Source organism: Hevea brasiliensis, chromosome 1 (assembly GCF_030052815.1).
Source record: "Hevea brasiliensis isolate MT/VB/25A 57/8 chromosome 1, ASM3005281v1, whole genome shotgun sequence".
Taxonomy (NCBI): Eukaryota; Viridiplantae; Streptophyta; class Magnoliopsida; order Malpighiales; family Euphorbiaceae; genus Hevea; species Hevea brasiliensis.
Genome location: NC_079493.1, coordinates 11,184,909 through 11,256,997, shown reverse-complemented (window position 1 = coordinate 11,256,997; position 72,089 = coordinate 11,184,909). Strand labels below are relative to the sequence as shown.

General features: G+C 33.1%; 4 protein-coding genes, 1 long non-coding RNA gene and 2 other non-coding genes across 12 annotated transcripts in view; 6 read left to right on the top strand and 1 right to left on the bottom strand.

Annotated features, from left to right (window-relative positions):
• LOC110631559 (uncharacterized) overlaps nucleotides 1-154 on the bottom strand; it is a 17,103-nt gene extending 16,949 nt beyond the window's left edge. For all 4 annotated transcript variants that reach the window (XR_002490536.2, XR_002490537.2, XR_009147624.1 and 1 more), the window contains exon 1: nucleotides 1-154. This exon is cut by the window's left edge and continues 4 nt beyond it. This is a non-coding gene — a long non-coding RNA (uncharacterized LOC110631559).
• Nucleotides 155-15,134: 14,980 nt separating this feature from the next.
• LOC110642083 (THO complex subunit 3) lies at nucleotides 15,135-25,552 on the top strand. Its single transcript, XM_021794025.2, has 11 exons — nucleotides 15,135-15,599; nucleotides 15,693-15,788; nucleotides 20,394-20,523; nucleotides 22,632-22,723; nucleotides 22,892-22,960; nucleotides 24,204-24,261; nucleotides 24,360-24,459; nucleotides 24,588-24,674; nucleotides 24,809-24,887; nucleotides 25,064-25,196; nucleotides 25,292-25,552. The coding sequence occupies exons 1-11, from the start codon at nucleotides 15,537-15,539 to the stop codon at nucleotides 25,324-25,326; spliced, it is 942 nt and encodes a 313-aa protein (XP_021649717.1). The 5' UTR covers nucleotides 15,135-15,536; the 3' UTR covers nucleotides 25,327-25,552.
• A 2,479-nt stretch (nucleotides 25,553-28,031) lies between these two features.
• On the top strand, nucleotides 28,032-63,364 carry LOC110642081 (prolyl 4-hydroxylase 1). Of its 3 annotated transcripts, XM_021794020.2 has the most exons (12): nucleotides 28,032-28,183; nucleotides 28,617-28,664; nucleotides 30,215-30,274; nucleotides 34,744-34,796; nucleotides 35,630-35,695; nucleotides 38,874-38,948; nucleotides 43,019-43,093; nucleotides 49,429-49,499; nucleotides 49,593-49,644; nucleotides 49,764-49,853; nucleotides 62,752-62,844; nucleotides 63,100-63,364. In XM_021794020.2, exons 1-12 carry the CDS (start codon nucleotides 28,120-28,122, stop codon nucleotides 63,205-63,207), a joined length of 855 nt encoding a protein of 284 aa, XP_021649712.1. In that variant the 5' UTR covers nucleotides 28,032-28,119; the 3' UTR covers nucleotides 63,208-63,364. The 3 variants fall into 3 exon arrangements, with proteins under 3 accessions (XP_021649712.1, XP_021649713.1, XP_058000021.1); XM_021794021.2 differs by lacking the exon at nucleotides 35,630-35,695; XM_058144038.1 differs by lacking the exons at nucleotides 35,630-35,695; nucleotides 38,874-38,948.
• A 1,092-nt stretch (nucleotides 63,365-64,456) lies between these two features.
• On the top strand, nucleotides 64,457-68,716 carry LOC110642062 (uncharacterized). The gene is made up of 5 exons (XM_058144034.1): nucleotides 64,457-64,977; nucleotides 65,076-65,434; nucleotides 67,456-67,505; nucleotides 67,944-68,057; nucleotides 68,461-68,716. Exons 2-5 carry the CDS (start codon nucleotides 65,417-65,419, stop codon nucleotides 68,600-68,602), a joined length of 324 nt encoding a protein of 107 aa, XP_058000017.1. The 5' UTR covers nucleotides 64,457-64,977; nucleotides 65,076-65,416; the 3' UTR covers nucleotides 68,603-68,716.
• On the top strand, nucleotides 64,710-65,341 carry LOC131183004 (uncharacterized). Its single transcript, XM_058152629.1, has 2 exons — nucleotides 64,710-64,977; nucleotides 65,076-65,341. The coding sequence occupies exons 1-2, from the start codon at nucleotides 64,710-64,712 to the stop codon at nucleotides 65,339-65,341; spliced, it is 534 nt and encodes a 177-aa protein (XP_058008612.1).
• LOC131170068 (small nucleolar RNA Z122) lies at nucleotides 65,738-65,824 on the top strand. Its single transcript, XR_009141016.1, has one exon. It is a non-coding gene; the product is annotated as a small nucleolar RNA Z122 (small nucleolar RNA).
• Nucleotides 66,355-66,441, top strand: LOC131170079 (small nucleolar RNA Z122). The gene has a single exon (XR_009141027.1). It is a non-coding gene; the product is annotated as a small nucleolar RNA Z122 (small nucleolar RNA).
• Nucleotides 68,717-72,089: the final 3,373 nt, after the last annotated feature.

The window sequence follows — 72,089 nt, the reverse complement described above, 5'->3', positions numbered from 1 at the left end:
AGTGAAACCTAGAGTACTAATGAGAGCACAGTTACATATCACAATTGAAACTGACAATACCACTGATAAACTCAAGAGCCTCAAAAGTCCCCAACCGGAGCCTCTAGCTCTCAGCCAGAACCAGCGATAATACTCGCAGTCGCCAACTAGCTTTCTGCAAGTGAACGAGAGATCGGAGACTAGAGAGATTAGCGTTGCAAAGAAATGTTGCAGGAGAAGCAAAACTAGAGAGGAAAATAAATCGCAAAAGGTTTCACCCTGTATTGTATTCAAGATTACTTTCAGTTTGTTATGCAATGGGGAGTACGGGAATATAAGTCATGATAAATACATGTGTAATATTTATTGTTATAAGAATCCAATTTATTGTTCATGTGAACAGTCAATGGAGTGTGCGTGTTTCACGTGAACAGTCAATGGAGTGTGCAAGTGTGTGTGTTTTTGTGTGTCAATTCTGCCCTCATTAAACACCGCAAAGAGACCATTTTGCCATCCTCAAGAACAAAACTCTGAGCAAATCTCAAGAACTCAAGATCAAGACTCAGAGAAATCTCAAGAACAACCTTTCAAAAACCAAACAAGATTTACGGGAACAAATAATAAAAATCTATACTTGTACATCAAAGGAGAATCCAGTTTACTGTTCATGTGAATAGTACCCTGTTCAACCTGATTGACACATGAATATATCTTTTTTACAATTCTGCCCTCATTAAACACAGTAAAGATACACTTTTACCATTCTCAAGAACAAGACTTAGAGCAAATCTCAGTAACAAACTTTACAAAACCAAACCAGATTTACTAACCAACAATAACAATTCATCATAAATTGCAAACAAAATCTCAAAATAATAGAACTAAACTAAGAAATTAGATTGGGAAGAATAAAAATTGCACATTCGCAAACAGCAAACAAAAATCTGCAAAGTCTAAAAGACTAAACCAAACAACAAATCCTAAATCAAATAGTAACAAATTAATTGAAATCTATGAAACAAACCCACCAATTCCCAAGCAAAGTACTAAAGCCAAAAACATCAAAACATGTCATAATAGTCCAGACTCAACCAGAAATCTTCCCCTAAACTTGAATCAGTCCATCTTAAGTGGATATTCTTGAGAGATGATGTATTTTGAATTGGTACAGTGAGAATTAAGATGCAGCCAGACTCACACTCACCCTCTGGGATGACGTAGAATAATGACATGTAGAACCGTGTACAAGGTCCACAAGATGAAGAGGGGGATGGGTACTAAGAAAGCCCAGATTCACACTGTAACCAGAAAAAAAAAGGACAAAGCCCATTTAATCATTGGTTTGATTTTCAATAGATTTTTAACAGGTTAATTCCATCGATCATCCCTCAATTTTGGGTGTTATTTTATTTCAGTCACTTAACTTCAATTTGATAAGTCCCTCTGAATTCCTCTAATAGGTTTTCCAATTACCTCCATTGCCCCTTTATTTTCTCTCTCTAGACTTCATCTTTTTGTCTCTCTTCTTTGTCCATTTCTAGACTAATCAAGTCCAACAATAAGAACTCTTCCAGGATTTACTCTAATCCCATAAACCATAACATAGACAAGCTAAAAGAAAAGCCTTTATTCATATATCTCAAATTGTATTGAGCATATTTTATACTTAATTAACTTGATATTAACAAAATCAAGCAACATATAACAAATAACTTCAAAATATGCATTAATGCCTCCTTTGGCATAAATCATTTGCAAGAAAAGAATTTCATTCTCACAAAATCATGCATAATTTCTATGTAAATTTTTTTAAGTTAAAAAGAATGAAATTATTTCATTCCAAATATGAGAATCCACAATAAAAATATCAATTGAAATGAAAATTCTCCATTGCAAACAAAAGGTTATAAATTTTAATAAAGAAATAAAATTTCGTGCAATTAATTAAGCTCAAAGAAAAGCAACAAATGAGAGAGGGAAGAGAAAGGAAGGGAGTGGGTTGGAATTGGAAATCATTATTGGAGAAGATATTTTCAATGCCCCCATTATTACTATTAGGGGTGTTCAGTTTTGGTTAAGAACTAGAATCGAACTAAAATTTCGATATGGTTTCAGATCGGTTTTTAATTATTTTTGTTTTGGTTCAGTACGGCTCTCGATTTTTCAATTTTTGTTCGATTCAGTATGATTTCAGTTTGGTTATCAGTATTTAAAATAATTTTATATAATTATTTCATTAAAAAGTCATACTTAAATTAGCATTTAAATTTTAAATTAGGTTATTAAAACATAATATATCATATAATATACATTTTAACTATTTATTAATCATATAATATTAGGTTGTATTTAGTTTATAATTATATATACATATATAAATATATATAATTATATTGAGTGTAAATAATACATCTAAAAAAATAGAAAAATATATGTACAAATTCTGTTCTCGATTCGATTCTGGTTTAATACGATTTCGGTTCGATTTTGGTACAATTTCAGTTCGATTCTTAATGAAGTAACAGAACCGAACCAAAGCATCAAAATAACTTCGGTTCAGTATGGTTCCTGTCAACTCGGTATTATCTTTCGGTTTGGTTCGATTCCCCCAAAAACTAGGCACAACTCTAATTACTATACTAGTTAAAAGCTCGTGTGATGCAGTGGTTCACATTTAAATAAATACAATTTCTATACTGATGAACGTTTAAAAAAAATAATAAAAAAATATAATAAATACATTTAAAACATAATATGACAAAGTATGACAGCCTTCAATCTTCTCCCAAAAAGTATGACAACATCTAATTGAAATTAATTAATTTGGCACACATAAAAAATTTTCAATAAACAATTCCCAACCATTTCCAAGTTTTGCTACTATTAATGGATCTCCAAACACGTTCCTTTAGGAAATGCTCTTTGCAACCCATCTATAAACTTATCTGGCATTTATGCTTAAAAAATCAAGTGGAGCCCCTAAACAAAAATGGGAATCAAAATAGAATACACAAATCACAAATTTAGGAGCAATAAAGGAAAAAGGACCACGCAAAGCAAGTAACACTAAGGTGCGACAATCCAAGTTGAAAAAAGGATGAGCAAGCAATTTGAAGACAACTAAAGGTAATTGCTATTTGCTAAATCATATATTTAAATAGTTCTTATTTTGAAATCATAAAATGCCAAGTGCTCTCAAAATTCAATCCTCTAACATTTCTCATTACCATACCAATTACAAGAATTTGAAGAGTTAAAATTATCTGAAAAAATAAAAAATGCTACATTTAAAGAATAAAAAAATGTTATTTTTGTGACTTGAATTTTGGATATATTTTTCACGGACCCGAATTGTGACCCGATCCAAAAGTTTTCTCGTTGTGACCCGATTGAGATAAAAAGTAAGATCTGTGGTGGTAGTAATCAACCCGTGCCTGAAGCCCACCACTTATCTCCTTGGGGGTACGGGGGCAACGCCTTTGCTGTATGGACTAGTATAAATATTATAATATTCCATCATTTGTGGTAGAGTTGTGAAATATTCAGGAAACACACTAGAGTTAGGGTTTGAGAGTTTTGATTGATTATATCTTGCTCTTTTCATCATAGTGGAACTTTTTTTCTTATCGTGCCCGTGGACGTAGACCTTATGGTTGAACCATGTTAAATCCTGTGTTATTCTTTTTCTCTTTTCAATACTGTGTGATTGTGTGATTTGTGTGTGCCTTAGATTTGCGTGCTTGTTAGAATAAATTAGTATCAGAGCTTTGTGCGCAAAACCTAGGGTTTACAGATGGCGTCGTCTTCAATGAAGTATGAGATAGAGAAGTTTAATGGTGGATCAAGTTTCAGTCTGTGGAAGATTAAAATTAAATCTTTCTTGATCCTACAAGGTCTATGCAAGGTAATCGAGGATAACTTTCTAGAAGGTATGAAAGAGGAGGAGAAGGCTGATCTAAAGGAGAGAGCCTTAAGTGCGATTTTCATGAGCGTAACTGATAATGTCCTACGAGAGATTGCTAGTGAAAGCTCAGCATCTACAGCATGGAAAAAATTAGAGGAGTTATATTCTGCCAAATCACTGACTAACCGCCTATATCTGAAGAAAAGACTTTACAATCTGAGAATGAGCAAAGGTACGCCCATTAAAGAACATCTGGATGAATTCAATTCAATTTAAAGAACATCTGGATGAATTCAATTCAATCATTATGGATCTGAAGAACATCTGGATGAATATGGCCCTTATTGTTTTATGTTCTTTGCCACCCTCCTATGAAACTTTTGTTGATACTCTATTGTATGGGAAAGATAGTATTTCACTAGACGATGTTAGTAATTCTCTAAAATCGAAGGAGTTGAAAAAGAAATTTCCAGATAATAGATAAAGATTTGAGGGGGAAGGTTTGATGAGCAGGGGAAGAACACATTCAAAGGAGGGTTCTTCCAGTAGGAAGAAATCTAAGGCTAGATCTAAGTCAAGAATGAAAAAGGCCAACTATTTTGAGTGCGGAGAGCAAGGTCACTACAGGAGAGACTGTCCCAAGTTGAAAAATAAAAAGGGAAAGCAACCAGAAAGTTTTGCGAATGTGGTTGATAGTTTTATTGATTCTGATAGTGATGACAGTGCTGGAGAAATTTTTTCCGTGAGTTTAGATCATGGACAAAATTCCTGGATTCTTGATACTGGTGCTACTTATAACATGTGTCCACATAGAAACTGGTTTGTCACTTACAAACAGATGAATGGCAAAGTGTTCTGGGCAATGATCGTGCATTATCTGTTGAAGGAATTGGTAACATCAGATTGAGGATGTTTGATGGCATTGTCAGAACTATAGAGTGTTGGCATGTTCCAGGACTAAAGAGGAACTTGATTTCTCTTGGGAGACTTAACTCTCATGGATTCAGATACCATGTAAAGAATGGAGTTCTCAAAGTGTACAAGGGCTCTATGGTGAAGAGCAGTTTGGTTTCAGAATTATATTTTCTTCAGAGCAGTACAGTTTCAGGGGAAGCTGTAGTAGCATCCGAAAGCAATAATCAGAATCAGACTCAATTGTGGCATATGCGTCTTAGTCATATGAGTGAAAGAGGATTATCTGTGTTAAGCAAGTGGGATTTGTTGGATGGGCAGAAAACAGAATCTATGGACCTTTGTGAACACTGTGTGTTTGGCCAGCAGACCAGGGTCAAGTTCGATAAAAAAGTAGTGCACAAAACCAGAGGAATGGTGGATTATATCCACTCAGATCTATGGGGTTCTAACAGAATCCCTTCCAAGAGTGGTGCCAGGTACTTTATGACTTTGATTGATGATTTGATAAGTGCATAATTTATTAATTTTACTCTCATCACATTTAGTGCTTTTAGTGTGTTTTTATGTTTAATTCAGTTGGTTAAAATATATTTATCATTTAGGCATATTTTTAGATAGTTGTGGAATAATTGTGTTAAATGGAGAAAATTTCAGTGTTTGACCTTTGCTGTATTTTTTAGGTGTTTCTAAAGTTATGAGTCTCCAAATTGAGTGCTGTTTAATCCATTGAAAAGCTAAGATAGAGCACTTCAAATGATAAAGAGGGACCAAAGCCCAAATCAGTCTCCAAGATTAACAAAATGAGCTATGGATCTATTGCAAAAGCCCAGACTTGATGTGTCACGACCAGTTTTAGTATTTATTTTGTATCTGGAGTTTCAGACGTCCAAATGAAGCAAGCCCAAGCCCAATTAAACCTTAAGAGTCACCTCTACAACTTCTATGAAGGGTTGGATGCGAGATGAGGCCATTATAATTGTGAAAAATGGCAATGAAATCATCACTATGGGCTGGACCGTCTATCTAAACTAGTCCCGATATTTGAGCCATAACTTGGGCTGTAGACCTCGGATTTGGGCGAATGAGTACCCGTTGGAAACTAAGAAATAGGGTTATAACTTTCCTGAAGAGGGCAGAGGCAGATTCGGAAATGAAGTCGCTGAAAATCGGCCTTGATTTCAAAGACGTGAATGCAGACTGAAAATCTATCTTTTGAATTTCAAAACTTTTCCTAGTTTGGTTCTTATCTTTGGAATTAGGTTTTTTACTATAAATACGTCTTTGGGCAGCAGCTAAAAGCATCCCATTCAGACCTTCGTTCTCCATTCTTTTTTAGATTTCTTCTTTATTTTTCTTTATCTTTCTATAAGCCATGAACATGAGTGGCTAAGTTTTTAATTCAGTTCAAGGGATTCAAGTTCTTATGTGTGATTTGTGAGATCAGGTTCTTAATTTAATTTATGTCTTTTTGAATATTTATTATTTTTTAATTTAATTGTTTTTGATCTGTTGAATGATTTGCTAAAAAGGCCTATTAGTTAATTGTTTGATTTGATCAATTGCTAGTTCATCTTCATAATCCGTAATTGTTGTGTAAGATTGAATATGAGTAGCAATTAGGCTTTATTGATTATGATCCAAGTTTTCGATAATAACCTAAGGAAACAATAGGGTGGATTAAATGATTTATGCTTCATAAATTGTTGTTCAGCTTAACTATCTCCTTTTCTTAAAGCAATTATTAATTTGATGAGGATTGTTTAATACCAACTCAGTTAATAATTAGAGTCAATAAGAGTGCTAGGCTCGAATTAATGAGTATAGGGAAGTCAGGGGTTTACCTCGCTGTTTGGTAAATCTACGTTAAGTATTCAATAAGATACAATTTTATTTCTTTTATCTATGATCGAATTAATGCATTGGAATGAGAATTACATTGGACTGAAGTTTGTTTAATTTGAGAGTTTCTTATTTAATTTTAGATCTTAAATTTTGGATTTTTGATTTCTTCTTTGGATTGTGAATTTACCCCCCCCCCCCAACCTTTGTTTCTTTTTCCAGTACATAAGTGCATGAAATTTAATAATTCAGTCTCTAGGGTTCGACTTGGATTTACCATTTACTGTAGAAAATATTTCATAATTGGTGATTTTAGTTAATTTAATTTCTGGTGAATTCGACACCCATCATGATTACTCTTGGATGGTGTGGGTGTATTTTCTGAAAACAAAAGATGAGGCATTTTCAACCTTTGTAAAGTGGAAGATGATGATTGAGAAGCAGACAGAAAAGAAGGTCAAGCGTTTTAGAACTGATAACGGGTTGGAATTTTGCAATCGTGAGTTCGATGAATTCTAAACTCTTAATACATAATATGCCTTTTCGTAAATTTTTGTGCTATCTCTTAATTTTGCATATTGTGTTGCCATTGAGGACAATGTCAAATTTGAGTTTGGGGGTAGAGATGCATTTCATGCATTGCATTCACTTTACATTTCATTACATCGCTTAACTATATCCATATTATACTTGTGTATAAAAAATTCAGAAAATTTCTTTACAAACTTTGAGAATTTCAAATGGTTTTTAACTTAGAATTATAACCAAAAATATTAATAAGCTAATAATTGGACTCCATGGAATTGAGGAATAAATGTATCTGGATAGGCAAAAAGGCTTTAATAGGTTGTTTGTGAAAAACTTAATCACCTAGTGGAGCTAGACTAGTTAAATCCCTTCATAGCTATTAATCTATCACATTGAACTTGCAAAATTAGGAGAAGATTTTTGAAATACAAATAAACCTAAAAAAATGTCTCACTAGCCCTAGAACATGTCTCATAGACTTATCGAAGCGAAATCCTAGCATATGCTTGACAAAAAGATTATTAAGTCATTCTTTGATGCAGCCTCATTAAGTCTTAGCCACCCCCAGCTATAATATATCCATTGTACCCAACTTGAGCTCATATTTTTACCTATATGATTTCCTTTGTTTACCCATAATTATTTACCTAGTCCCTAGCTTAAACACTAACCATTACCCTTTTTGAGGAACGCCTAATACATAAAAGGATAGGTATTCCGAGTACAAAAAGAGAAAGATGGGGAGAAGGTGTGGAAACCAAGAATAGTGCAAGTGTGCAATTGAAATCAAAGAAAAATTTGCCTTTCTAACCCATCAAAAGCAATGAGTTTGGGGGAGGGGACAAAAAGGGACAAAATATATATATATATATATATATATATATATATATATATATATATATATATATATATATATATATATATATATATATATATATATATATATATATATAAGTTCCAAAAGTATCATGAAAATATGCTTAGCATTATAAAGAACCCTTCTTCCCCACATAAAATTAGCAGAATAAACTTCCCCACACAAAATCAGTAGAATAAACTTGGTATACTTAGAACTTTGTACATGAAAGCTATCCTCGTATTTGCACTCCCTAAAACCCTTCATTGGTAACTAAATCATTATCCCTTAACCCCATTACAACCTTTCTAAAGACTTTTTGATCTTTTGAGAGTGTGTGCTACATTAGTGGAGATAGGGAATTGATATGTGCCTATGGAGTTGGAATTAAATCAAACTCACTAATAATATAAGCAAATTTGGGGGAAGTAAGTATTTCTTAAGTCTATCCTAATAAAACAAGTTACTTATGACTTACTAATAACCTTATATAGAGGAATAATTAGTTGAAATACCCTGAAAGGGGTGAAGCTTTAAATAGGCAGCCATTGAAACCCTTATGCCTTGGAAGAGGGTGGTTGGAATGGAGGATTAAAGCAGTTCAATTGTATGCATATTGAATTTATGGTTATATTTCTGGGTCTTCCCCTAAAATGTGTTCTAAAAAGGTTTTGATTTGCTTAAGGACAAGCAAAAGTTTGAGTTTGAGGGTATTTGATATACTTGTATTACATAGATGTTTTTAAGCACATTTACACAGCATTTCGTAGCATTTAGATATGTAATTTTATGCATAATCATGAAATTCATTAACTTTTGTAAATCTCATTGCTCTGCACTAAATTCTATATTTTCTGTATATTTTCAGGTTTTTTAAGGGAGTTCCAAAGCATAGAAGTAAAGAATAAGGCTTGGAAAAACTCAAAGAAGAAGAGCATTGTTACTGATACACTTTACACAGGTCGTGTAAACATACCACTGACCCGTGTAACTTACTATTAGGAGAAAACCAATGAAGACAAGAGGAGACACAGTACACAGGCCGTGTAACATGACCCGTGTAACCTGCAGAGACCCATGTAAGATTCTGCTTGGCTAGAAGAACAATAGAACACGGGCCGTGTAATTGGACCCGTGTAACTAGCCAAGACCCATGTAACTTTCTACCCAAATATCAAATGCAACTTTCAAATTCCAGTAAGTTACATGGCCTAGTGACACACAGGCCGTGTATTAGCCGACAACCAATTTCCTAATTTGATTCTAGCTCTAGTTTTTACACTCAGAACAGACTTCTGATACCATTGGGACTCTAAAAACTTAACCCTAGGACATTGAATCTAAATAGAAGCAGCAGAAAATAGAGAAGGGGATCCCCATTCTTCATACACACATCCTCATATACATACATACATATTCATCATTCTCTCCAAGTCGTCTTTAAGAACAGTACATTAGCATCAAAGGGAAGTCCTCAGCTGAAGTTCTACAAGTTCAAAGCTACAGAGAATTCTCCCCGGTTCTTTTATTTTATTTCTTTAGGCTATTTTTATATTCTTTTATTTTACTTTTGTTATGGTTGTTAAACTCACTATGAGTGAGTAGTTTCTTCATTCTAGAATTAGGAGAGTAACGCTTGTAATCATTATTATGGATAAATATTGAGTTTTATCTATTGAATTTGAGTTTTGTTCTTTGAATTAATGTTCTGTGTTCTTAATGCATGCTATGTGTCGGTACCCACTTAGACATGATATAAAATACTAATTGAAGAACTGAAAGGTGAAGGTTAGTATTGGAAAATCAGAATATTAAACTTAGGAAATTTGACTTAGAGATAGGCTGGAATCCTTCATGGAATTCCATAATTAATCATAAATCTTAAAGGGTTTTTATCAGGACTAATCACCAATAAAAGTAGGGTTTAGCTTTAATTGAAATACGCCTTAGGTGCCTTGAGAGAGGACTTAGGATATCTTACGATTAATTTCCATCAAATGAACGATTCTCAATCCAATGAATAGACAAGATTGAATCCATAATAAGGTTAAAGTATGAAATCTTAATTCTGGAATTGTTTTGACAGATTGTTTTATTTTAAGTTCATTGTTCTCTTAGTTTTTAGTACTCAAAATAAATTAGATTCACTCTTCCATTATATTTGGTAGGCTTAGACAGTCATAATTGTTGTGTAATTTAGTACTTGCTAATTAAATTCCTCGTGGGATAATACTCTACTCACTACTTTATTACTTGTTAGCGATTCATGCACTTACGGGGTTGTAAAATCAACAAATAGCCCTCTTTCATTTTCTCGATCTCTCTTCCCATTTTCTTTCCTCTCCCTCTAACTCCTCACCCTATCCAACCTAAGACACCCTATCCTTACTTTTTAATGAAGGAGAATCACCTCTAAGCCTCTAATAAGGGTATAGACACCTTTCCCTCTCTCTTACCAAGTGATTTGAAGAACAAGTGGAAGGAACTCTCACTCTTATTCACTATGCATTTTATCATCACATCTAAAACCACTAACCTATGGTGAATAGTTAGAGCCTTATTAGGGATAACTTTACAATTCTTACATAAAACTTTGTCCCCTCCTTTAACGAGGTAAAAATCTATTTAGTTATGATTTCCTCCACTCCTAAAGGTAGTCAAGTGTGATTTTCCTTTTTTGAAAAATAAATTTCCCAAAACCAAATCATAAGTCGATGCAAATTCTAAAATGGTCTTCCCTTTCTTTTTCATACTCTCATATTTGAACCCTCCATGCACCCATTCAAAATCATTATTGCTACTACCCACATGTCCATTCAAATATACCCTAATAAAAATCTTGTAATAATTGGGAATCCCTTAAACCAATGCATGTATATCTTTCAAGAATTTGCTTTTAGCTTCCTTATTCAAACCTACTTAAGGTGCATATGCATTGATATTGATATTGATAATAGTATCATTTCTTAATATTAATTTCAAGGAGATAATCTTATAACTAATTCTTTCATTTCTGTCACTTTATCTTGTAATCTTAGTCCTATTATGATTCCTACTTTATTTCTATTCTTCAAAAAAAAATCCTACTACCAATTCTTTTTATTTCTATCTCTTTATCTTTAAATCCTGGTTCTACTATGATTCTTACTCCATTTCTATTCTTCTCAATTTCGAAATATTTCAACTTATAACCCGTGCTACTAATTTCTCTCATTTTTTTATCTGTTTATTTCATTTCTTGAAGATAAGCTATTTCAACCCTCATTCTCTTCATAATATTCACAAACTTTATTGATTTTCTACTCAATGATCCTATGTTCTAACTATTTGAGCAAATTTTACTCTTTTGGACTAATTTATTTACCCTCTCTTAGACCTAGCCAAGACCAGGCCTTTAGTTTGGATTAATTCTAGTTCGTAAAAGTTCAAGTTTAAAATGATTTCAATTTGAAACGATTTTATATGTTTTCAGTCCAGCCCTAGTTCTATTGTTAAAAAAATAATAATAAAGAGATCTAATATGAATTGAAAAAATAAATAAATTTTGAATCAAGTGGGTGTCAATTTAGAACTGCTTATTTAGAACAACGATTTTAGGCTGGTTTCAAGTCAGGTTCAAGGAGAGGGATAGGAACTGGCTCCTTATATCTTGATTCTAGACCTATTCATGAACCACAATCGTTGATGTAGTCTAATCCCAAGTTTAACTTAAGACGATTCCAGTTTGATTCATGATTCGGATCGACTTGAGGTTGGGTTTGCCCACACTGATCCATTTTGAACTCAACCCAAACTCAATACATATATTATTTTCAAAATTCAAACTTGACTATATATTACTTAAACTCATCTCAATAGAATTTAATCAAAATGAATATTAAAAAAATTTTGGCCTATTGGATAAAAAAATCTAAAACCATTAGGATATTCACAATTGTAGCCAAAGCTTTTTTTTGTATGTATTATATCTCGATTCTAGACCTATTCATGAACCAAAATCGTTGATATAGTCTAATCCCAAGTTTAACCTGAGACGATTCTAGTCTAATTCATGATTTGGATTGGCTTGAGGTCGGGTTTGCCCACACTCATCCATTTTGAACTCAACCCAAACTCAATACATATATTATTTTCAAAATTCAAATTCGACTATATATTACTTAAACTCATCTCAATAGAATTTAATCAAAATTAATATTAAAAAAATTTTGGCCTATTAGATAAAAAAAATCTAAAGCCATTACGATATTCACAGTTGTAGCCAAAGCTTTTTTTTGTATATATTATAGCCGAATCTTGGTTAGTTATCACAATTACAGTCAAAAGACAAATTGAATTTGAAAAGTTAACGGTCCTAAAGTTTTATTTGATTAACAAAATAATCTATTGATTTGAACTATATATTTAAATATTTTTGATTTATTATATAAAATATATTTATAATATAAAATATAAAATATATTTATTTTTAATTGAAATTTTATACTAAATTTTTTTATTAGTTAAAAAATGTTTGAATATAATAAACTATTTAAAAATTACATAATAATATAGTCATCACAAAATGAATACACTATAAAAATCTTTTCAATTATCAATTATGCAAAGTAATCACATTATAGTAAACCAACCATTAAAATTACAGATTAAGCATATGCCATACAATCAATCATCAAAACCTTCTATAATTTTACAAATAAAAATAGTATTTAATCTTTCTAAAATCATATTAATTGCTCATTAGTTTAAAAAGATTAACATACCTAATAATAAACTGACGACTAAAAAAAATTTGCGTAATTGACAACAAAAAAAAAATTTCACAGTTTAAATTAATGGACTTTATTATTGTGTAAAAAATTATTATTTTATTATAATGTTATTATTTTGCATAATTGACAACTAAAAAAAATTACATTATTATTATTTGCGATTACTTTATTATTATTATGTAATTTTTGAATAGTTTATTATATTAAAATATATTTTAATTAATACAAATAAATTTTTAGTATAAAATTAAATTAAAAATAAATTTTTAGCACAAAATTACAATTAAAAATAAATATATTTTATATTTATATTATAATATATTTTATATAATAAATAAAAAAAATATACAGTTTAAATCAATGGACTATTTTGTTAATTAAAATAAAATTTCAATGACTATATAGTAATTTACCATTAACTTTCTTAAATTCAATTTAGTCATTTACTACAATTTTGATAACTAAATAAGATTCGGTTATAACACACATAAAATAATATTTTGCTACAACTGTGAATACCTTAAAAATTTTAGATTTTTTTATCCAATGAGCCAAAAATTTTCTACTCATAATCATACCTACTCAATAGGGTGTTTGGTTCCGCTTCTCTAGCTAAAAATCAAAATCGGAACCAAACCTTTGGTTCTTTAACTCTTAGGAATCATAATTATAACCAAACTTTGGTTTTGGTTTCGGTTTGATTCTAAGCAATTTTGGTACGTTTTTATTTCTAGCTTTGGTTTTATTTTAATTTCAATTTCAATTATTATAGCATTTTTGTGTTCATTTTAAAATAGAAAATATCTAATATGAAAACAACAATAAAATAATAATACTAACATTAAAATAATAGTATTAATATCAAAAATATGTTCTTTAATCAAAATATTATATTATCTTTTATATATTTCTTAATTATGTAATATTTAACTAAAAGATATATATAATTAAAAATTAAAATGTATATTATATGACTTATATGTGATTTTGTCATATAATTAAGGTTTATAAAATGATTTAATGCATTCAAGACTAAAATTATTTTAAAAATTTAGAAAAATGAAAGATAATATTAAATTATATATATATATATATATATATATATATATATATATATATATATATATATATATACACACATATGTTTGTATCCGTTGTACATATTTATAATTAAATTTTTTATTTATAATTTTTTGTTAATTTTTCATATATAATATAGTAACATAATAAATAAATAAATAATTATATTAAATAAATATTATATTAAAATATAATTTATTTAAAGATTATTGGCAAAAAAATCCGAACTTTTCTACATCCATTAAAGTTATGTTTCTACATCCAAAAGAACTAAATACAGCCTCATATTATATTTCATTTTTCTATATTTTTTTAATAATTTTAATTATAAATACATTAAATCATCTTATAATTCTTAATTATAAATATATTATTATAGTCTATATATATATATGCTTAATTCATAATTACACTTATATTTGATAATTAAAGATTACATAATTAATAAATAGATAAAAAGTATATTAGATGATATACTTGTACTATTATATTATATAATAGGTTTAATTCTAAATTATATATATAACTTATAGTTAAAGATTATATAATTTAAAAATAATTAAAATATGTATTATACGATATATTAAGTATTAAAAATCTATTTTAAAACTTAAATATTAATTTAAGTATGACTTTTTATGAAAATAATTGCATAAAATTATTTTAAGAATTGAGAACTAAACTAAAATTATATCGAATCAAACCAAAATCGAAAAACCAAAAATCATACCGAATCGAAACTAAAACAACAAAAAACAAGACCGGAATTATACCAAAATTTTGGTACCATGACCTAACTCCAATATACTCATTCCTGTTTCTTTGGTAGCCTTCCAACTCCTTTCTCTTTCACACTCATCTTTAGCACCTCTTCCCCTAGAACTCTTTAAACTATAGCTTGAAGTTTACAAACAACAAGACTTTCCAAAGAGAGTTTTATGAACAAAGTAATTGCATTATTGAATAAAAGGAGAAGATATTGAAGAAATTATTGAATACAAACATAGTATAACCCTTCATCAAGTCTACATTTAATCACTTAATCAAAATCTATGGGCTACTGAATCACCTTTTTATACCTTTCAGATTCCTACAAATTAAATACAATTATTGTTGACAAAAAAAAAAGATTATATTATTAAAAATAAGTTGAACATTTAATGCAAATCTTTTTTATGTAACGCACCCATCACCCATAAAGTGAACACAAAACCTCAGAAACGTGCATAGCTCGGTTCCGTTGTTAAAGACTGGGTTCACGATAATAAATCCTGAGTTTTACACTGGGCTTGGCCTTGGGTCGGGCGAAAGAATGCAGGTCATCAGAATCAAGGCCTGACTTGTGAAACAATATGCATATAGAGAGAGAAGTGAAAGCTGATTGTTTTCTGCCAAAACTCCCACTGGAGCCGCCGGTGGACCGATCAACCTTCTTTCCGAATGTTGGTAAATCCTCCCACACCATTGTTTCTCTGGAAAACCACCGTAAGATAAAAAAAACCCCTAAAGGTTGAAACTGCGCCCTGTAACCCACCTCAAATATTTGGTATCTCCGTCGCCGTTCAAACAGGCTAGAAGCTTCCCGACTGGCCTAGACCTTAAGCAACCCTTTCTCGCCGTCAATCTCACGGTGAAACCCAAGGAATTTGAGGGGTTTGCAGAAATGGAGGAAACGATACCGTTTAAGAATCTTCATAGCAGAGAGTATCAAGGTCACAAGAAGAAGGTTTCTGTTCATTCACAAAAAAAAAAAAAATAGCACGGCTTACTTTCCATATCAAGTTACATTTATTATATTTTTATTATCTTACTTTGGTAGGTGCATTCGGTAGCTTGGAATTGTACTGGCACGAAGCTTGCTTCTGGTTCTGTTGACCAAACAGCTCGTGTTTGGCTCATTGAGCCTCACGGCCATGTAAGTTTGTCTAAATCTTGGTCTCTTGTTTGTGCTGTAATGTTAACTGCTTTATTGTTTGTTGATCAAAGGTAAATTCTTTTTGTTTTGAGGATTTTGGCTTTGTGCAATGTGGAATATTTTATGTCTAAAATTTGAAGTGAGAATGGCTCTTTAATGTATGCGGATTCAAATTAATAGTGGTGTATAGAGGAAAGTTTCCCGTGTTACAGATCGGGTCACTTTTGAATCTTGTTAAATCTTAATTGTATATTTTTGTTTATTGATGGGCCTAGTAATCTTTGCAGTGTAAGTTGTCTAGGATTATGTATTGATTGATTCTAAAAACTCAACTCAGCCTTTATCTCAAAAATTTGGGGCCGGCTATATGAATTTGGGTTAAATCCTCAGTTGTACTCTCTTTTTCTTTTCTTTCTATCCTCTAACCTAATCTAATGTGCTCTACTTGTGTAACTGGAGCCTCCGTATGTCTACGCTTCACATGACCAAAACACCTCAATCTCCCTTCTCTCAACTTATCTTCAATTGACACTACTCCTACCTTTTCTCTAATACTCTTATTACGGACTTTATCTAGTCTAGTATGGCTACTCATCCACCTTAACATTCTCATCTCTGCAACTCTTATCTTACATGCATACGACTCTTTCAGTGCCCAACACGGTAAAATTTTTCTTCCAATTTATTGGGAATCTTACGATCACATAAAACTCTCGTAGCACGTCTCCACTTCAACCATCCGGCTTTAATCCTATGACTAACATCCTCTTCACATCCCTCATCTACTTGAAGGACTGAGCCTAGATATTTAAAGTGATTACTTTGGGGTAGTATCACTCCATTCAAACTAACTCCTTCCCTATCACCAGTTTGGCCTTTCTTGAACTTGCAATGCATGTATTCTGTCTTCGTTCTACTTAACTTAAAACCCTTTGACTCTAGAGTACTTCTTCAAAGTTCTAGCTTTCTATTGACTCCTTCTCGTGTCTCATCTCAACTCATCTCAACTCAACTCAACTCAACTAAGCCTTTATCCCAAAATTTTGGGGTCGGCTATATGGATTCGCTTTCTCCACTCTGAACGATTTTGGGTTAAATCCTCAGAAATGTGTTTCTCGTGTCTCATCTATCAGAACAATATCATCCGCAAACATCATGCACCAAGAAATACTCTCTTGTATATGTTTCGTTAGTTCATGTAAAACTAATGTGAAAAGGTAAGGGCTTATGGCTGATCCTTGGTGTAATCCAATTGAGATCAGAAAATCTCTTGTGTCCCCTCCTACTGTGAGCACAATAGTAGTTGCTCATTCGTACATATCTTTCAATACTTGTATGTACCTAATAGATACCCTCTTTTGTTCTAACACATTCCATAAGACCTCTTTTGTTCTAACACATTCCATAAGACCTCTCTTGGAACACTATCATAAGCCTTCTCCAAATCAATAAAAATCATGTGTAGATATTTTTTCACATCTCTATATTTCTCCATCAAGCTTCTAATGAGAAAGATCGCTTCCATAGTTGAACGACCGGGCATGAAACCAAATTGATTGAGAGAGATAGAAGTATCATGACGTAGTCGATGCTCCACAACTCTCTCCCACAACTTCATAGTATGGCTCATGAGTTTAATTCCCCTATAATTTGAGCAACTCTGTATGTCTCTCTTATTTTTAAAAATAGGTACTAAAATACTCTTCCTCCATTCATCAGGCATTTTCTTTGAGTTTAGAATCTTATTAAATAATTTAGTTAACCATGCCACTCTCATATCTCTCAAATACTTCCACACTTCAATTGGTATTTCATGGGTCCACAGGCTTTACCCACTTCCATTCTCTTAAGTGCTTCCTTTACTTCTAAAGATTTAATCCTTCTAGTATAATTCACATTCTTTTCTATTGTTCTATAATCTATATTCACGTTATTACCATTTTGACTATTATTAAAGAGATCATTAAAATAATTTCTCTATCTTTCTTTAATGTCTTCATCTTTCACCAACACTTTTTCTTCTTTATCCTTAATGCACCTAACTTGATTGAGATCTTGACATTTCATTTCTTTCCTCTTTGCTAATCTATAAATATCTTTCTCCCCTTCTTTAGTTCTAAGTTTCTCATATAACTTTTCAAAGGTCTGTGCTCTTGCTTGACTAACTACCTTTTTTGCCTCTTTCTTTGCTATCTTGTATTGTTCATATGCCTCATTATTATCACATTTAGGTAATTTCTTATACTATTCCCTTTTTCTCTTCACTGCCTTTTGTACTTCCTCATTCCACCACCATCTCTCTTTTGAGGGTGGTTCATGTCCTTTAGACTCTCCAAGTACTTTTCTAGCTACTTCTCTAATCTTTGATGCCATCTGTATCCACATATCATTGGTCTCCATATCCAGCTTTCGTACTTCGGACTTGAAAAGCTCATTTTTGAACTTCACTTGCTTTACTCCTTTGAACTCCCATCACTTTGTTTGAGCTACACTATTTCTTTTGACCTTACTTGAATTGTTCCTAAACTTGACATCCAAGACCACCAACCGATGTTGACTTGTTTAAGCCTCTCCTGGAATGACCTTGTAATCCTTGCATAGAGCTCTATTTGTCTTCCTAGTTAAGAGGAAGTCGATTTGGCTTCTATGTTGTCCACTTTTGAAAGTCACTAAATGTGACTCTCTTTTTATAAAGTAGGTATTTGCTAGTATTAGGTCGTATGTCATAGCAAAATCCAGGATACTTTTTCCCTCCTCATTTCGACTGTCAAAACCAAAACCTCCATGAACATTCTCATAACCTTGTCTATCACTTCCTACATGCCCATTCAAATCTCCACCAATGAAAATATTCTCTTCATTGGATATGCTTTGCATTAAATCATCCATATCTTCCCAAAACTTTTGTTTACTCTCACTGTCTAGTCCTATTTGTGGGGCATAAGCACTAACTATATTTATTGTTTCTCCTTCTAGTACTAGCTTTACTAGTATAATTCTATCTCCTACTCTTTTCACAGCTATTACTGCGTCTTTCAATGTCCTGTCTATGATTATGCCCACTCTGTTCTTGTTTCTCCCCTTTCCGGTAAACCACAGTTTGTACTCTGAATTACCCACTTCCTTACTTTTTTCTCCTACCCATTTAGTCTCCTGAATGCAAGCAATATTCACCCTACTCCTTTCCAAGGTATCCACAAGTTCCATTAATTTTCCTGTAAGTGATCCAACATTCCAAGTACCAACTCTGATCCTCTTCCTATCTTGCTCCTTCCTAATTGGTCTCTTTCTATGATATCTTCTATTGTTTTCTATGTTTATCTCGTGTTCTGTTCCACTATTTATTCTACTATCTGTCTTATGGACTAACTTCTTTACCCACACCCGTCCATGATGTGGGAACCCTTGCTCACTTAACACCACACCCGGGCGCTGGCATGGCGCGTCGCTTTCGGTGAACGCCCTACACCCTTGCATATTTCTCACTACACCCGGGCTCCGATGTAGCGCGTCGTTAGTAGAGGACGCTCCAACGTTTATATCATTTGAATCCATATCATAGGGTGTGATGAAATTTTTACGCTGGATGTCACCTACCGCAACCCTTCTCCTTTATCCGGGCTTTGGGACCGGTTAAGCGCAAACTACTTAGGCGGAGTTTATTGATTGATTCTAAAATCACTTTAAAATTTAGTTTTTTTTTTCCCTTGATTAATATTACTCTTGGATTTTGATCCAATTCATGCTAAAGTTTGTGAGCACAATGTTTTTGAGATTTTGGGATTTTTGGATGGATATTTTGAGGGGTTCTTGAATCATGGCTTTTGGGAAACATTTACTTGTCAAGGTCTCTAAAGTAGATGATAGTCATCATTTTTGGGCAAATTGTTTACACTGAGTCATGATCCAAATTCCAATCCAATATTATTAAAAAGTTTCTCAAAGCTTTAATATTTCTTAACACCTATACTGCCTGCTTTGTTGCCATTCATTTGAAATTGAATATCAAATTTAGTACTAGGACTACTGTTCTCAAGCAGTTTCTATCATATTTTATGTTTCTACACTCATTGGGAAATTAAAAAGGTATAAATTTTTGTAAATTTTGGAAATGTTCATAATTTCTTGCTATAATTGTTTAGGTTGAATTTGGATAATTATTTGAAATTCAAGTATTTTATTAATTGAGATCTTTGTTTAAATTTTATGAATAAGAATTTTTACGTATGAAGAGGAGAGAAAAAATATGCCCAGGTCAAATCATAGAGATCAGAGTGTATTTGAAATTGCACTTTTTTAGTTTTTAAGATCATACTTAAACAAGTTTTCATTCAGGTTCATAAATTTAATTTTCCTTCACCAATTGACCCGCTAAAGCAAACATAGGTATATAACCTCATTCAAGCCCCAGTCCTTTCAATTCAAAAATATTAAGTATCCAAATGCAATCTTACTTTATTATCGTTTTCTTCATTCTGGTGAGTTCATTGTGCTGGTTTTTGTTTATCAATTGTCTTACTTTTCATTTTTTAACTTTTTGTGTTAGACCCAATCCATTATTGGTTATGGAAAGTTCTGTTGTTCATTATTAATACATGCTTGTAGGGTAAAATTAAAGACATTGAATTGAAGGGACATACTGATAGTGTGGATCAGCTTTGTTGGGACCCCAAGCACACTGATCTGATAGCGACTGCATCAGGTGACAAGACGGTTCGTCTGTGGGATGCTCGTAGTAAGTCAATGCTCTGTTTTAGAATCATCTTTAATTAGATCGCTGGGAAATTTTAAATTCAGGTGTCCATTCTCTTAAGACTTTCAGAATTACCTTATATCTTCATGGCAGTGAAACGATACATGCAGTGTGTTGGTTGCTAATTGTGATTGAACTGCTAAAGATATTTCTTGCTTACTACTTAGTAGAAAGTAAAATGTGACTAAACATCAATGGTTTTAAAAGTAGCAAAATGACTGGCCATGCTTTTTCGAGAGGGAGATGCTTGAAAGAAGCAAATTAAATGAAAAAAAAAAAGTGAATTTAGGACTAGAACAGCTGGGAAGTTGTATTATAGGGCTGGTTTACATTGATTTGAAAGCTATAAGGCGTGAGAATTTACTTCAGCTATTAGGTTTTAAAAACAGGTACACCAGGGGAGAAAAACAAACAAGAAAGGTCAGGATTTGAGCTTTTTCAAATGCAAATTTATCAATGTGGCCATTACTCATGAACAGAGTTTGCAGGCAGATTTTAAAGAAATTGATGTTCCTTGATGTGGGTACAAATGGGAAGGGATTTCAAACCTGAATTTTATATTAAAATTTGCTTTCTAAATTGAATGGACATTACAAAATTCTTTAACCTAGTAATCCTTGGGTATCACCTCAAGGTCCCTTAAGGTGATTCTGAAAGTAATTCTAAATTTTGGTTACTTTTAATCTTCATGGGAAATAGACTTCAAAACAAGAAGTAGGACCTTTTGATTACTAATTAGGACATTATTATGACTCAAAACGTATTATCAATGTCAGGCCCAAAAACATTTCAGCATAGCTGGAATACCAACATATCATGAATCTTGAATTTTTGAAAGATCAAACTATGTAAACTAAGGCTTTGCTTGGTAAATATACTCTCTTTTTTTTTTTTTTGTATTTTGTGACAGCAAAAAGGGAGGGGAGAGAGAGAGAGCCTAATTTTCTTGTATAAAAATTCATAAAGTTTCCCTAAAGGGTATGGACTAGAAAGCATGAAAAATTGTTGATGGCGGACTTTTTTCATCTTATATCAGCTCCCCTTGGCAGCAGTAGCTCTGGTGCTTGAGGAAGCCATTTCTTTGGCAATGAAGGCTTGTTTCTCGTGCTTGTTTTGAAATGGATTCGCTCCAACTGTATCTCCGTATCCAAGATAGGGATCATGGTGCTTCATAGGAGATTGATGCTTTGGCTAATGATTTTAGAAACATGTTTTATTCCCATCCTTCTTTCTCGATTAAGAAGTGATGTTACCTAAGGATTCTCCACAGGTATGGATCTGCAAAACAATAAAAAATATTGGGTGGTTGGTTTAGGTAACCTCTTCGATGCTTAATTCAGAATGGGGAACTGGAGAATGAAAGTGGAGAATGAATGAGAGAGTAAGATTGGATTGTGCATACCTAACAACTCCCATATATATAGGCATAAGTTAGACTCTCAGTTGGAGTAGGAATTTGAGTTGAGATAGAACTTGATCTCTAGATATCTCGGATAATGGTTGCTAGAGTCCTTATTGAATTAGGAATTCATCTTGGACTTAAGATTCTAACTCTGTCAGGTGAGTATCTCGAAATCCTATCCGAGCGAGGGAGATAGTCTCCCAAATCTTGTCTGGGCACCCGGGCGACCAACCTTCACCTGGTTGGGTGCCTGTGTGGACGACCGACCCTACTTAGGCAGGTCAAAGTGGGCGCGTAGCATCAGAAAGATTAGTATAGGCTAGGAGTGTGCCAATTGGTTAGGCTGTTAGGCTAGGTTGTTGTGGTTAGGCTGTTAGGCTAGGTTGTTGTCTTCTAGGATGGACTACCAATCCTCTTATCCATCTTCAATTGTTGTTGGATATGTATGCTAATTGTGTATCAGCTTCTTCCCATCTGTATAATGACTTGGGTCAAGGAAAAAGGAAAAAAGAGAGAGAGAGAGAGAGAGAGAGAGAGAGAGAGAGAGAAAGCACTGTACATTGTCCTAGTTAAACTCTATTAATTCTAGACTGTATCATCAAAATTCTAAATTGTCTATGCCAGTTGACTCACTATAGTTCTTCATCATTGAAAAGAAGCTAAATCAGTTTGGTTTTCTGTGCTGCAGGTGGAAAATGCTCTCAGCAGGCAGAACTTAGTGGGGAGAATATAAACATCACCTATAGACCTGATGGAACCCATGTAGCTGTTGGGAACAGGGTATGCCCTATGTTAGGAAGATCTTTGGTCCTTTTAATCATATAATCCTATATGCTTACATTATGGATGTGTATAATCATCAGTTTCTGTAGGATTTTTTGGTTGTCAGCAATTCTTGCAGCACACTAATAAGCCATTATTATCATTCTGTTGTTTAATCTACCATAGGATGATGAACTGACAATACTGGATGTTCGCAAATTTAAGCCAATTCATAGGCGCAAGTTCAATTATGAGGTATTTCTTTTGTTCAAACTGACAATATTCATTTCTCTTTACATTGCGTGCAAGGCATATGCTACTTTGCCCAAAAAAAAAAAAAAGGCATATGCTATGAGCCTCTGTTCAATTTGGCGTGTGAACATGGTTTTTAAGGCATGCCTCCAGCACAAGGCACAAGGGGCGCAGCCCTCAATATCTCAACCCTTGAAAGGCAGGCGACCTTCAACAGGTGCATGCCTTTTTGTCTAGGCATGCGTCTAGGCACACCTCTGCAACATTTCACTGAAATTTCAGCAAGATCCTCTTATTTGTCTCTGAGAGATTGACTTGTATATATCTACGTACATACGTATACAAAATTATACATGATAAAGGAATTTATGCAAGATTAAAGCTCATTACAAAAGAAGAGGCAAAAATTATGTTTGTCAACATAAGACTAAAATTACTTTGATTTTGGAATGAGATTAATTCCTAAAATCTTTTTGATATAAGTAGATTTTCCTATTTTTGATTTCATATGATATGACCTATTTGTTATAAGTTGACATTTGCATTTGTAAATATTGTATTTGCTAGTTGTCTTGAGTTGACTTTACTTTTTCCACTTTTTTGGTTGCCTCCTTTCTTTTCCAAATTTAATTAAACTTTGTTTTCACTGTCCCTTTTCTTTTTCTTTTCATGTCCATTACTCTTTTTCCTTTTTCTATATGCCTATTTGTTTCTATCTCTTGTCTTGGTGCTTTTGTTCTTTTGGATTTTTTGCATTGCTTTTAGCTTAGTTGTTATAGAAGAAAATGTTGCCTATTAACCTAACCTGTATGAATTGATGTTATATTGTTTATTTGACCATAAGCAATTTGCAGTTAAGGGAAGAAAAGAGGTTAGATTGACAACCTACAACATATATTCTTATAGGGTTTGGTGTTTTTTTTTTTTTTTTTTGGGAAAATTGTTTCCATTTAGTAGGAATTTTGGAATATGGTTGAGAGTCTTTATTTCTTTTGCTCCTCATATCACGTAGGCCTTTGCGCCTTTAATAACTATGGTTGTGAAGAAAACACTTGGAAGCTCACATGAAATGTTTTTGGCATCTGTGTAAATTCTCAATTGATCCATGCGAACCTTGAGACAACATGGACTTGATATAGAAACCAACATAGGATTTTTATCTTGTGCATGTAGCTTTTCATTTTAGTTAAACTTTAAATTAATTGGCTTAGGCCTTAATTTCTCATATGCTTTCGTCTTTTTTCAGGTAAATGAGATTGCTTGGAATATGACAGGAGAGATGTTCCTTTTGACAACTGGGAATGGTATAATGTTCCAAGCAGTTTTTCTTTTGTTGCTGATGTGTTGCATTACCCACATCACGTTTTTAAATTCTTGAATATTCCATTTAACTTCCATTCAGGTACTGTTGAAGTGCTAGCATACCCATCTCTTCGACCACTTGACACAGTTGTAGCTCATACAGCTGGTTGCTACTGCATTGCAATAGATCCAAAGGGAAGGTGAACTGCAAAGCTTTCTAAATTCTCTTAGGCTATTTGAACGTTACAGCAGCTTGGTGCTATCAAACCTATGTAAGCATATGATGAAATCATGGAACCATTATGTTAACCTTTTCCTTTCTTGACAGATACTTTGCAGTTGGAAGTGCTGATTCCTTAGTTAGCCTTTGGGATATCTCAGAGATGCTTTGTGTCCGAACATTTACGAAGCTAGAGTAAGTTCCACAATAATTCTGTATTACTTGCGGAACTTCGGATTGTTTAAAAATTATTTCCCTTTAGTTTTTTTCCCCTCAAATGACTAGCATTAACTGCACGAAATAAAACAATGACATTTGTGTTCTTTCAGATGGCCTGTCAGGACAATAAGCTTCAACCACACGGGAGATTATATCGCATCTGCTAGCGAAGACTTGTTCGTTGATATAGTATGTGCTCTTGGAACATCTCTTTCCAATCTTGAGAGTTTGTTTGCTACGATATATTTTTTGTTTGCATACTATTTTTGCCTAATCTAGAGTCGATAATAATATGTATGCCTTGTGAAATAGTCCAATGTTGCCTAATCTAGAGTAAATAATAATATGTATGCCTTGTGAAATAGTCCAATGTTCATACTGGACGCTCCTTGCATCAAATCCCATGTAAAGCTGCCATGAATAGTGTTGAGTGGAATCCTAAGTACAATTTGCTTGCATATGCTGGGGATGATAAGACCAAATATCAGACTGATGAAGGTATTGCAATCTTGTACTGTATTTTAGGCAGTTTAAACCTGTTGTAGTTTCCTTATGGTGTCTTTTAATCATGTTTTGTATGATTTTTTTTACAGGTGTTTTTCGAATATTTGGCTTTGAGAATCCCTAAATTATACCAGAGCTTGGGCTAGCATCATGTTGTAACATCAGAATTATTGGTCTCCTTTTGTTCGATTGGCTTTTGATTTTTTTTGGGTACAAAAAAAAAATTTTTGAAGTCAAGAGGTGCCAGGGATTTGCCTTAAATTGTTTGCTTTAAATTATGTCCTTATTATGTTTGATCTTGTTCATGAAATATGAATTTATGTTTTGTTTTAAATTATTTCCTTGTTATATTTGATCTTCTTCATGAAATATGTATATCTTCTTTTATTATAGTTGTCGCAGTTATGATCAAATAAATTATGAACTTTGTGTATTTTTTTTCAATTATATTACGCTTTTTAAAAAAAAAAAAAATTATCAATCTAGTTTATGAGATAGTAGTTTTATTTTAGTTATATCTAATGAGTTTAAAGAAAATACAACTACTAATAGGGCACTAAAATAGAAAGTGAAATATTCTGATTCAGAATAAGTGAGCCCATTTGAGTCCTAAGAGCCACTGAGCAAAGGGTGTTTTGCAAAATTTTTTTGGGGTAATTTCAAAAGCTTATGTTGTAATTTAGCGCATTATCATTTAATAGAGAAATTTTCGTTTGATCAATTTGGTACCTTGAGGTTTTATGACATCACATTGTCTCTACATCTGTTAAAAGAATACTGGTGTGGCAATTTCAATTAGTGTTAATGCCATGTTTGCATTTTGTTAGTGGATGCAAGGACAATGCGATTTTTGCAACAAAGTGGTCCCTATCATTAATTTACTGTTAATTTATTTTTCAATTGAATTAATTCTCGATATTTTGATAACATGAATAATTTAGTTTATGTATTTTCAATAAATTATTTCTTTATTTTTCAAATTTTATATTTCAATAATTATATATATATATTATTTAAATTTAAAATATAAAATTAAATTATCACATATACATATATTATTTAAAAAATATAATAAATATAATTTTTTCTATTAAAATATCTTCTGTGCATCATGTCCTAAATTATTAGAAATAATTGTGTTAAAACATATTTATTCATATTTACAATTTATAGATCCATTAAATATATTTGAGTGTGATAAAACACATTTAAATTATGATGGTTAAAATAATTTTTTTTTATATTTTTACTAATTTATAATTAAATTTTACAGACAAATATTATATTACTTAAATTCATAAATTTCATAATAAGAATTATTTTATTTATATTATTAAATTTATTGCGTTTGGCTAATATTGTGAAATATGAATAAATAAAGAATTATTATATTCTGATATTTATTAATTTGATTAATAAAATATTTATCAATAAAATTAACTATAAATTATTAAAAAATATAAAAAATATTTTAACCATCATAATTTTGAACCTGTTTCATCATAATAGACACTACATATTTTTTAATGTGTGAACACACACATATATAAAATTTAGGACATGATACACAAAAGACCTTTTAGAGTTCGTTTATTTTGTAAAAATTAATTTATATATAAAAAATATTTTTTATAAAAAATATTTTTTAAGAAAACAATTTTCACTTATTTGATTTCAATATTAAATTAATAGTATATATTTATATTATATATTTATAAGCATTTGCATATTTTAATAAAATTTTTAACATGGCTTTCTCTTTTTTTTTTTAAATTATTTTCTTTAAAAATGTCTTAATTTTTTTTATTAAAAAATATTTTCTACCAATTCATTTTCTAAGCATTTCAAACACTAAAAACTGCCAATTTTTTACAAAATAAACATAGCCTTAACAAAAAATTATAATTCTTATATATTTAAAATAATATATGCACATCTCATATTCTAAATTTAAATATAATATATAATTTTTTAAATATAAAATATATTAACTATTTAAACACAAAATTTGAAAAGAGGGAACTAGTTTATTTAATTTGGTAATTTACAATTATGTCTCGGAGGTAGCTCTTTTTTCACATAAAAAATATTAATTAGATTAACTTAATTTTATCCTATTAAATTCTTAGATATTAAAATTTTAATATTTGAAAATTTTATTTTTGGTTTGTAATTTTTTTTATTTATTGATTTGAGATTTTTTTTTTCAAAATCTGCCACTAATAATAAAATTTATAAATTAGTCCTTGATATATTTTTAGTAACAATTTATCCTTAAAATTTAATATATGTTAACAAATTATTCTCCATCTAAATTGATCTTTTAAAACTATTTAACCCTTTTTCTAAAACTATTTAATCCTTAAAATTTTATTTTATTAATAAAATAATTGATACATTTAAATTTTATATTTAAACACTTATTATTTTATTTTATATTTAAATGATTATATAAATTATTTTAAGCCTATGTCGCTACATATATAAATCCCATAATTATCACTAATAATTATCCCATAATTATTTTTAACTTTTAGTTATATTATTTAAATATTTAAAAAGTTAAATTAATTTTTTATTTTATTAATATTTATAATATTTTAAAAATTAAATATTAATTTAAATGCTTAAATTAATAATTATATTTTTTAAAAATTAAATACTTAATTTTCTCACCTTCTATAAAATACAAAATAGTCTAAAGGTCCCGCTATTTTAAATATTTAAACACAATATATTTTTTAATAAAAAAATATATTAATATATTTTTTCCCCTCTCGCTGCCCCTGTCCATTTTTACTCTATTCTACTCTCTCTCTCTCTCTCTCTCTCTCTCTCTCTCTCTCTCTCTCTCTCTCTCTCTCTATATATATATATATATGCGATATTGCTTTCGAGAGAACCAGAGAGAAGAGCCATGGCTTCTGCCATGAAAATCGTATTCGGTCTCCTAACCTTCGTCACCGTTGGAATGATATTAGGTGGCTTCCCCTCTATCTCTTTATCTACACACCTACTTTTATGTATTTATAGACGCAAAACGCAAAGTGATTATTCTTTTCTGAATTTTTGAATTCTTTGGGATTTCCACTTGTAAGCGACCATCATCAAGATTTGTTAGGGAGATGATCCTCTTTTTCTTGTAGTTCATAATTTGCAATGCATTTGATTTTAGAAATTTGTACCTGCATTGACCGGGAAGTTGACTGTGATTTGTAGTGGTGATCTTTTAGATGTGCCATAGGGATGATGCAAGATTGCCTTGTGATTCTGTGAAATCCATTTTGATATGCCCATTCACTTACAACATAAGTTTGGAATGATAATTTGCACAATTGCATCCTGATGAACCTTTATATTCTGTGCTTAATTGTGTACAGTGGTGCTCATTTTTTTTTTTTTTGGGAACTGCAGGTGCTTTGTTTCAGTTATCTTTTATACACAAGTTGGAAGATTCATATGGTAATTTTGTTGGTTCTTTTGCACTTGGTGACTTTTAGTTTGATAAAGTTTTTATGTAGCTTATGCTTGCATGCTATGTTAATGCGTGTGGGTTTTTCATACTTTTCAGCATTTGCTTCATAATGGAAAACAAATTCTTTGTGGGGCGTTTAATATTTTTTTCAGTATCAAATATCTTATGGGTAATTGGGAAGATGTAGAAGTTTTTAACTTAGAAATCCATGGTAATTGGAAGCTTACATACCAAATACACAGTACCACAACTACTAAACATGTCCACTAATTTTGTTACTAGTAACACAAGAATTATGGAATGTGGAGTTTTTGGCATTTTGATTGCTTTCTTTATCCCCTAAAGAATGATGAATGATCATTATATAAATGCAATGATCTGAGGCAAAATTGAGAGAAAACAGTCTGTTGATTACTGGAGGGTTGGTCTGTTGATTACTGGAGGATTGGTGACCTTTACATGATGTGAAAAACTTCAATTTAGTGAGAAATTCAATATAATGGCCATTATATAACAGTAACAAACATATCTTGTCTTTTTTTGGTTTCTAGCATTTTCAGTAGTGACCGAACAGCATTCATTAGCATATGAATCTCAGATAACTCATAGGAAAAGTTTTCATAGAAGACCAAAAATTTAAAATGATATGAATAAGTGTTGTTGAATTATTCCAGATTGTTCTGGATTGTCTTGGTTTCTAAGGCTTGATGAAAGAGGAGAATGAGAAGAGCTAGCAAATCTCTCTCTCTCTCTCTCTCTCTCTCTTTCTCTCCCCCCATGGGAATATTAGTTTCCATTATTTTTCATTGTTTGTTAATTGCCATTTTTCCCCTCTTCTCCTTCTTTTAATAAGTTCAGCCTTCTTTTTTCTTTCTCATTAAAAATAGAACTCTGAGTCGCATTGTGATTAATTTCTGTTTTAACTTCATTTTCTCAGCGTGTTCATTTTACAGCTTATTGATGTTTTTCAACTTGATTTCTGCAATTATTTGAAGTTCATTAGTCTGTATTTTGATTATTTATTTATTTATTTATTTTTATGATGTTAGTCTTCTTTGTTACATTAGTTGATTTCTTGCAAGTGCTGATAAATATGTAATTAACCATGCATGTGCATGTGTGGATGCACAACTGTGTTACATTTCTGCATGCATCTGTTTCTCACCTAACATATTTATAGGTAATGATGTGATAATGAACAACTCCTTATTGAGATTAGTGAGCAAGCAGGTTATGAAAGAATTTATGCTGGTTGGTTAAAGTTAATGGCTTTGGTTTTTAAATTTGTGTGAGCAGCAGCAGCGGAAGTATTTTAACAATCAATGGTTCTGTCCTACATGCTATTAAGTTTAAATTTAAGAATATAAATTAAGGATGTTAAATTCTGATAAAATTAGCATCCACTGAAGAGTCTTGAATATTTATATCATTTATGATTGCAGAAGTTACATTTCTTTTTTTCTTTATACAATATGAATTGCTTAAGAACCAGAATTAACGTTGCGGTTTATTTTCTTTGGAACCATGTCCTTTATAGGCACCAAGTTTCCATCACTGCACAAATTTCAAAATGATGGCTATCTTCAGTTGCCCAAAGGTTGGTAAGGTTCCTATTTATCACTGTTCAGATGCAAATACACCCTCCCCAATGGTAGTTTGCATAGGGAAATACTAATGTTAACAAAATATAGTGAGTTAACTTTGGAGAAAGAGCCTGAAATGTGATAGCTGAAGCTTGTGATTGTGCTAATTATATATTGGGTGAATTACAAAATAGTCCACCAGATTTGGCATAATTAATGAGTCGGTCTCCGTATTTTGAAAATTGAACTATCACATCCAGATAGTTTGAAACCATTTACACATGAGTCCTGTCCAAATTTACTGTTAAAGAAACTTAAAAAGACATTACTACCCTTATAATTACATTTACACCAAATTTGCACAATCTACGCCTCCCTCTTTTCCCCTCTCATATTCTGCCTCTCTCTGCCCTCTCTCCCTTCTCTTTCCTTCTGGTCTCTCCCTTCTCCCTTTCTACTCCCTCTCTCCCCCCTCTTTCTCTCTCTCGCCGCCTCCCCCAACAATCACAAAGAAGCGATCCAAATTCTAATTCCATCAGCTCCCATAAACAAACTCAACACTCATATGTAATAATTCAAAAGAAAGATAATTGGATCTTTACAAAACAAAACAAGAATAAAGACGTAACAAAAATAAATATTTCGTACCAAACAAAATCAAAATCCATGAGCTGAGATCTTTGATTCCAAAAATTATGATTCCAATCAGGTTCTAATTACATGGAGAAAAAAAAAGCCAAAACAAAATTGTAACAATTTAATAAAGAAAATAATCGAAATAAACAACATCCCAAAAATTCCAGAAATTTAAATTCATTACAAATGCTAAATAGCAAAACTCACCATTAAGTGGGACAACATCAAGTGGAGAAAGATGCAATGTCTAGCATATGGGGGACCCTTCCCTTTGTCCTAAACTCTACGAAGCTAAAGTCACGAACTTAACACCTCCTTGCGAAGCCCCAGATCATGAGCCCAGCTCCTTGCAAAGCTCTAGAGCTTGAACCTAACAAAGCTCAAGATCAACCTTGATCGTTGACGAAATGGGACTATTCTGCAAATGATAAACTAATTGATTCTCATCCTCATGCTTGACTGGCCATGACCTTTTTCTCTTTGGTGCTGCATATTTGTATAAAGATCATAGGAAACCATCAACAACATCCCAAAATCCAAAAGTGCAACCTGCTCTTTCAAATTGTTGTATGAAACACGAAATGAAAATAATGAATCTTGTTTGGATTCCAAATTTTCCTTTTTTTTTGGTTTCTTGGCAACCAAAGAGAGCATTGCTAGGAAGAGCCAAAATGAAATGAACCTGCTTGAGCTTTTGATGGCTCAATCACTCAAGCAACTTACCAATTGTAGACATGGGAGTGGCAAATGTGCTAGAATTAGTGGGAGGAATTGAAGATGACTGAACTATGGTGGAAGGTGAGTTGGAGATTGGTGAGGAAACTCTGCATTTGGCATCATCACTTGTGGACTTATTGTTGCCCACTTCTCTTGAATCAAACTTGATCGAATCATTTGCAATAACTTCTTGCTTTATAGGTCCTTGAGGCTGCCTCGTTATGCCATACAACACCTCAATGATTGGGATCTCAGTCTCCTCATGGGTTGAGGAAGTAAACTTAGAAATGGATTGAGGAAGTAAACTTAGAAGGATTTTGACAGTCTTTGCTTTGGCCCTTTAGGTTTCTATAGCAACAAAACACTCATTATTGAGTTGAACAAAAAGATCCCATCAAAATCTATTGAACATAGATGTCAAATGATAGGATTGACCATCTTCTTAATTGAAGCATGAGAAGAAGATAACAAGATTGGAGTTGGGGATGTAGGTGCTGAAACGAACATCGCTGCAACGTTTGTTCCACTCAATCTCATCAGAAGGAAGATCACAATTTTGCATAGAGGAGAGGAGAGGAGAGGAGATCACAATTCCATAGAGAGAGGGTGGGTTCAATCAAGTGGTTGGGAAGAAGGGCATTTGGTTGATGGGTTGTGGGGGTTTTAAGAGGGATATTATAGGGATAAAAAGTCTCCTCTGTCATTCAACTGTTGTTGACTAACATAATATGCCACAAAACTTGATAGGAAGGTTTAAGGTTTAGGGTTGACAGAAGCAATATATAAGGATGTAATAATTTGATTTTCTAGATACAGTTGATCGACTGATTAATTATGATAAGGCTTAGAGACTATTTTGTAATTCACCATATGTTAGATACATGGTCAGTTATTTTTGAGGCATCAAAATATAGTGAGTAAGCTTTGGTGAAGGGACCACAAATGTGATTGCTGAAACTTGTAATTCTATTAAGCATATGTTAGATATATGGAGAAAGATATTTATATAAGCGCAGGCTTTTGAAAAGTTATATGAGAAACTTGGAACTAAAGAAGGGGAGAAAGATATTTATAGATTAGCAAGGAGGAGAGAAAAGAAATGTCAAGATTTCAATCAAGTTAGGTGCATTAAGGATAAAGAAGGAAAAATGTTGGTGAAAAATGAGGACATTAAAGAAAAATGGAGAAATTATTTTGATGATCTCTTTAACAATAGTTAAAGTGGTAATAGTGTGAATATAGGCTACAGAGCAATAGAAAAGAATGTGAATTATACTAGAAGGATTAGATCTTTAGAAGTAAAGGAAGCACTTAAGAGAATGAAAGTTGGTAAAGTCTGTGGACCTGATGGAATACCAATTGAAGTGTGGAAGTGTTTGGGAGATATGGGAGTGGCATGGTTAACTAAATTGTTTAATAAGATTCTAAACTCAAAGAAAATGCCTGATGAATGGAGTAGTATTTTAGGACCTATTTTTAAAAATAAGGGAGACATACAGAGTTGCTCAAACTATAGAAAAATTATACTCATGAGCCATACTATGAAGTTGTGGGAGAGAGTTGTGGAATATCGACTACGTCATGACACTTTTATCTCTACTAATCAATTTGGCTTCATGCCCGGTCGTTCAACTATGAAAGCGATCTTTCTCATTAGAAGTTTGATTGAGAAATATAGAGGTGTGAAGAAAGATCTACACATGGTTTTTATCGATTTGGAGAAGGCTTATGATAGTGTTCCAAGAGATATCTTATGGAGAGTGTTAGAACAAAAGAGGGTATCTATTAGGTACATACAAGTGTTGAAAGATATGTATGAAGGAGCAACTACTATTGTGCGCACAGTGGGAGGGGATACAAGAGATTTTTCTATCTTAGTTGGATTACACCAAGGTTCAGCTGTAAGCCCTTGCCTTTTTACATTAGTTTTAGATGAATTGACGAAACATATACAAGAGAGTATCCTTTGGTGCATGATGTTTGTGGATGATATAGCTTTGATAGCTGAGATGAGAGAAGGAGTCAATAGAAAGCTAGAGCTTTGGAGAAGTACTCTAGAGTCAAAGGGCTTTAAGTTAAGTAGAACGAAGACAGAATACATGCATTGCAAGTTCAGTTAAGGCCGAACTGGTGATAGGGAAGGAGTTAGTTTGGATGGAGTGGTACTGCCCCAAAGTAATCACTTTAAATATCTCGGCCCAATCCTTCAAGTAGATGGGGGATGTGAGGAGTATGTTAGTCATAGGATTAAAGCCGGATGGTTGAAGTGGAGAAGTGCCACGGGAGTTTTATGTAATCGCAAGATTCCCAATAAATTAAAAGGAAAATTTTAACGTATAGTCATACGATCGGCCATGTTATATGGTAGTGAGTGTTGGGCACTGAAGGAGTCGTATGTGTCTAAGATAAGAGTTGTAGAGATGAGAATGTTAAGGTGGATGAGTGGCCATATTAGACTAGATAAAGTTCGTAATGAGAGTATTAGAGAAAAGTTAGGAGTGGTGCCAATTGAGAATAAGTTGAGAGAAGGGAGATTGAGGTGGTTTGGTCATGTGAAGCATAGACATACGGAGGCTCCAGTTAGACAAGTAAAGTACATTAGGTTAGAGGATAGAAAGAAAAAAAGGGGTAGACCTAAACTGACTTGGAGGAGAGTAGTACAACATGACCTAGAAGCATTATATATTTCCGAGGATTTAATCCAAAATCGTTTAGAATGGAGAAAGAGAATCCATATAGCCGACCTCAAATTCTTGGGATAAAGGCTTAGTTGAGTTGAGTTGAGTTTTAATATATGTTTTGCCCTCAATGGTAGTCTTTATTAGTAATACATGCATGACTAGAGTACCCTGAATACCATTATTATGAACAATTAAACTGCTTGATTTCAGCATGTAGAGGTAAAGATGTTTTCATCATTTTATGTTGTAAAACATTTGGTTTTCCTCTAGAGAGTTGTTTGACGTAGTGTCGTATGATAGATTAATTGAAAAATCCTCTAGAGAGTTGTTTGACATAGTGTTGTGTGATAGATTAATTGAAAAATATAGTTTTATATGTTTGGTTATTACTTTCTGTTCTCTCTCTCTCTCTCTATCTCTCTCTTTCTCTCTCTCTTAATAATTTTCAGGTATTCCTCATTGGGATAATGATAGAGAAGCTGAAATTTTACGTCTTGGACACGTATGTTTGCTATCTTAAGCCCATGATTACCCAAATGAAGTGAAAAATGCTATTTTGTGTCTGTACTAATGCTTACCCCAAATTATCAAGTGAAAGGCAATTCAATGACAATGTCATTTATTGAGACGCAGGGAAGAGTTAATGAAAGATAATATAATACCATGAAAGAAAAAGAAAAACAAATCTATTGAATATAATTATCATGGGTTGGGAACATGCTAAATGGTGTACCTTGTTGTTTGTGCTTATGTTTTTCATTATATTCCTGATAGGAAATATCTTGTACATTCATCTTTATACCATTATGGTACATTTCTAACAGATTTTGGTTTCTTGTTATGATTAAATTTTGGTAAATGATATTGCATGTTGTGCTCATTACTATGGGTGACATTTATGTGATGCATCATTAGAGTGAGTTTGAAACATTTCTGTTATAGGATCATTGGCTTGTGAACTATTGTCTTGATGCTCTACAAATGGATAGAGGGGATGGATATGTCCTCTTTTCCCTTTGATCTTCTAGTGTTGAGCTGGGTAGGTTATTATCACAAATTGTTATGATATAGCAATAACATTAATGCATCATAGAGTTTTCCTTTCTCTTAAATGCACAGTAGCACTTTTTTTTTTTCCTTCTTTAAAAAATGGAAAAACTTTTGTTTTTTAAGGTCTCAATTTCAGTTTGTTTTTACATTTTGCTTTTGGGATATTTATGAAAGTTGTAATCTTAAATGGAACTTAACTTCACTCATATTTTTATTTAATTTTAAAAATGAAAATCATGCTTTCAATGGCAAATCTTAATTCTTTTCCTTCATTTGTTGATGTAGGTCAAACCCGAAATAATTAGCTGGTCGCCACGAATCATTTTATTACATAATTTTTTGAGCATGGAGGTATCTTTAATTGCCTATATCCTAATATTCAATTGAGCTTCTCTTTTGACCCAACAAAAAAAGGGAGAAAGAAATAAACTTGTCTTGATTAATTTTGTTGGATGTTGAATTGGATTTACCCTATGCAAGAGTAAGTTTCTGGGGGGCCAATTCCTATTAGCTTAAAAGTCATCTTGACGCAGAGTAGCTTCTTAGAAACTGAAATAAAACATGCTCACCACAATACACAAGTATTGAGAGAAAAATAACTCTGAATAAAATTATATTGAACAAAAACTTAACTGAATTAGAGGAATTAAGGGGTATTTATAGAGATTTTGATCTCCTAATCCTAACAGCAAAACTAAAACAAATCCTAATTAGAACAGGAAAATACACACAAATCCTAAATAGAATAGGAAATTTAAAACTAAAGAAGAATAGGAAAATTAAAACTAATTCTACTGTTTTTCCTCATCCCAAAACAACATGCTTAGCATGAAGAATGTGTCATCATGAGATGTGTTGAAGTTATGATTCTCTTCTTGTGAAATCTAGAATTTTCAATTACTAAAAATATCTTGATTTATTATCAGAATAATTAGTATTCTAGAATAATCTATGTTGGCACTATAGTAATCTAGATTCTAGAATACTTAAATTTCTATAAACTTCTTAAATTACTTTAAATATTTATCAAAGCTTTACTTGTAAAGAAGAGGAAAAAATTACCAACATGCCTTATAGCCATACTTCTCTCTTCCTAAACCTCTTCATTTTTCTATCATCTGCATAATATTTACATTAAATCAACAACAATATGCCTATATATGTTAATGATACATGTATAGGATTATTGGGAAAGGAAGAAGAGGTCAAAAACTAAAAAAAGAAATGAACTGTAAATTTTCTGCGGATATACTGTGTGCATATATCGTTAGAAATTGGCATGCCTGGATATCTACGTTCCATAAACTATTTTCGATTTGATGATTATGGAAATCTTTTTCCCCCTAAGGTTCTATAATCATAATACCAATATGACAAAAGGATTATCATCAATTAACAATACATTTTTTCTATTCTTTATAATGCTTGATTATCATCAATTAACAATTCATTTTTCTCCTCTACTTCCCATGGCAAGTCAGAGTGGGTTTTATGCTTGGGGTTATTAAAATAAAAATGCTAAGAGGGTAATTTTGGGGGTTGGGAGGTAAGGGTGAGCATTTGGTCAGTTCAGTCTATTGATTTGAAATTTATCAAAACCAAATAAACCTGAAAGTTTCAGAGGGGAACCAAACTGGCTGAACTGAACCAGTCGTTGGACCAAAATGAACCAAAAACCAAAATATTTTGGTTTGGTTCATTGGTTTTTAATATATAAAAATATTCATAAAAATATATATAATTATATAAAAATTTTGGCCTTTTTTTTTCCTTTGAAAACTGACCCGAATTAACAAATTGTTTGAAAATCAAAAACCAAGCTGAATTATAAAAATTAAAAAACCAAAAAATCCAATTAGTTTCAGTTCATTTTATTGGTTTAAATGTTATAATGCTCACCCCCAGTTGGAGGAGAACATATGTGAAAGTTTCCTGCAAGCTGTCTCCTGTGCTATATGCCATTAGCCTTTAGAAGGAATACTGATATTGGCTTGGATGGCACAGGAAAGAATTCTGATGTGAGAAAGGAACAAGGCCATTTAGTTTGTGGTTTAGGATATAGAAGGGTTTATCTCTATACAGGTTAATTGGCTAAGTGATAATAAATGACTACTCATACTATTGCAGTTGCATTTTTTTATTAAGTCGAAAACATTTGTGTAGCTGCAAGACCAATATGTTAACAGGTGTATGAAAGAACTTTCTAAAGAATAAGAATGCCCTAAAAAGTAAATAGGTTTGAAGAAAATGCAGAAAGCTGTTGTGCAATATGAAAAATTCTATCTGGTAGTTTTTTACAACACATTTCTTCTATTTACTCGTTCATATAACATTTATTGAGAATTACCTCACAAGCCAGGTTGCATATGGATCTTTTTATCCATTTTTCCCCTAGAAATTTAAAATCATCATTTTCAAACTTGAATACTAAGGTTAACAAATGTTGTACTTTGAATGGATAATTTCCCTGATAAATGGTCGAGACAGTGAGTGCATCAGTAAACTTTGGTAGGAGATTGTTTGACTTGACTTTTGATGGAATGATGGAGGTTTTCATTCAGAGTTGTGGAAAATGCTATGCTGAAGATTTGGCAGGAAAGCACAGTTGTAATCATAGTTGCCAGATTCTCCTAACCCCTTGGGTTCCTCGACCCAAATCTTGCGTTCCAAAACGCGAGACTTTTGCATCCCAAATCTCTTGGGAATGCATTCTGGTTCTCTAAATCAAGTGATCTCATTTCACTATGCTCAACACAAAATCAAAGTGAAGAAGAAGATCCTATTCATTTTTTCTTATTTTTTCTTCTCTTTCTTTTTAATAAAATAAGAGTACCTGGGATGTTAGTATACAAAGAAGAAAAAAAGAGGAAGAGAAAAAATAAGAACAAAAAACAATAAGTAATAACAGCCACGAAGCCTTAAGAAAAGGAAGAAGGAGAAATTTTCTAGAAAAAACCTCATATCTCTCATTTTCTCTCTGCATTACTATTTTAATCTTTGTTGGCTTAGGTGATAGTAAATATGGGTTGCTGATTTCACATACTATTAAGTCTAATAAGGCCCATTAAGTAATTATAATGTGTTATACACACCATTGAGCCCTAAATTATAAAGCCCATTAAATGTCAATTAAAAGCTCATTCTATTTAAAATACTATTATTTTTCAAAATATAATTGATAAAAAAATTTAATAGTATATTATAAAAAAATTAGATTTTTGAAAATTTTTCTTACTAATATTAATATTGTAAAATATATACATCATAAAAAATTTAAAAATTATGAAAAAAAATTTATTGGTTGTTTTTGGTATAGAGATTATATAACTAATTGTAATTTATGTATCACGAATTGAATTGATATAATTCACGTATTGTGTACTGAATTAACGCACCGATTAAGTCTACTCCCCACGTACCTTATATTTAGCTAAGTAGCGAATCGCGTACCCGTAACTGTACCACGATCCAAGATGTTCCGCGTTCTAGGTAACTATGGTTGTAATTCATAATTTTATGGCCACTGCAGGAATGTGACTATCTTAGAGCCACTGCCCTCCCTCGCCTTCAAATTTCCACTGTGGTGGATACAAAAACTGGGAAGGTATGTCTTACAAACTTTTGGTTAATATGCCATTTGTTGGCTTATCATTTTATTGTTCGTTGCTCATGTTTCTATCAACTTGTGCATGTTAATTGCATTAACTTATGCCCACGGATTGTTTCATTTTTATTTATGATTTTTTAAGTTATGATTCTGTTATGAGAGGGGGTTATGGAGGGAAAAACTAGTATTGCAGTTACACATGTCTTAAAAGGGTAGTTATAACTGATAGAAGCAGTTACTAGCTAGAAGTAGTATAAAAATAAAAACAGTACCTGTAATCACTCATTCAAGAATCAAATACAAGAATTTTCTCTCTCCTTCTTCTTTATATTCTCTCTAAATCTTCTCCCCTTTCTGTTTCTTTTCTCAACCCAGTCTATTTGTATTTCTTCTCTCCCTATTCTCTGTTTCAAAGTGCATTACAGGTCTGCTACGTAACAGTTGGTATCAGAGCTTGAAGTGGCTGGCCAGATTTCTTCTGCTCGTCTTCCTATTCTTCTTCTTCTTACTTTCTTGAGTTTCTTTTTACTTTCTTGAATTTCTTCTTTCTTTCTTGAAAATCTTGAAATTCCAGAAAATATCTAAAATAGCAATCTTTTTACTCTCCCTTTCTCTCTTTCTCTGTAAAGGTCTCCTTTCTTTTCTCTCTAAGTTCTTTTAATATCTTTTTCCTTTCATTTCTGCTTTGTTAGGATTCCAAAACCCTAACATTCAAAATTCCAATAAATATCATGAATCAATACAACACATTTCTTTATGGTTCTTCTCTTTTCTCTGATTCTTCCTTCAATTCTGTTTCTCCTTTCAACTAATCTTTCTCTCAGATTTATCTTTAGGGTTTCCATTTCCATTTCTCTTTCAGACCTTGTGTGTGGGTGCGCTTGACCTGGAATTGGATTGTTGGGGGTCGCAAGGCATGACTAGGTCTGCTGTGGTGGGTTCGGAGGCTGTAAGGCTGGCGAATCTGGAGGAACAAGTTAAGGTTCTTCATGAGGATTCTCGAGATACTAGGAGGGATGTGGAGAAACTTAGAGTGGATATGAAACAGGTAAGGGAGGAAATTAAGAAGAATGCTGTGGAATCTAATAGAAATGCTGTGGAATGTAAACAAGAAATTGAGGGATTGGTGACCTCAGTGGGAGGATTGGCTACTGCTGTGGGAAAATTGGTGGAAAGTAAGGGTAAAGCAATGGATCCTGGGGAAAAAGATTCTGATTTGGGAAGTGGGAAAGGATTGTTACCTATTCCAAAAGTGTTGGTTAATGGGTAGAATGGGGGTTCAAGTAGTTCCAATTCTGTAGTTAATTCAAAAAAATTTCAGAAAATGCTTCCTAAAATTGAGTTGGTGGCCTTTGAAGAGGAGGGGGGGGGGGGGTGGTGTTGGGTAGGGAGGGGAGGAATGGATCCAAGAGCTTGGATTAGGAAATGTTGTGAATATTTTGAGGTTTATGAAGTTCCAAAGGAAAAGAGGATTGCAATAGCAAGTTTATATTTGATTAACAAGGCTGATGCTTGGTATCATAACTGGATTAGAGGAAGACTCAGTCAGTCTTGGGAAGAGTTTGAGGCAGATCTGTGCAAAAAGTTTGGGGAACAAGAATTTATGAAAATTAGACAATAAGGGTTTGTTGATGATTATCAAGACAAATTTGAAGATTGAAGGTTGAGAATGGAGAGGGTTTTTCCTGCATTGGATGAGAATTATTTTCAACAGGGTACTGATAGGGTTCCTATAGCTTCTATTTCCAGAGATACTCTTGCTCTTGGTATTCAACAACTCATTATTTGCACTATCAGGTGTTTAGGGAACAAAAATTTGAAGAGAAAATTTTAGGGAATCAAAAGGATATTTCTCTTCCTGAGAATGTTTTGATTAAAGGAGGAAACATGAAAATTTTTGAAGCAGAAAAGTATTGGGATCTTGTTGGTATTTTATTTGAGCTGAGACCATGCAATCATATGAAACTCAGAGAATGAATTTGAAATCAGGAAAAGACAGAGAGAAAATGTTTTCTTTGAGATACTGCACTCATTTACTGCTCAAAGAGAATGAGTTTGAAATAAGGAAAAAGGAGAGGAAGAAAATCAGGCCTTGCTGCAACTGTTTGTTACCACATGACTCTCCAATCTTAGTAGGCAGGATACTAGCTTTGAATATCTCAATTCATTACTAGTTCTAGTAGTAGCATGTGGTCTATAATTGCAATATGTTTTTGCTGATTTGGTTCCTTTCTTCATTCTTGAGGACAAGAATGATTTCAAGGAGTGGGAAACATTATGAGAGGGGGTTATGGGGGCCAAAACTAGTATTGCAGTTACATATGTTTTAAAAGGGTAGTTATAACTGATAGAAGCAGTTACTAGCTAGAAGTAGTATAAAAATAGAAACAGTACCTGTAATCACTCATTCAAGAATCAAATACAAGAATTATCTCTCTCCTTCTTTATATTCTCTCTAAATCTTCTCCCCTTTCTGTTTCTTTTCTCAACCCAGTCTATTTCTATTTCTTCTCTCCCTATTCTCTGTTTCAAAGTGCATTACAGGTCTGCTACATAACAGATTCATTTTAAAGGACCTGAGATTGTTCTTTTGGAGTTCCGAACTTCTGATATTCTTCTAACTTATTCTGTTTCCAGTGTCTTTTTCCCAATCGTACATAAAATATGTAGATTGTACTAGATGTTAAGAATATGGTATGGCAACATGTAGCTTCCAAATGTATGACAAGAAAAATAATTTTTTTTTTCCCTCAATTGATTGTCCAATTAGGCTCTGTGGTTTCACGGAAAATAGCTTATATATGAAAAATATTTTCTAAGGAAATTGTTTTCGAAAAAAATATTTTCTGTTGTTTGGTTGCAATGTAATTAATCGTATGTGTTTATATTATGTATGATAAGTGTTTTCACATTTTAATAGTATTATCAAAATCTAGAAAATGAAAAATGACTTCCTCTTTTAAATGACCTAGTTTTTCATTTGACCAGGAAAATATTTTCTGTTGAGCCATTTTCATAAGTGCCCCAAACGATAAAAAATGCGAAAAATAATTTCCAAAAAAATATATTCCGTAAAACAAATGAAGCCTAAATCTATTATTTTTGAAATTGGGATTGGTTATGCATGAAAAAGAGCATCCTCTGATGGAATTATTCAATGATGAGAAAATATCACTTAAAATTAGAGCATTTTATGCCTCATATGCTAGTTCTAAAGCCTGATGAACCTCGAAAGTCACCAACCAAATTGTTTCTTCTTGTTTCTATCCATGCTTATTGAATACTTGTGATATTTTAGTTTCTTTCAAATACTTTGTTAATCAATTGCTTCTAGCTTTCTATTTTTGTTTGCCACTTGGTTTTGCATGCCTTGAAATAGACGGAACAGTTTGCGGTTAACCAATTGAATAACCTATGCCATTATATTTGCTTGATATACAATAGCTTCCTACAATGATTGAATATAAAAGATCTGGATTCTGGATCGTAGATCTTCCCTCCTTTCACTTGTACTAAATGAACAATTTTCTTTTAGGATGTTTTGTAGTGTCATTAAATAAATTAAAATAAAAATTATCAAATATAGGGACTAAACTGAGCATATGGGAAATATGCAAAGTTGCCTGCCTCAGAGGAGAAAATAGAAGAGATGGAAGTAAAGAAAATATGACTTACTGATCATAGATTAGCTACTGATCCTAAGAAAAGTTAGACAATTTGGAAAAGACGATGGCTCATTCAGCCAAGAGTAAGTAATGCAAGATGTGGGACTTGAACCTAAGCTTTAATTCTGATAAATAAGGGAAATTCAATACTGAGACAGAGTGGATGATTTCTTTTTATTCTGGCAAACTGACAAGTTGTGCTATTGCCACACAAAAAATTTGCTTAACATGATGTATCTTCAAACTTTAATTATTTTTGAAACAAAAACACAGTTAAAAACAGGTTGTTAAATCCTTTTCTTTTTATTTTTTTATTGTGAACTAGTGTTTTCCTGGATTGTTTCTTGTGCTTTTTGCAATTCATCTTTAAATATAATAAATCTTCTGCATCTGTATTTTCAGGGAATCAAGAGTAGTGTAAGGACGAGCTCTGGCATGTTTCTGAGTTCTGAAGAAAAGAAGCGTCCAATGATACAGGTTAGTTTCTTCTTGTTTGTGCATTTCTTTTGTCTTCAATGACTAGATAATTGATTTCCATTCTCATTTGAGCCACTCATGAAGATTCAAAATGCTCTTAATTTTTTTAAGCTACATGACTGCTATACACATTATTGTTGCAGGGATGCTTATGCACAGCTTAAATGTCAGTGTATGAGAACAGTTGTCAACTGACATCTGATTTTAGAATGAAAAGTTCTATGTCTCTTGATTGATTAAGTTTAGTTTTTGCACACCTCTAACAAACTTGTTAGATGGTAAAAATTGGCATATTTGTCTTTCCTGTGGTGCTACCTCTGATTAAGAAAAACCAAAATATGAACCTTTGTGTGTGTGTGTGTGTGTGTATATATATATATATATATAGAGAGAGAGAGAGAGAGAGAGAGAGAGAGAGGAAGTATTTTTGCTTTTAGGTGGATATACTGCACTTTTGCTGTCTAAATAAAGTGAAATGAAAAAAGCTGCTACTTACTGCTGGTCCTTTAGCTTCTGGAAGAAATATGTGGGCTGCTGTCTTGACTCTTAATATCTTGGTGTTAAACTGAAAACTGACAATTTTATAACTTTTCTTTGAGTGGAAGGAAATTGCGCCTTAAATAAGTTTAATTTAATTAGTCTCAGGTCATGATGAAAAGCTTTAAGTTCTATATTCAAAGTGGGAAAGAATATATTTGCAAGTTTGGCCCACATTCAAATCTGTATTAGGAGGCATGGGATGATGACACCTACCTTGAAGTTTATTAGTGGCGCTAGCTAACTTGTTACGGTGTTTTCTATGGTTACTTAGTTTCATATAAAGTAAAATTACTTTGTTGCAAAAAATAAGATGATTTAGCATAAATTTACAACTCATATCATGTGGTTTTTGTAAGATGATTCTTTTTTCCTCAAAGTAGCTAATAACGAAAAATTTATTAATTTAATGAAAAAAAATTATTTTTATGAATACCGTATGTGACATAATTAATTATTTTAATTTAATGAAATTTCATACAATGAATTGGATTACACTGAGATTCAGCTGTAAGCCCTTACTTTTTTACATTAGTTTTAGATGAATTGACGAAATATATACTGGAGAGTATCCCTTGGTGCATGATATTTGCAGATGATATAGTTCTGATAGATGAGACGCGAGAAGGAGTCAATAGAAAGCTACAGCTTTGGAGAAGTACTCTAGAGTCAAAGGGTTTTAAGTTAAGTAGAACGAAGACAGAATACATGCATTGCAAGTTCAATGAAGGCCAAACTGGTGATAGGGAAGGAGTTAGTTTGGATGGAGTGGTACTGCCCCAAAGTAATCACTTTCAATATCTCGGCTCAATCCTTCAAGTAGATGGGGGATGTGAGGAGGATGTTAATAGTAGGATTAAAGCCGGATGGTTAAAGTGGAGAAGTGCCACGAGAGTTTTATGTGATCGCAAAATTCCCAATAAGTTGAAAGAAAAATTTTACCGTAAGCCATACGACCGGCCATGTTATATGGCAGTGAGTGTTGGCCACTGAAGGAGTCGTATATGTCTAAGATAAGAGTTGCGGAGATGAGAATGTTAAGGTGGATGAGTGGTCATACTAGACTAGATAAAGTCTGTAATGAGAGTATTAGAGAAAAGGTAGGAATGGTGCCAATTGAGGATAAGTTGAGAGAAGGGAGATTGAAGTGGTTTGGTCATGTGAAGCGTAGACATACAGAGGCTCCAGTTAGACAAGTAGAGCACATTAGGTTAGGGGATAGAAAGAAAAGAAGGGGTAAACTTAAACTGACTTGGAGGAGAGTAGTACAACATGATCTAAAAGCATTTCACATTTTCGAGGATTTAACCCAAAATCGTTTAGAATGGAGAAAGAGAATCCATATAGCTGACCCTAAATTCTTGGGATAAAGGCTTAGTTGAGTCGAGTTGAGTTGAGTTGAATGGACAACCTATTCCTATAATTTTTTAATAAAATTTGCCATATATAATTTATCTATTGAATTTTTCAAAAAAATATTATGTGTTTGCTTTTTTATTTTTAATTTATTTTTTTGTGTGTGAAGGAACTTCACTTTTTCCATTAAGTTAATAATTTTTTCCATAATTAACAATTTTGTGGAAAAATATGCCAGTTAACAAAAATCACATGAGTTGAATTGTAAAATTTTGTTAAAATATTTTATTTTCTATAACAAAGTAATTTTATTATGTAGTAAAACCAAGTAACCATAGAATACACATACTTTTAAGGTTTCAATGGTAGCATTCAATATAATGCTTTGCCAATGAATAAATGCAGTATTTTGATAGAAAATGCAGTGTTATCCAACACGAAGTGCTATTAGTATTGGAACAAAGTTCTCTTATGGAGTGAAACTGGCAAATAGCTTTCTAATTGGGTGATTGATTAGTTTAGGTCACAATACCATAAGAGGAGGTTTTATTTTGTATTGGTTTTGGAGATTGGGATTGGGTTTGCATGTAAGCAAGGTTCTTACTCAGTAACTTCCTACGAAGTTAAATCAGCAGTCTCTTGAATTGTCTAGGACTTTTGTGATGGATGATACGGATGTCCTGCATGATTTTGTCACCAATCCACTGAAGTTATTGCACTTTTAACTTCATATATATGCTCAGTCTGCAACTTGGAGGTACCTCGTTAATCTTGTTTGGCCTTCAAGTAGATACAATTATGTAATCTTCGCACGCCCATTTGATATATACCAGTGGAAACTCTTTTTGGAGTTTTGGAGTAGTGAAGTTTAAGAAATTTTCAGCATTGTCATCTCTTTTCCTTTTTTTTTTTTTTTTGGGAGATGCCATAGTCCTATGATTCTGATGCATCTTTTGAGTGTGATGTCCAAGTGATGCTAGGTTATCTACTTGTTTGCTTGTTTTTGATTTTGTGCTTGTATCACAGCTTTCAAGGCAAGAGGAAGCCTTGGTTTCCCTTGCAATGCAGGGGAAGGCTGCATCTATATCAGTCGCTTGATGCCTGCAATTTGGGAGGCATTTCATCCTACTGTTTTTCAACATTGACCTGTTTTCTTATGGCCTGGGGTTGATACTAGATTTTTCTATCTTGTTTCTATTTGCTTGCTTTCTTTGCAAGTGATTATCAGGAGCTTTCAACTAGTTTTCTCACGGCAACCTCCTCATTCCCTTTAATTTCTAATTGTCAGGTGCCTAAATTTACTTATTTAAGGCAACCTGACATCCTTTAAATTCATAGTTTTTGTTACAGAAAGATACAATATTGTTGCCTTGATGATATGCATTTTTTTTCCTAACATGGTTACCTTGTGGAAATATAACTAATGAAGTTGAGGACTGATGCACGGCTTGGACAACAAGACAAAGCGTTTTTTTTAACTAATTTTAATTTCCAACAATCCTAATTTATCTAAGACATCTTGGGAAGACTTCCAGCAACTATAGAGATTATATTAGAATTAATTACGAAGTCTTCTACTCTATTTAGGACTTCTTAATGTTTTCTTACTTTATATAGGATTTAGTTTTTCTATTTAATTTATATCTTTTTATTGTGTTTTAGTTTATCTAAATTTCCTAGATTTATATTCCTATTAGGTTTAGGAGTCTTAAAACACTATAAATACCCTTATTTACATGTAATTTGAAGACAGATTATTATTAATAAAAATTCAGCAGAATTTTCTTTTCTTATTTTCACTCTTGTGTATGGAGTGTGTTTCTATTTGAGCTTCGCTGTGTCAGGTGGTATCAGAGTGAGAAAATCACCCCAATCGAGATGGCTTACCTTGATAGAGGTGGCGATTACAGTGGTTCTTACGATGGTGATCAAGGAACTAGAGCCCTTTACCATAGGGACAAAACGTTGCAACGATAGGAGAGACGGATGGATCTCAGATTCAAGCATATCAAGAGACACCTCGAAGAAATTGTAGATTGTCTTGGTGCTTTGGGAACTAAAACAATTAGGAATTGGATTGACAAAAGAAGGCCAGGAGATGGTATAGCTCATGGTGACCCTATTTATCGATCAATTTCTGCATGTAGGCAATTGTCTACTATGATGATTCAGAGGAGGAAGATGACTATGAAACAATCAAGTTCAATAGGCATCAATGGTATGGTGGTGATAGGAGAAGAAGCGTGAGTTATTTTGATATTCTTAATTTTTATGGGTATCTCAACATAGAGGAATTTTTAAGTTGGATTGCATATGTGGATAGGTTTTTTGACCATGTGGATATAGCACCTGAAAAACAAGTTCAATTGGTGGCTTGTCGGTTGAAAGGTGGTGCTTCTTCTTGGTAGGAATGGCTACAATCTAAAAGGAAGCAAGAAGGGAAAGGTCCAATTCGTACATGGTTTATAATGAAGTATTTGTTGGAATAAGAATTTTTGCCTTAAGATTATGAGCAAATTTTATTCCAAAAAAAACTTTGCCAAGAGGAGGTCTAGCTGAATCCTTTCTTGGTTGTTAAACAAGAAAGTGAAGAACAAAAGAAGCTTCAAGATTCAATAATGCAACTTGAAGTGGATGAGCCTAAATTTGAAGAATTGGAACCTGAAACTTTAATTGAATTTCCTTTTGGTATGGTTGAAAATGACGAACTTCAATTGGAAATTATTGGACCAACTGTTCTTGAAGCTAAGACTGATGAAGATAAGCAAGAAAAGCTTCAAGAATTTGTTTTTGAAAATGTGAGATATCAAGCCTTGGAAACGTCAATGGAAGTTAAGGAAAAGCAACACATGGAGCCAATATTGGAGATTGAAGGAAATCAGGCACTAGATATCGAAGACTTTTCTAACTCCTTAATTTCTATTGTTTCCTTTGATTTTATTTGTCTAGGTATTCTTATAGATATGAAGGAAAACATGAAGATCCTCAATTCCACTTTGTTCATGTCAATCTTATTGATTCCATCCAAGAAAGTTATATGGTGCATATTTCCAAAGAAGATTCTCATTCTCTTCCATTTCAAAATTCGAAGAAAGATTTATTCCTAGTGGGGGAGAATGGTGCTAGAGTTGTTATGGCTATGTTTTGGATCGTTGCAAATTATTTCAACTCGAGGACGAGTTTTTCTCAAGTAAGGGAGTATGATGCAGGGCTTGGACAACAAGACAAGGCATTTTTTTTTAACTAATTTTAATTTCCAACAATCCTAATTTATCTAAGACATCTTGGGAAGACTTCGAGCAGCTATAGAGATTATATTAGAATTAATTACGAAGTCTTCTACTCTATTTAGGGCTTATTAATGTTTTTCTACTTTATCTAGGATTTAGTTTTCCTATTTAATTTATATCTTCTTATTGTGTTTTAGTTTATCTAAATTCCTATATTTATATTCTTATTAGGTTTAGAAGTCTTAAAACACTATAAATATCCTTATTTACATGTAATTTGAAGACAAATTATTATTAATAAAAATTCAACAGAGTTTTCTCTCCTTATTTTCACTCTTGCGTGTGGAGTGTATTTCTATTTGAGCTTCACGCTGCATCAAGGACACCTGGTTCTTTCCTCTTAAGTGCATTAATTTTGGAGTTGACATTCTTGGAGTGAGGGTGTTGATGATATGATTATAGCTTGATCAATGGCTGCACAAACATTATCCCTTTGGAAAGCCTAGGGTTAGAGTTATGGTTGAAAATATGTCTATGATTGCTTGGAATTCTAGTGGCTACCAGTTTATGCAATTGCCACTTGCTAAAGGAATGTCAGTCACATTCTTTCCTCTTGCTAGGCAAAAGTCTTTTAGAAGCGAGTTCCTGAAGGTTGTCCTCTCTGCTGACTAGGTAAAGTGGGCCGAGTAGAATTCACATCTGTGGATATCTGTATTTATGCATGATCATCAATTGTCTGGCTATGAAATTTAATAAATTTTCTTTGGCTTTAGTTTTCTCATTATTATTATTTTTTTTGGCTCTGCCTTTTGCCTTAACTGTCTCACTTGAAGATTAAAGCAGTAGCATTTCATATGATGGCCCCTACTATTAAAGAGGGAGAAAGCATTCTATGCAGTTGATGCCCACTAAAATCAAGCGTCTATTTATAGAATATTGGTACTAGTACAAATTAGTTTACTTGTATCTATTTACATCTAATATTCTGCAAAATGAATAAGCTTTGGTGAGCTTGCATCTGCATAAGCCTCTGTATGTGCGTGTACCTGTGAAACAGTTCCTCCTTATTTCTTATCATTGATTCTAAGTTCTAACATTTCAAATATATATTTCTCATTTCATCTTAACCGAGAGAAATAGTGAAAACTGACAAGATATTGCACTAACTTACTTTGCTATTGTTTCAAAAAATTTTCTTCCTTGCACAACCAGGCAATTGAAAAAAGGATATCAGTCTATTCTCAAGTGCCAATAGAAAATGGGGAGCTTATCCAAGTTTTAAGGTGGGGATCTAACTTATTTTACCAGTAAAGCATTGGTCACAAAAGGGGCTGATTAATATATTTCAGTAATGGCTAACATCTGCTGCAGTGCAGGTATGAAAAGAGTCAGTTTTACAAGCCCCATCATGACTACTTTTCCGACACTGTGAGTCGTTTAACCTTCCCCTACTGTTCTATCATTTCTTAAATTTGAACAATCTCCTGATATGAAATTGTCCTATCTCCTTTCTTTTTCTCCCTCATTTCCCCCCATTTTTTTTTAAGTTCAACTTGAAGCGTGGTGGGCAGCGTGTAGCAACAATGCTGATGTACTTAAGTGACAATGTTGAGGGTGGAGAAACATATTTTCCTATGGTAATTACTGTCAAGATTTGATGCTTTATTATCATTTTATCTCAGTCCATTTAACTACAGATTGGCAGATGAAAACTAAGCTTCAGTTATTACATATTTATATACACTGAACTTGTTCGTTAAATGATGTTAACCATGGTTTGCTACTTTTAATGACCCACAATCCCAAGCAACCTGGTGTATGTGTTTGGTTGGGTGGGGAATGGAGGTATGGCTATCATGGCATTCTCCACCTTTTCATCTGAAATCTCTCAACCTTTGTCATGATCATGAAAACTCTCTTCCCATTTCCAAATGATCAAGAGATTTATTGTTATCTTAAGATAGTATTTGGAATATGATTGAGGCGCTATTTATGATTAAGCATTACAAATCATGCTTGGATTTGGGAAGTTTGGTTTGATTTGAGTAGTGGATAGTGTTACAGTCACATGCATGAATAGAAAAGCACTGAAGTGATATATTGGACCTCACTGAACTCTAAAATTTTGTTTGGAAGGAAGGATTTCAAATGGATGGATTTGGATGTGATCTTTTACTTAAGGATGCATTTGGAAGAAAGAATTTGAAATCCATTAATTTATTTATTTTTATTTCAAATTATATAATTTAAAATTTGGACCAAGAAGAAATAACATGCTCAAAACAAACACTGGAGTGTGCATTTGACGTTACACTTTTCCAGTAGGTGTTTCAAATTTATAGTTAATTTAAAATAATTTGTAATCGACATAAATGGATTCATGTCAGGTTTAAAAATGTTCATTTCAAATGCCTACCTATCCAAACTCAACTCAACTCAACTAAGCCTTTATCCCAAAAATTTGGGGTCGGCTATATGGATTCGCTTTCTCTACTCTAAACGATTTTGGGTTAAATCCTCAGAAATGTGTAATGCTTCTAGGTCATGTTGTACTACTCTCCTCCAAGTCAATTTAGGTCTACCCCTTTTTTTCTTTCTATCCTCTAACCTAATGTGCTCTACTCATCTAACTGGAGCCTCCGTATGTCTACGCTTCACATGATCAAACCACCTCAATCTTCCTTTTCTCAACTTATTCTCAATTGGCACCATTCCTACCTTTTCTTTAATACTCTCATTACGAACTTTATCTAGTTTAGTATGGCCACTCATTCACCTTAACATTCTCATCTCCGCAACTCTTATCTTAGACACATATGACTCCTTCAGTGCCCAACACTCACTATCATATAACATAGCCGGTTGTATGGCTGTACGGTAAAATTTTCCTTTTAACTTATTGAGAATCTTGCGATCACATAAAACTCCCGTGGCGCGTCTCTACTTCAGCCATCCGGCTTTAATCCTATGACTAACATTCTCCTCACATCCCCCATCTACTTGAAGGACTGAGCCGAGATATTTAAAGTGATTACTTTGGGACAGTACCACTCCATCCAAACTAACTCCTTCCCTATAACCAGTTTGGCCTTCACTGAACTTGCAATGCATGTATTCTGTCTTCGTTCTACTTAATTTAAAGCCCTTTGACTCTAGAGTACTTCTCCAAAGCTCTAGCTTTTTATTGACTCCTTCTCGCGTCTCATCTATCAGAACAATATCATCCGCAAACATTATGCACTAAGGAATACTCTCTTGTATATGTTTCGTCAATTCATCTAAAACTAATGTAAAAAGGTTAGGGCTTATAGCTGATCCTTGGTATAATCCAATTGACATAGGAAAATCTCTTGTGGCCCCTCCTACTGTGCGCACAATAGTAGTTGCTCCTTCATACATATCTTTCAACACTTGTATGTACTTAATAGATACCCTTTTTTGTTCTAACACGTTCCATAAGACATCTCTTGGAACACTATCATAAGCCTTCTCCAAATCAATAAAAACCATGTGTAGATAATGCCACCTAAATTATTGGAATGAAATTTTACTTTCTTTAGTTGATTAGATTCATTACTGGTTTATATTTATGAATGTGGTTGAGAATTTATTTGAGATGGATTTGAAATTATTCCTTTTATTTTATTCAATTTTTCAAATTTACTGTCAAATAAGACTTTTTATTTACATTCACAAATCTAATCTTTATTCATTAAATCTAATCAATCAAAGGAAACCTAGGTATATTCAGTAACAAATCTCTCTATCCAAAGACAATAAATAATTAGTTGAGAAAGCTGCCATAACTAATCCTACTGCTACTAGTATTAGGAATCCCAAGATAAGAAAATACTAAATCAATTCTAACTGGAAATACGAAATCAACACAAAATAGGAAATTCTAACAATAGAATTCCAAAATAATTAAAATATTATTTCCTAAATAATAGAATCTTAACTTTTTAATGGAAATTGTGCTGGAAAATCTGAATTAAAAATCTTAATTTTACAATTAAAACTTAAATCAAACAATTTAGTTTTTCTTGATTGCATCACTTGGATGCTGGAAAATGAACCTAGGATCATTAGGGTCCTTAATATATCCTTATTGAATAAACTTCGGATCTAAATTGAGACAATTATCTTCTTGGGTTCTTTTTGGACCATTTCATGTGCATTTATTGTTTGAAGGTAAGGTTTGGCACAGCTTTATGTTTGCTCCTTTGTGACCAGAAGGTCAGAAAAAAAAAAAATCATTATTGCAAGAGAAGCAAGGAGGGTAAAGTTAAGGGTGGTAACAGTTACAAGGGAGTTTCAGATTCTATAGGAGATAAATTATTGCATGAGCTTTTGCATCCACATATGAGAAATCGTAGCCTTGTCTGCTTGAGTCTATGCCTGCATTATCTTTAACCTTTGTGAAGAAAATAGGTGTGGAAAGAAAATGGAGGAAGAGAATGAAGAGAAAGAAATGATAGAGGGAGAGAATAACTTTCTCTTCTCTTTTCTGGATAGATGAGAGAAATTGAGAAAGGAGAAAATACAAGTTTTTATTTTTTTTTATTAGTTTCAAATCACAATAATATCCCTCACTTTTTAAAAAATAATATTGAATGGACATTTTAGTAATTTTGGTTACTTTCTCCCAATTTTCATGTCAACTTGGGGTGAAAATTGGGAGAAAGAAAGTGGGGTCCATAGGGAGTATTTTTTCTACTACAATTCTCTTCCTTCCATTTTCTCTTCTCTTCCAACCAAGAGAAAATGGGAATATGCTCCCATTTTTTCCTCCTCTTCCTCCCCTTCCATTTTCATCTACTCCCAAACACAGCATTAGTCCTAGTTTTGTCCTGTGACAGCATTAAGTGGCCTGCAAATTGGTGTAACTAGTAAGCATGCACAGTTGAACAATTCACTTTCTTGTGTTTTTCATTTAAAGTGGCATTGTGTTAGGATTATTGAATCCTAACAAATATTCCTTTCTAAAATAGAATAGAACAGAAGAAGAAAGGGAAGAAATTATAGAAGAAAGAGGGTTGGAAACACAGAAAAAGATAGCAAGAATGGAAGGAGTTTATTATGCTGTAATGATTCTTCTCTAATTACACTAGGCTGTTATGACTGTTTTTATACAGCAATAATTGCTACAAGTAACTGTTCCCGCCAAAACTCATCCCTAACAACTCATGCCAGCTGCATCCCTAACAACTCATGCCAGCTTACTTAATTACACTAGGCTTATTCTTTCTAAACCTAGTTCTCTTGTGTGTAACAATATCCCCTTCTTTAGCACATTCTTGTCCCAAGGAATGTGCAAAATCAGGAAATTGGTTGAGGATGAAAGCTTTTGTCCTCTCAAGTGGCATCTTCAACAGCCAAGTGCTTCCATTTAATAAGAACTTGATCCACTTACTGACCATTGCTGGAAATTAGTGTAGATTTCAACACCTGTTCTGGAACAACTTCCATCACATCTTCTTTAAAGACTGGAAGCTCTATCGTAGGCACTACATTTTCCCCTACCTTCTTTTTAAGTAAGGACACATGAAACACAAGATGCACAGTTGATAAGGGTGGCAAATCTAGCTTATAAGCAATAGCTCCAACCCTTGCAAGCACTTTATAAGGCCCATAAAACCTTGCTGACAGTTTCAGTGATTTTCGAATAGCCACTGATGATTGCATATATGGTTGCAACTTCAAGTAAATCATATCTCCAACCTGGAATTCTCTTTCAGTCCTCTTTTTATCCACCTATTGCTTTATTCTATTCCTTGCAATTTCCAAATTAGCCTTCAACAAAGCTGTCATCTGCTGCCGTTCCTGGAAAAATTCTAGCAACTGTCCAACTGAAACTTGCTCAAGCGGCATAGCAGGTAGAATAGGTGGATCATGCCCATAGAGAGCCTCAAATGGAGTTTTTTTTATGGCTGAATGATAGCTGATATTGTACCACCACTCAGCAAGGGAGAGCCACTGACTCCAAGAAGTGGGCTTGAGATGTGTCATGCACCTCAAATAAGCTTCCAAACACTGATTTAACCTCTCTACCTGCCTATCAGTGTGGGGGTGGTATGCTGTACTAAAGGAGAGGTTGGATCCCAGGCATTTGAAGAATTCTTTTCTGTCAGACACAATAGAAACAGGTGCCCCATGGAGCTTATAAATATTGTCCAAAAAGAGTTTGGCAATTGAGGAAACTGAAAATGGATGTGCACGAGGAAAGAAATGGCCATACTTGGTAAATCTACAAACCACTACCAAGATGGTGTCTTTACCATTTGACTTAGGCAATTGCTCGATAAAATCCATGGAGAGATATTGCCAAGCTTGGGATGGCAATGGTAAAGATTGGAGCAACCCTGGCATGGAACAAGTTTCTGTTTTACATCTAGCACACTGATCACATTGTCTCACCCATTGTAGAACATCAAATTGCATGCTAAGCCAATAAAAATGTTTCTTCAACTTCTGGCAAGTGTTATTAATTCCTGAATGACCTCCTAAAGGAGAGTCATGATCAATAGAGATCAATTTCTGCCTTAGTGCTGTAGAATTCCCAACATAGACCCTGTTCTTGTAATATAAAAGACCCTGCTTGTAGGGAAAAGAGGGTACTATTGTCCCATCTATTGCTAATTGAGTAATTAACTCTTGAGCTCTATCATCTAACTCATGACTAGCCACTATAGAAGTGATCCAAATAGGAAATGGACTAGAAGTCACAGCATATAATTGCTCATCTTGTGAAAAAGATCTTCTAGACAATGCATCTGCAACGTTATTCTCAACTCCCTTTTTATCCAAAATTTTATAGTCAAGGCCAAGTAACTTCGAAATCCCTCTTTGCTGAAGGTTAGTGTGCAACCTTTGCTCCAATAAAAATTTGATGCTCTCATGATCAATTTTGATGAAAAAGGTACCTTGCTCTAGATAATGTCTCCATTTAGAGACAACAAAGGTAATAGCCAGTAATTCTTTCTCATAAATTGAAAGTGCTTGTGTTCTTGGCCTAAAAGGTTTGGAAATATAAGCTATAGGCTGATCCTCTTGCTGTAATACAGCTCCCATGCCCTTGTCACTTGCATCTGTTTCAACCACAAAGGGTTGGGAGAAATCTGGCAAACCCAAAACAGGGGCAGAAGCCATAGCTTCCTTAAGTTGCTCAAACCCATCCTTCTTTAGCAAATCAGTAAGAGGTTAGCTAATTAGCCCATAATGCCTTGCAAATTTCTTGTGATACCCTGGAAGACCAAGAAAGCTCCTTAATTCCTTCACATTTTTAGGAGTAGGCCATGAAACCATGGACTGAATTTTTGCTAGATCAGTGAAAACTCCCTCAGTAGAAATTATGTGGCCCAAATAATCAATAGAAGTCTGCCCAAAAGAGCATTTAGAGAGCTTAGCATACAGCTATTGCTCTTGAAGCACTTTAAAAACTTCTTCCAAATGAGCAAGATGTTCCTCCATGGTGCTGCTGTAGATCAAAATGTCATCAAAAAGTACAAACACAAATCTTCTTAAATAAGCTGGAAGATATGATTCATTAGTACTTGGAAAGTGGTTGGGGCTTTGGTTAAGCCAAAGGGCATGACCTTAAACTCAAAATGGCCATGGTGAGTTCTCAAATGCTGTCTTAAGAATGTCAACAAGTTCCATTCTTATTTGATGGTACCCTGCTCTCAGGTCAATCTTCGAAAAATACTTCGCACAATGCAACTCATCCAATATATTATCAATGATGAGAATAGGAAACTTGTCCTTGACAATCAGGTTATTGAGCTTCCTATAATCTGTACAAAATCTCCATGAGTCGTTCTTTTTCACTGTAGAAAGAGATGATTCTCCTTAATTTCAATTAATCTGTACATGGGTATATATATACAATTGATTCCTATAATTGTGTTCTACTAATTAGGAAGAAATCCTAAATAGGAATATAGAATACAGAATATACAGAGAAATAATATAGTGATTGACTTTCCATAACACTCCCCCTCAAGTTGGAGCATAGATGTTAATCATGCTCAACTTGTTACAAATGTAGTCAATCCTAGCTCCATTCAGAGCTTTTGTGAAAATATCTCCTAATTGCTCTCCAGTTTTGATGTGTCCTGTTAAGATGATCTATTGTTAAATCTTTTCACGAACAAAGTGACAATCAATCTCAGTATGTTTGGTCCGCTCATTAAACACTGGATTAGAAGTAATATGGAGAGCAGCTTGATTATCACACCACAATTTCGCAGGCAGGGAGGTCTTAAAACCTGTCTCATCTAGTAATTGAAGTATCCACATTACCTCACATACTGATTGTGCCATGGCTCTGTATTCGGATTCAGCACTAGATCGAAAAACTACACTCTGCTTCTTGCTTCTCCAAGACACCAAATTTTCTCCAACAAAAACGCAATATCCAGTAGTTGACCTCCTGTTAACCTTAGATCCAGCCTAGTCGGCATCTGAAAAACATTCAACATTCAAATGCCCATGATTATCATATAACAAACCTCTTCCTGGAGCGCCCTTCAGATAACACAAGATTTGTCCCAAGGCTTCCCAATGAGCAACAGTTGGGGAAGACATAAACTGACTTGCCACACTAACGGCATAAGCAATGTCAGGACGAGTGACTGTAAGGTAGTTCAATTTTCCTATCAATCTCCTGTATCTCTCTGGATCTTCAAACAACTCACTATCCCCTGCTAACAGTTGTAAATTTGGAGTCATTGGTGCACTACAAGGCTTAGCACCTAATTTTCCTGTCTCTGTCAATAGATTGAGGACATATTTTCTATGAGACAAGAAAATACCCTTCTTACTTCTCATAACTTCAATACCCAAGAAATACTTTAACAATCTCAAGTCTTTGGTCTGAAACTGGGTTTGGAGGAAGGTTTTAAGAGATGAAATACCTTCAGAGTCACTCCCAGTGATGACAATGTCATCCACATAGACTACTAGGAGAATTAGACCAGTCTCAGATTGCCTATAAAATACTGAGTGATCACACTTACTCTTTTGCATATCAAATTCCTGTACTGTTTCACTGAATCTCCCAAATCAGGCCCTAGGACTTTGTTTCAAGCCATAAAGAGACTTCCGAAGCCTACAAACTTTACTCAACTCCCCCTGAGCAACAAACCCAGGTGGTTGCTCCATATACACCTCCTCCTGAAGATCACCATGAAGGAAAGCATTCTTGATATCCAATTGGTGCAGGGGCCAATCATATGTAGCTGCTAAAGAGATAAACAAGCGAACAGAAGTAAGTTTAGCTACAGGAGAAAAAGTGTCAGAGTAATCAACCCCATATGTCTGAGCATATCCTTTTGCTACAACGCATGCTTTTAACCTAGCCGCAGAACCATCAGGATTTACCTTTACTGTAAATACCCATTTGCAACCAATAGCTTTCTTACCAGTGGGCAAAGGCAACAGTTCCCATGTACCATTAGCATCTAAAGCCTCCATTTCCTCTTTCATAGTAGCACACCAGCCAGGATGAGACAGTGCCTCACCAACAGTATTAGGGATAGGAACAGAGTCTAAAGAAGTAACAAGACACCGAGAACAAGAAGACAATTGATTATAAGAAATAAAAGAAGAGATAGGGTAAGTACATGAACGTTTACCTTTACGAAGAGCAATAGGTAAGTCTAGATCAGAATCATGATCAATATGAGGTATAGGATCTCCCAACGAAGTAGCTGGTGGAGGATCTGAGTTAGGAATCTTCAATCTCCTAGAATAAACATGAACAACGGGAGGTCGAGTAGGTCTAGAGACAGAAGGAACAGGCTGTGGGAGAGGACTAGACATAGGCTTTAGAGATGCCTGATATTGGGAAAACTGTGCAAAATCCTCTGCAGATACCAAAACAGTTTTCTCAGAGGAAGATACTGTAGAATCCTCTGCTGCCATATTTGCCATCTGTGATCGCTGATTTTTCCTCTGAAGTTGCGGACAATTATATTTTGTATGGCCAAGCTCATGGCAATAATAACAAATGACTCCTCTTGAGTCCTGATTAGAACTAGCCTCTCCATTATACTGATTACTTCTGTGGCCTGTAATTCCTCCTCTACTTCGTCTTCTATTACCCTGTTGTCCATTTGGATTACGGCTAATAAGAGCACTGCTGGCAGGCTATGAAGATTAGGTACTCTCTGTACGAAGGACCCATGTAAACATTTCATGTAAAGAGGAAATCTCATAACTGGAGAGAATCTGAGATTTAGTAGTCTCATACTCTGAAGGAAGGCCTGCAAGAAAACTCATAACAGCCAGTTGCTCCCGTTGGGCCTGCTGAACTTTCACATCATGACTAAAAGGCAACAATACATTAAGTTCCTCATATACCCGTTTAAAATCCATAAAATAAGCCGTGAGAGACTTATCCTCTTTCTCAGCACGGTAGAATGCCTTACAAACATCATAAATACGGGAGATATTCCCTTTACCAGAATACAGAAAATCTAAGTAATCCATCAATTCCTTAACAAATTCACAGTGATTAATTAAACTAATTACTAATCACCTCACTGTGAATCGAGTTTCGAAGCTGCAAAAACAACCGAGCATCCTCCCTTAGTCAAGTTTGTCGTGTATCATAAATAGGTGGATCTTTAGTAAGGTGATCATCCTTATCAATGCTATGCAAATAGACCCTAACAGTCTTACTCCACTCCAGGTAATTCGAACCATTAAGTTTGTGTTCCGTGATCTTAGTCATCACCGGAATCACATCAGAAATAACATTCTTATTGTCTGCCATTTGTTGAGACAAAGAAAACTAACCGAAACGCTAATCCAAAGTGCTTACAGCAGCAAAATAACCCAAAATCACAAATCAAGCAAATACCGAAATGAGATCTGAGAGCCAAACGTCAGAAGTCCTTTAATGGAGTACTGGATCAGGCAACAGCACACAGTGGTGGAATGAGGGGGTTGAAGCGACGCCGGTGATGTTTATCGGAGTTGAAACGGCCGGTCGGCGGCCAAGGTCTCTCCTGAGCTGGGTGGTGAGAACAAATAGTCACCCTAGATAGATGACCTGCTCTGATACCATGTAGAAAGAGATTATTCTCCTTAATTTCAATTAATCTGTACATGGGTATATATATACAATTGATTCCTATAATTATGTTCTACTAACTAGGAAGAAATCCTAAATAGGAATACAAAATACAGAATATACAGAGAAATAACATAGTGATTGACTTTCCATAACATTCACTAACAACACAGGTGATGCAAAGGGACTCTTACTAGGCCGAATTATAGAGGAATCAAGCATCTCAGTCATCAGCCTTTCTATCTTAGCATTCTAATAGTGTGGATATTGATATTGTCTCACATTTACTGGTTAAGAACCAGGTATTAAAGGAATTGCATGATTGTGAATCCGAAATGGTGGTAACTCCTTAGGTTCTTCAAATAAACTGATATATTTTTGCAGCAGTAATTGTAAAGAGGAAAAGGAAGGAGATACACCTGAAGTTGCAGTCATACAATGATTCTCAACTGAATCAAAATTTTGAAACTGAATGCAAAAAACTGCTGTGGTAAAATCTGCACCTTGCTTGTACATTCATTGAGAGTAGGAGCTGCAAGACAATAATGGAATTTCTTCAACAAATTTTTCTTTCCCTTAAAGGGTAATTAACTGCCCATCCTTCTTAAAAGAAATCTTTGCAGTTTCAAAATCAAAGAGAATGGGGTTGAAGCTTTTCATCCAATCCACTCCTAAGATAATATCAAAGCCTCCAAGATCCAATATCCTCATGTCAAAGGAAAATTTGTTGTTCTGAATTTTCCATGTAAATCCCTTACAAATTAAGGAACTAGAAATCCTTCTATCATCAGCTACCACAATAGAAGTAGTAGGTGCCTCCACTAAAGGCAATTTTAACTCTTTAGCAACCCTCTTTATCAAGGAAACTATTGGTACTGCCACTGTCAACAAGAATGACCAACTACTTATTCTTGAAAGTTCCCAACACCTTAAAAGTATTAGCTCCCTGACTTTCCTTCATTGCATGTACTTAAAGTGTCATTTCTTCCATTTGGTTCCACAAATTCAAATCATTTCCCATATCAAAACATCCCTTCTCAACTGGTTTCTTTTCTTGTTCCTCTACTTGAATTGCCATGGCTGCCTTTGGTTTACAAGTGTGACCAGGGAAATACTTCTCACCACATCTATAGCAAGGTTTGAAGGTTCTTTTTTCATGTTGTTGTTGGTTTGGAGGGTTGGATTTAATTGAATTTTAGCTGACTGAATGATGAACACTCCCAATATTCATATTAGAGATATAACATCTGAAGATGGAATTAGATATTTTAACAACAAACAAGGCAAAATTGATAACCAATCAAGACACAATAGTAGCTAGGCTAGAGCACATTGATTATAAAGATAAAATAAGCAAGTGGTCAATTTGCTTAAGTCCAAGTTCTATTCAAGAAATAAGGAAGAAATTATAAAGCTCTCATAATTGACGGCGATGGCCAAAAATCAATGCTCTCTCAATGTTTGATATTAGCTATCCCCATTTGATGTAGAAGACAAGTATTTATATGAGTTACAAATAATTAATCTGCCACATGGCATAAAGAAACAAAAATAGAATATTCTAGAGGCTAGGCTCCAAGGTCCAATTGTGTGAAGCTGATCCATTTGTCCTCCAAAGGCCCAAGCCCAAGCCCAATCTGATCCTCTTGGCGTCTCCAAAGTCTACTAACCAAGGTTTGCAACTCCCTTGCCCTTGCTCTTGTAATTGGACCCTTGAACAATGGAAGTGGCTCCGGTGGTGGCGTCTCCTCATCACTAAAGAGTTACTAGTGGCAGGTTGGGAAATGGTAGGTATTGTGGAATTAGTGGTATTATTGGTTTGAGGTTTCAAGAGTTGTGGAGTTTCAATATTTGGTGGTTTTGGTGGATAAATGAAGCTTTGACTGGCTGTGGTGGGTTTGTACGAATTATTGTAATTCTGGTGAGTTGAAGTGGATCTATAGGTCACAAAATTAAAGGTATTGGATTTAGTGAAGGGTCTAAATTTTCTAGTATTTTCTACTAACTGTTCTTGCAGTCTAGCACTTTCAAAGGCTTGGTAGAGGGTAGTAGATTTCAACATTCTAGTCACAGGTCTTATATCATCCCTTAACCCCCCAATGAATCCAGACATAAAATAAGCTTCTCCAAGCGCTGACATAAAATTCTCCATTCTAATTCTCAAATCTATCTTGGTATTCTTCCACACTACCCTCTTGCCTAATCTTCATAAATTCCTCTACAAGATCTTCCAAACCTTGCTTCCCAAATCCAGCATACAATCCCTTCTCAAACTCTTCCCACACATTAGTCCTTTCTCCTTTAACCCAATTATAGAACCACGCATCTGCCTTTTCCACCAAAAAGAGACTAGCAATGCTCACCATTTGTTCTTTAGGAACCTTGTAGACTTCAAAATATTTCACACACTTTCTAATCCATGCCCTAGGATCCTTGCCATCAAAAGTAACTTGTTCAATTTTAGGGAGAATGCTGAAGTTACCTTCAGAGTCCAGAGCAATTGCAGATTGAGAGCTGCTGCCCTGATCCCTCTGTTGATTCCTTGGCATGGGCAAAATCCCCCTATCCTCATTTCTTGCCACCACCACGTCTACAATATTGGTTCCTTTGCCCTTATTATTCATCAAATTCAACAAAAGGTTTCAGTTCTTCAAGGATTGCATTCTTGATGTTCATAGAGCCTGCTTCCATCTCTTCTTTGATATTCATTCTCATATTTGCCTTAATTCCCTTTACCTCAGCTCTAACCTCCTCAAAATCCCTTCGAGAGGTCTCTCTCAAAATTCTGAATTGCTCCTCCAACTCTGCCATCCTCACAGCTTCAGCACTCACCACCTGAGATCTATACATGTTGCGAGTCCCAACAATAATTTCCAAGTGTGCCACTGATCAACAGAGCTTTGATACCAATTGTTAGGATTATTGAATCCTAACAAATATTCCTTTCTAAAATAGAATAGAACAGAAGAAGAAAGGGAAGAAATTATAGAAGAAAGAGAGTTGGAAATGGATAGAAAAAGATAGGAAGAAAGGGAGAAGGAGTTTATTATGGTGTAATGATTCTTCTCTGATTACACTAGGCTGTTATGACTGTTTTTATACAGCAATAACTGCTACAGGTAACTGTTCCTGCCAAAACTCATCCCTAACAACTCATGCCCAGCTGCATCCCTAACAACTCATGCCAGCTCACTTAAATACACTAGGCTTATTCTTTCTAAACCCAGTTCTCTTGTATGTATAACCCATTGCTCCTGCTACTCCAAATACCAACAAGAATTTGTGTTCATGATAATGATGAGATATTCCTGTGCTTTCAACTGCAGTTTACTTTTTTGAATTTTTGCTTCACATGAAAGTCTTTTTGTAGTTGAAGGTTTTTGTGCTCATATTTCCCTAGTGACAATCATGCATTAAAACTTTATTCATTTGGGTGTTTTATCTGTGAGCGAATGCAGGCTGGATCAGGCGAATGCAACTGTGGTGGGAAGGTTGTGAAAGGGTTGTCTGTAAAGCCAATTAAAGGAGATGCAGTGCTTTTCTGGAGCATGGTTTGTTTTCTAAACATTTCTTAAAAAAACTCATGAAAAAGCTTGTAATGTAACAAAGCCCCAATGCCTTCATGGTGTTTTCTCTTTCATTTTAGGTTCCTCAATTAGAGAATCATCCTTAGTTTCAAAACATTGACGAGTAGTTGCCATAGGAATCATTATAATGGGTGGCCTTTCATGTTAAAATAGTTGGACTTGGATGGAGGCTTATCTGATTCTGATGCTGGATTGCTTGTAATGATTGTGTTGTTTCAGGGATTAGATGGACAGTCAGATCCTAACAGCTTACATGGAGGGTGTGAGGTTCTGTCAGGTGAAAAGTGGTCTGCTACAAAATGGATGAGGCAATCAACTACCTCTTGACTTGTATAGCTTGCCCCATCTTAGGAATATGAAAGGAAGGTGCTTCCTTTACAGAGATCACCTGATATAAATCTCAATACCAAGGATTAGAGATTGTGAATTGTTACTAAATTTTAATAAATTTTCTAAGAATAGAAGGTTAGTGTTAGTTTCTAAATCTCAATCCAATAGAAAGTTAGTGATGGTTTCTTAAAATAGAAATCCGAAATATTCTCTATGATGTATCCATGCCTGTTAAATATTCGGGTGGGGCTGAGCTGGGCCCAAAATGCCTTGACTTTGGTCACCAGTTCATCCAACCGGCTGGTGTGGTCTGGGTTTGAAAAACTGTGCTCATTTTGGAACTTTGCATTCACACCCAATAGTATATGCTTCCCTATATTTCAATTTTTTTTTTTGTTTTTAAATTTTTTTTGTTAATTGTGTTTAAATAAAATTTTATAAAATGTAATAGCTTGTTTAGTTTTTTATTTTTAGGTTCAGTTACTTTATTTATTTCAGTTTTTCCTTGAGAGACAGAAAAAGAAACGATAGCAAAATATTAGGTGAGACTTTTGATGGGCCATTGTCTGTGAGTGATTGATCAAATTGGCCAATGGTATTAGTGCTACCTAATTACATTTCACGGGCCTATCTCACTTGTTTATTCAAAACATCGCTGCTTTTAATACTATAAATTCATTATATATATATATATATATATATATATATTGAATCAAAATGGAAATAATTCAGTTAATAAAAACATTTATTTGGAATATATGTGAAACTTTAAAAATTAAATTAATCATCTTTGATTTTGATATATAATATTCTAATTTGATTTGTTTTGAATTAATGAAGCATAAAATTTTTTTAGATTTTAAATTTGAATTATTAAATAAATATTTAATTTGCTTGACATTTGTTTTCATGTATTAACGTAGATAGGCAACTCAGAAATAATTAACCTGATAATGTATGAGCCCCGAACTGGCCGAGAAAGATGAGCTATGATCCACAACTGAACCAAGTGGGCTAATGACTAGGCTGGCCAGGTCTTGTTTGGCCCTTAAGCTGTACTGGGAATGTTCAAGGTCAAATTAGGGACCGGCTCGAGTTAACAGTTCAATGATTGATTGAGGGTCCTTTTTGAGGCTTTAAATCAAAATTAGATCAACCCTCGATTCAAGCTTATTTTTTAATGACAATTTTTTAAGGCGCCACAGTAATTAAATCATTTTTGAACTAAAATTGAAATTGTCGACACCTGAATTCAAATTAGAAATGGAATCAGGCTGATATCGATCTAAAACCAGTTGGAAACCAAAATTGACTGAAATCATAGTCAACCAATCCAATTTTAGTTCACCTTCTGACCAAAACCTAAATCGCAAATTTTTTTTATTCGAAACCGATCCAGATCGGACCGATCCCGGCCAACCAATGACCTTTTATCTTTTCCATTTTATTTTCAATGCAAATATAAAGCAAGGAACCAAAACCTATCTACGCCCGTAAAAATGGTGAGCCGGAAACAAGAAAAACCCTCAAAGACCAACTCCTCCCTGAAAACCCCTAAAACCCACACCAAGTTCAAAAATAAAAAGAACCAGCCGCCCAGCATCAAGGCCGAGAAGAAGAAGAAGAAAGACAAGAAGAAGAGCAGCAGCAACAGTGAGGTAACTGTAACACCGGCTTCGGCGTCACAGTATCGTAGTTTCTTTCTAAATGCGTTTCAATCGGCCAATGCCCTTCAGCTTTCTTCTATCGAGCTCGAATCAATTAAAGGTATGTCAATCACATATCCTAGTTCAATGATATCTGGGTTGATTTTTTCTTTTGTTAATGGGTGTTCAAAATCTTGTTCGCTTTGTGAAAATATACAGAGACGAGCTTTCTGGAGTCATCTCAAGAACTGGGTCAAGAAGTCGAGGACTTGGGGAAACATGTGAAGGCTGCTTTTGGACCCTCATGGAAACAAGTGCTCTGTGAAAGGCAGCTTGTGGACGGGAAGATAGAACCAGGGAGTCCGGCTGTTCTTATTATTAGTACATCGGCTTTGAGATCTATTGAACTTCTGAGGTCTAAACATTGTCCTTGTAATGGAGTACACTTGCTTTTCTTCATTTTCTATACGACTGTTAAAGAGTAATAAGTGATTATCTTCTCCAGGGGCGTGCGTTCCTTCACGAGAGAATGCCATGCTGTCAAGCTATTCTCGAAGCATATGAAGGTTGAGGAACAGGTAATTTCTTGGTGTTTTCAGGCTATTTTTTTTTTTTTACATTCATTATTTTTTCCTTTGTTTTTGGTCGATATGCCTTGTAGACAGAGGCTTCTCTTCAATGTGTTTTCTGCTGGTTGTTTGCTCCTTTTTTTAAAATCCCTTTTTAAATAAGGCTTTACCACCTAAATTTGTGCATTGTTGAGGCATTATGACTTTAAGGGCGGTGTAGGCTCTACCGTTTTTAAATTGTAGCCTTCTGGGGTTATTTATCTTCACATATCTATTACATTTAACTCTCTTGAGTTGATCTTTTTGTTATAAGTTGGGAAATGATGTGAGATTACCACAAGTTATCAAAGGCATTAGCTATGCTGACTGTATTTATTTGCACGTCAGTCTGATCCCAATTCTTTCTGATTATGATTTTAATTTTGTTTTATGATCTTACTTAGTATTATTAGTCTCCAATATCTGCAGTGGGGGGACTGCATTTGTCGTTTATTGAGTCTGGATATGATGCTATGCAGATTATCAAGGCTCCAGCTCTACTGCATAGTTGTTATTTATGTGCCAAGTTTTTCCCCCCTCTCCTTTGAGCCATATGTTGCAACACTGGAACTCATCAGTTCTTTTTGTTATTGTGACCCAAATTTTTTATAAATTTATTTTATTCTATTCAATTTTTGTTTAAATTTTGGGGCCTAGGTAATGATGTACAAGGCACAATCAGATTTCCAAAGGCACCAGCTATGCTGTGTATTTATTTGCACCTCCATCTGATTTCAGAAATTCACTGGATTAGGCTTCTTTTTTGGTAATTGTATATTTAACTACGGTTTTGGTTTTGAAGCTTTTACCTTCTTTGGTTTTTATTCTTTTGGTGACCTTTTTAGTCTCCATCAATTGGCTATGAGATGGCTGGATTCTCTTTTATATTTTTTGGGAGATGATGAGAAAATTCAAACAAATCACCTGAGGCATCAGATGTGCTGAAAGTCTATTTTGCACGTCAGTCTGATCCCAGAAATATAATGCCATATTCATTCTTATATCATGTGTTGTGGCATTCCTAAAATTAAGTACACAAGTGTACCCTTTGTCCTTCAGCAATAAATATCAAGCTTGTCAATGGCCTCTTCCTTTCGATTCTATATTTTCTCAGTTTAGATTCATTTGTTCCTACTCAAATATTGTGAGATTAAATCTGTTAATAAAACTGGACAAAGTTCCTCTTTGTTATCAATGATTTTTTCAATGGTTCTCATGTTGATGAAATCATTGATTTCTAATGCTTTAATTTAAATTTTTTTTTTTAAGGTAATAGCTTCTCACATGTGTTGCATGTGAAACTTAGTGATATATTAGTGATATTTATTGAAATTATATTTCAAATAAATATAAACATTTCAATAGTGAGTATTTTTTTTCTTCAGTGCTTTCATAATAATTGTTTTATTTATTATTAAGTTTTAATTTAAAACATTAAGATGAAAAATAATTGTCATTATATTATATAATGATTTATTGATTTTATATATTCTCTCTCTCTCTCTCTCTCTCTCTCTCTTAGCTATCTAGGGCTTTCCATCAGTTTCTGGTTCTTTTTTGTAAGGCATTAATTTTCTGACTAATGCATGATCCTGAAAAGATGGACTCATGGAGATGGAGGGGGTAAGAGAGAGGTTCTGTAGAAGAGATCAATGGTTGTCCAACAGTTTATTATCAAAAGAATTTTCTTACCTATCTTGAAGCACACACTGTCTACAGGGTTAAGATGTTTCTATATTGTGACTTGAGATGAAATTCTTCTATTATTCTACACAGATCATGGTGTTCAAGATTTTTTTTTTAATTGGTCATGGGAAGTTGATTTGCAGCTTTTACTATAGAAGATATGACCAAAATTGGTGCCCTGAATGAAATATATTCTCATTTCCAGACACTTGCTGTATGTTTTTTCATGCTACATGACAAGCTACTTCTTCATTCTATCAGATCATTTATGTCTATTTTTCAATTTTAAATCATGGTTGATGCAGGTAACCTTATTGAAGGAGCGTGTGAATATTGCTAGTGGCACACCAAACAGGTACACATCATTGTTTCTTATAAAGTAATATGATGACAATTATGCTAGGATAATAGGCAGTTTCTTTTATAACCAGTCCTAATGTGTTGCTATATTGCAAGTCTCTGTAAAGTATGCCTATGAAGTTCTTTAGCAGCACTAAGTTTCTCCCTTGATTAATGAAGAGCTTTTGATTCCATGGTTAGCAATTTAGCAGAGCAGTGCTGTTAAATTTTTTATTTAAAACTCCCCCCAAGAGAAACTAAGAGAGGATCAAGCAAACATGAGCCCCACCTTTTATTCTTGTCTTCTTTTTCCCTCAAGTGTTTAATTATTTTCTTTTTAATCATTTTGAGATTCCAACTTGGCAGTGTATGCACATCTTTCAACCTTTATATTTAGTTGACCTTTTTAAGTCCAGTTATTTGATATGATTTCTTGGGTTCTCAAAATTTCAAGGGTCAAGAAGTTGATTGACATCGAGGCACTAGGACTTTCACGGTTAGCCATGATTGTACTTGATATTCATACAGATGTTAAGGGCTATTCATTGTTAACACTTCCACAAGTCAGGTATGATAATTAGTTTACTGATAGCCATCTTCAGTACTGTTGTAGTTTGTTGTGATTTATTATGTTTTTCATTTTGAGTTGTGGCGTATCGTATGACTTATTTAAGCAAAATGTTTCACAAATGAATTGGCCAAAAGAAAAGTAGGGATTTTGATCAATCACTTGAGATGATGGTAGTTGAGACAAAATAAAAATCTTTAAAACCAATAACTAAAATCATTCATGTATTTTTGTTGTCCAATTCTTTTTTAAAATAAAGGCTTTATCCTGTTCTGTGTTAATTTGTCATTGAAAAATGTCACATTCCTGCTTTTTCTTATTCTCTCTCCTTTCTGATCCTTAAGAACAAATTGGAAAATTGTGAAAGATGACTCTCTCATTGAAATTCATTTAAATTTGGCAGAGATGAATTCTGGGACTTGTATAAGAACTACTTCCACCAACGACTTTTGCGAGGTGATCTCCGTATGTGTCTCTTAGGTCCATTACCAAATGGCAATGTATCAAGAAGAAGGGGTAAAAGGAAGAAAGTTCCTGATGAATAAATAACAGATTGTGATTTAAATTTTAAATTTTGAGTTGTTTTATAAATATAATGTTCTGATCTTTCTTATATTTCCAAAAACTCATGATGAATTGCAAATTTAGGTTTATGTTCAGTTACTATTTTTGCATTATCCATTGTACTCTATTGGATGTGAGTTCATGTACTGAAGATTTGAGAAAGAAAGAGTTAAGGTACATATTGTCTCTTAAGAAATAAAAAAGAAAAAAATGGGTTGTGTCAAATTACTGATAGCTATGCTTATCGCAAACAATATTGTGCCATGTTGGGGTGAGCGCTATTCAGTGTGAATCGAATAAATCGAACTGATCTGATATGATAATTTGGTTTAGTTTAATTTTGCATTTTAAGAATTTTAATTATTTCGATATAGTTTGATTTTGGAGAAAATTGATTGAACTGAATCGAATCAAATTATTTTATTGATTTTTAAATTGATTTATTTTTATTGAGAATTTATGAATTATATGTAATTATTTATATATATATAAATTGTTTAATTTCATTGATTAATTGTTATTATGTTCAAATCAAGATTAAAATTAAATTAAATAACTTGAAAATTAAGTGTAAATTAAAAAATCATCAAAACTTAAAAATCAATTAGTTCAAATCAAATTGAATTGAAATAGAGCAGTTTGATTCAATTTGATTTTTTATTCATTTTGGTTTAGTTTTAAAATATGATAATTTGGTTAATTTAATTTTGATAGTTCAATTCGGTTTGAACTGAATGTTCAAGCCTAGTGCCATGAATATTCACTTTAATAATTTAATATACACCTTGTTTGACAACAACTTTTAAAGTAGTGTTTAGTGTTTTGATTAAGGTAAAAATATTATTTCTTATTTATACTATTCGGTAGCATAAGTATAAACTAGTGTTTAGAAATTAAGGAGTATATTATGAAACGTTATCCTTCTTAGTTTGATCGTATTTAGTGTTTTATCTAAGTTCAGAAAGATGATATCACTATTTTTGTGTTTAACAACTAATCTAATAATTATTTTTATAGAATATTTTTACTTTAAATTATTGTATAAATAACTAACTACTATCAATGAATATTTAATAGTTAATAATTAGTAAAATAATTAATAATTACTAGTAGTATTAATGAATAGCCTTATAATTTGTCATTCAATATTACCGTGATATGTTAAAAATTTGATCATACATGAATTAGTTTTTCTATTTTAAAAAATAGATTCTGTGCCTTGATTTATTGAATGAAAATGTGTTTGTCTATATTTTTCTATTTTTGCTGCTATTCGGTAGATAAATACTGCAGTCTAATGATAATTTCACAGTATCAGTTCTACCTTCACTAGAGTATCACTAGAGTATTTTTACTTTTTAATAACAGAAAAATAAGTAAAACTTGGACGGAGGAACCTTTCCATTCATGGTAGCAATGTACAAGTATCAATTAATGTAATTTTCAAATAGAGGATTGAGCTAATAATGATAAACTTTAGAGATTACATAGTACTTCTGACCATTTTTATTTGTTTTTTTTTTTTTTTAGAAGTTGATTTGTCTAAAACCACCTATAATTTTAAGAAAATTAAGGGTATTAATTTTTACTCTTGTATTTATTAAAACACTAATTATTTTTTCAATTTCTTAAAATTCATCTTATTATCACTTTTTTAGTTAGGCGACATAGAGTAATTTAGTGTGTAACAATTTAGGTGGTTTAATTATTTTCTTAATTATCGTGTAAAAATGATAAATAAAAGTGAAAATAATAAATAAAAATGAAAGAAAAGAGTAATTAGAAAGTAATTAAAAAAAATTACTTGTCATGTGAGATAATAATTTATTGAATTAGTAAGTAAAATAAAAAGCGGGGTTGTTGCAATTTAGTAACTCCATATGAACTAAGCTAAACTTTGACCTATTTAATAATGAGATGTGGAATAACATGAGCAATATCTTGAAAGAGTAATATTTAGCTTGGGAAGTGCATACTTCAAATGGGGTATGGTAAATTTCTTGATATTGAAAGCTAAAACTTAAACAATGTTTGTAATCTTGATATCGATATATATCAAGTTTTTCAAATTATAGATATATTGATGGGAAATATCATCATATTAAATGGAAAACATTGATTTATAAATGTTAATTGATATGTTTATTCAAAATTTTTAGCCTTAAGATATCATAAATGAGTAATTAAGCAATAAATATGCAGTATATGAGATACTGAAATTGAATAATTTGAAATATGTTTACACAAATAGTTTATTTTATAAAATGATAGCATAATTCAAAATTTTCCAATCCGTATATTGGCTCAAAATAAATATTCATGTTATATATATATATATATATATATATATATATATATATATATATATATATATATATATATATATATATAAAGCTGGTTGGTATTCCTAATAAGCTGATACATGGTATTTTTTTTATGGTATTACCATATGATATTTTTAATAAAGAATTTACCATGTTTAATCATTATTATTTTTTTATATTAAATTTATTTTTTCTTTAAAATATAATTATAATTATTATTATTATTATCTTAATTTTTATGATTTAATTGATTTTTTTAACAATTAATTGTCAAAATTCAAGATCTTTGTGATTAAATTTGATATTTATAAATTATTATATTATTTTTTTAATCAAAGATAAAATAATAATATTTTTATTTAATATATATATATATATATGTACGTATGTATGTATGTATATACTTATACACAAAGTATTATGAAATTATACTAAGTGGCAATTTATCTATAAAATATAATTTATTTAATTTTATTAAATTTTCTCTATTTTTTATTAATTAATTATTGAATTACTTTAAATTATAATTAAGTTATTAATTTCTAAATTATGCATATATAAGCTATAAATTATTTAATAATTACTTGTAAAATTATAATAAGTAGTCTTATTACAAGGTAAGTTACAATATATTAACATATATTTATTAGATGTACCTATAATTTTATATAATTTTTTTTTCTGTTTTACTATATTTATACTTTTTATTTCACTAATATTACTTTTAAGAATAATATTAATATTAGTAAATAAAGATACTATTTGAATATTATTATAAAATAAGGCAAAACTAAAAGAATAATAAAAGAGAGAAAATTGAGAGAAAGTAAAATTTTTTATTGCTTTCAAATATATGAAACATTACATATAATGCCTCTATTTATAGGCGTACATGAGTATATGAAGAGTTCATAATTAATAAAGTACTTTGAACTTATGGAAAGAAAATGAAGAGTTAAGAATGCTAATTGACATCCACCATAAATTTATTCATAACACTCCCCCTTGGATATCCATTCATTTAAGAATATGTCTCGTTAAAATCTTACTAGGAAAAATTATAACATTAAAGGGAAAAAGAGTACAGTACATATTAACTCCCCTCTCATAAAGATTTCACTTGATATCTTTAACTCTTTGCTTC

Coding starts and splice junctions, on each gene's coding strand:
- LOC110642083 (XM_021794025.2), top strand. CDS start 15,537: ATGGAGGAAACGATACCGTTTAAGAATCTTCATAGCAGAGAGTATCAA. Junction 15,600..15,692: donor ATCAAGGTCACAAGAAGAAG/GTTTCTGTTCAT, acceptor TTACTTTGGTAG/GTGCATTCGGTAGCTTGGAA. Junction 24,262..24,359: donor CCTTTTGACAACTGGGAATG/GTATAATGTTCC, acceptor ACTTCCATTCAG/GTACTGTTGAAGTGCTAGCA.
- LOC110642081 (XM_021794020.2), top strand. CDS start 28,120: ATGGCTTCTGCCATGAAAATCGTATTCGGTCTCCTAACCTTCGTCACC. Junction 34,797..35,629: donor AAATTTTACGTCTTGGACAC/GTATGTTTGCTA, acceptor TTGTTGATGTAG/GTCAAACCCGAAATAATTAG. Junction 35,696..38,873: donor ATAATTTTTTGAGCATGGAG/GTATCTTTAATT, acceptor TGGCCACTGCAG/GAATGTGACTATCTTAGAGC.
- LOC131183004 (XM_058152629.1), top strand. CDS start 64,710: ATGGTGAGCCGGAAACAAGAAAAACCCTCAAAGACCAACTCCTCCCTG. Junction 64,978..65,075: donor CGAGCTCGAATCAATTAAAG/GTATGTCAATCA, acceptor GAAAATATACAG/AGACGAGCTTTCTGGAGTCA.
- LOC110642062 (XM_058144034.1), top strand. Junction 67,506..67,943: donor GCTAGTGGCACACCAAACAG/GTACACATCATT, acceptor CAAAATTTCAAG/GGTCAAGAAGTTGATTGACA. Junction 68,058..68,460: donor TTAACACTTCCACAAGTCAG/GTATGATAATTA, acceptor TAAATTTGGCAG/AGATGAATTCTGGGACTTGT.